Here is a 72,089-nt window from a genome sequence, read left to right on the forward strand (position 1 = left end):
TCTAGATAGTTCAGAAAATACCTCTTCAGAATCTGATTCTGATGTATATTCTGATCCATCATCCACTGTGGCCATTAGTGCAAAGTTGGCTTGCTCTCCTTCAGAGTCTGATTCTTATTCTGATTCAGAATCATCCCATGTTGCCATAAGCCCTTTCTTCTTATGAAACTTCTTCTTGGGATTCTCCTTCTGAAGTTTTGGACATTCATTCTTGAAGTTTCCAGGCTCATTGCACTCATAGCAGACAACTTTTTTCTTGTCAGATCTTCTGCCACCAGAAGATTCTCCTAGTTCAAATTTCTTTGAACTTCTGAAGTTTTTGAACTTCCTTTGTTTGCTCTTCCAGAGTTGGTTTACCCTTCTGGAGATCATGGACAGTTCATCATCTTCTTCTGATTCTGATTCTTCAGAATCTACTTCTTCAGCCTGAAAAGCGTTAGTGCATTTTTTAATATTAGAATTTAATGCAATAGACTTACCTTTCTTTTGAGGCTCATTTGCATCCAGCTCTATCTCATGGCTTCTCAAGGCACTGATTAGCTCTTCCAAAGAGACTTCGTTTAGATTCTTTGCAATCTTGAATGCAGTCACCATTGGGCCCCATCTTCTGGGCAAGCTTCTGATGATTTTCTTTACATGATCAGCCTTGGTGTAGCCTATGTCCAGAAATCTCAATCCAGCAGTTAGCGTTTGAAATCTTGAGAACATCTTCTCAATATCTTCATCATCCTCCATCTTGAAGGATTCATATTTCTGGATTAGAGCAAGAGCTTTAGTCTCCTTGAATTGAGCATTTCCCTCATGGGTCATTTTCAATGACTCATATATATCATGGGCAATTTCCCTGTTAGATATCTTCTCATACTCAGCATGAGAGATAGCATTCAGCAAAACAGTCCTACATTTATGATGATTTTTGAAAAGCTTCTTTTGATCATCATTCATTTCTTGTCTTGTAAGCCTTACGCCAGTAGCATTCACTGGATGTTTGTAACCATCCACCAGAAGATCACATAAGTCGCAATCTAGACCAAGGAAGTAACTTTCCAGTTTATCTTTCCAGTATTCAAAGTTTTCACCATCAAATACTGGTGGTCTAGTATAACCATTGTTACCATTTCCATTGTATTGCTCAGCAGAGCCAGATGTAGATGTAGGTGTGTTTGTTTGAATTTCACCAGCCATCTTTTACTGAAGCGTTTTTCTCTTCCTGAATCATTTCTAAACACAGTTAAGTGCTTGCACCTTAGAACCGGCGCTCTGATGCCAATTGAAGGATAGAAAAACACTTAGAAAGGGGGGGTTTGAATAAGTGTAGCTTTAAAACTTGTAAGATAAAAACAATTTGCACAACGATTTTTATCATGGTTCGTTGTTAACTAAACTACTCCAGTCCACCCCCTTGGAGTGATTTACCTCACCTGAGGATTTAATCCACTAATCACACTTGATTACAATGGTTTTCCACTTAGCCAACTGCTAAGTCTTCTAGAGTATCCTGATCACAACCTGATCACTCTAGGAACAAACTGCTTAGACAACCTCTAAGACTTTTCTAGAGTATTCTGATCTACCTGATCACTCTAGTTCTTACAACTTAGTGTAAACAAATTCTAAGAGTATTACAATGCTTCTGAAAAGCTATAATCACAACTGTGATATTTCTCTTAAAGTTTAAGCTTAAGTCTCACTAAGATATTACAACAGTAATGTAGTGAGCTTGATGATGAAGTTTGAGAGCTTTTGAATTTGACAGCGTTTCAGTTTAATGCGCAAGTGTTGTGTTGAGCTTCTCATCAGAACTTCATATTTATAGGTGTTTGAGAAGATGACCGTTGGGAGCATTTAATGCTTTGCGTATTCTGTACAGCATTGCATTTAATGTTTCACTCTTTTGTCAACTACCTCGAGCCTTGTTTCCGCTGTGTCTAGTGACGTTGCCTTTAATAGCTTCTAACGTTCCTTTTGTCAGTCAGTGTAGCCTGCCAGTCTAGTACTTGCTTCTGATCTGATGTTTGTGTAAACAACGTTTGAATGTCATCAGAGTCAAACAGCTTGGTGCAGAGCATCTTCTTGTCTTCTGACCTTGAAGTGCTTCTGAGCGTGATACCATGAGAACTTCAGTGCTTCTGCTTCTGATCTCAAGTTCTTCTGATGCTTCCATAGACCCATGTTCTGATTCTGCTTGACCATCTTCTGATGTCTTGGCAGACCATGTTCTGATGTTGCATGCTGAACCTTCTGAGTCAGTTGCCTCTTGCGCTGATTTTGTGCATACTCTTTGTATAATTCCTGAAAAGGAAATTGCATAGTATTAGAGTACCACATTATCTCATACAAAATTCATATCCTTGTTATCATCAAAACAAAGAATATTGATCAGAACAAATCTTGTTCTAACAGTACGCATATGATACGCGTATGGGGGGTGTGGTACGCGTATGGTACGCTCCGATGGTGCACCAGAATGTGCCCTTCTGCTGGTACGCGTATGATACGCGTATGGCATGGTGTTGGTACGCGTATGGGCTGTTGATACGCGTATGTGCCTGTTTTGTGTGGAATTTTGATTCTGTCTGTTGATACGCGTATGGTACGCGTATGGGTGTGTGCTGTGTGGTTTTTGGCCTCTGTTGGTACGCGTATGGCCAGCGTGACTTGCAGATTTTGCTGTTTTGTGATTTTTGAAGGTTAATGGCGTGTAACTTTCGAACTGACGAATCTGTATTATTTATTGTGATATGATTTTATTTAAATGATGCAATTGTATATATATATATATGAACATACTTGTTAATGATGATGATGATGAATGATGATGTATGAGTATAGATGATGCTACTCATAGTGAGATGATGATGTTGGTATGTTATATATACGTGTTTGCATGCATTCATAATCATTGTTGAGGGTTGTATCCTAAAGATGAGAGGATTCATTGAAGGGCAAGATTCCCATCGTGTGGAATCTGTGCTGGCAGGGCCGTATCTGGATGATGATAGATCGGTCGGTGGATTTTCCACTAGGGATGTTGGTACCACATGCATAGTGTCAGTTTCATACACGTGCATGATTGTTCTGTAACATGATTATATATGTTATGTGATGACTGTCTGTTTATCTGTGGATGTGTATTGATGATTGTCTGAATATGAAACAATTGGGTGAATGATATAACTATGATATGTTATTATTTATGAAGCAATAACATTGGTTAACTGTGATGAGACTCACCCTTTCTTGTTGTCATTTCAGATTGAGGATAGCAGCGCGACTTGGTGAGGATTAGCTCATAAGTCAGTTTTTAGCTATAGTGTCGGTGTCATGCTCTGATAGATGTAACACTGGGAACGCCTTGTTTTGGAGTTTTAATTATAACTCTTTTGTTTGTGCTGTTTGAGTCTGATACATTAAAGATGAATGTTGACTCGATGAATTAATTCCGCTGTGTAAAACATGATTTTGATTAATGAGTTATAATTTCAGGTGTTATAGTGAATGCATGACATGTACCGACGTGTGTTTTCTTTATTTATGAATTGTGACGCCTCTATACATGTTACTCTGATTAAATAATTGTTTAATTGCCGCGGATTATTAGGGGGTGTTACAAATCTGATTGACAGTAAACTTCATGATAGCAAATACAAATGCATGACTGTTTTTGATGCATGTTAATGATGCATATGCTGCCAAAACTTAGCACAAGGATTAACTCAAGAGATAGAGTACATAATAACATAATCAAGCATGTCTCGAGCTGAGCACTCGAGGTATCGTCTACAAACAGGATCGAAAATTGCTACAACAAACTCTTGATGGCTTCAGAATAAATGCTACCCAACACTGAGGAAACATTGGAGCTGAGAGAACAAAATAGCTGAGTTCTACATCATATTTGAACCAAGCCAAAGGTACACCAACTAGAATACATTCTTACTTTTTTGCGCCTGAATACATCAACATATCCATTCCTTGTAATGCACTCATGAATCAAAACAAAACTTCTTTTATATTTTTTTCAAAAAGATTTTGTTGAAATCAATTTTCTCTTTGTTTCAGAAATTACTATCAACAATAAATGACATTTTAAGATATGAAAGAAATAAGATTGCCAATAAAGGGTAAAGGCTCAAACTTTATTAATGGAATGGTAGCCTGCGAAAGGCAAGACCCCATGGATGATTACAAAGTTTGGAAAGTGGTAATTTTGTGGAAAAGGTACATTGAAATGTAATGACCCCATCCTCTCTCTCAACTTGGAATTCCTGAGCAAAGGCTTCCGTTGAAATGTGTTGAACTTCTTCATGATAAACAGATGACTGCTGATGATCAAGTCTTGTCTGATGTAGTTACTTGCCATGAATCCCTAACGTTTTCCTGGACCGCCCTTTCAGGTTTTCAGTCCACCGGGTTTTTATTCTGTTTATATCTCTAATTTTTGCCTGGACCGCCCTTTCGGGTTTTCAGTCCACCGGGTTTTTATTCTGTTTATGTCTCTAATTTTTGCCTGGACCGCCCTTTCGGGTTTTCGATCCACCGAGACGCTCTTTTTTGCCTAAGCCGCCCTTTCGGGTTTTCAACTTAGCGAGCTGTTCTTTTATTATTTTTAGGCGAAATATTTCTTGACTACATCAGCATTCATGGGAAGTGGGAGCTCCTCTCCATCCATAGTTGCAAGAATTAATGCACCGCTAGAGAAGGCTTTCTTAACAACATATGGTCCTTCAAAATTACGAGTCCACTTGCCCCTTGAATCGGAGGTGAAAGACAAGATCCTTTTGAGCACGAGGTCGCCTTCTCTGAATACACGAGGTCGAACCTTCTTATCAAAAGCTTTCTTCATTCTTTTCTGGTACAACTGACCATGGCATAAAGCCGTCATTCTCTTTTCTTCTATCAAATTCAATTGATCAAACCTGCTCTGACACCACTCAGCCTCAGATAACTTGGTTTCCATTAAAACTCTCAACGATGGAATCTCAACCTCAATAGGGAGCACTTCTTCCATACCATAAACCAAAGAAAAGGGAGTTGCCCCAGTTGAAGTACGAACAGATGTACGATACCCATGCAAAGCAAATGGGAGCATCTCATGCCAGTCCTTGTACGTAACAACCATCTTTTGCACAATCTTCTTAATATTCTTATTTGCTGCTTCAACAGCTCCATTCATCTTTGGCCTATAAGGCGAAGAGTTGTGATGTTCAATTTTGAAACTTTCACACAGTTCTCTCATCATGCTATTATTCAGATTCGAGCCATTATCAGTGATGATCTTGCTCGATACACCGTATCTGGAGATGATGTTGTTCTTGATGAATCTGACCACAACTTGCTTTGTCACATTAGTATATGAAGCAGCTTCTACCCACTTGGTAAAATAATCGATTGCTACCAGGATGAACCGATCTCCATTCGAAGCCTTGGGTTCAATCATGCCAATCATATCAATACCCCACATAGAGAAAGGCCATGGAGAAGAAATAACATTGAGAAGTGTCGGAGGCACATGAATCTTGTCAGCATACACTTGACATTTGTGACACTTGTTTACAAACTTGTAGCAATCAGATTCCATTGTCAGTCAATAGTAACCTGCTCTAAGCATCTTTTTAGCCATCAAATGTCCATTGGCATGAGTACCAAAAGAACCTTCATGAATTTCATGCATCAACATGTCTGCTTCGTGTCTATCCACGCATCTGAGCAAAACCATGTTATAATTTCTCTTATACAAAACATCAGCATTGATGAAGAAACTGCCAGCCAATCTCCTCAAAGTTTTCTTATCCTTATTTGATGCCCCAAGTGGGTACTTTTGAGTCTGAAGGAAATGCTTAATATTGAAATACCAAGGCTTTTCATATGTTGATTCCTCAACTGCAAATACATGAGCAGGTCTATCAAGACGCCTGATTGTAATGCAAGGTTCCTCATTATGGAAATTCACTTTGTACATGGACGACAATGTGGCTAAAGCATTAGCCATCTGATTCTCATCTCGAGGGATATGGTGGAATTCAACTTTGTTGAAGAATGTCAATAGCCTTCTGGCGTAATCTTTGTAAGGGATTAAACCAGGATGACGCGTTTCCCATTCTCCTTTGATCTGATTAATTATAAGCGCGGAATCTCCATAAGCATCAAGAATCTTAATTCTCAGATTTATGGCCTCTTCAAGCCCCATGATGCAAGCTTCATATTCAGCAATATTATTTGTACAATTAAAACATATTCTTGCAGTGAAAGGAACATGTGAACCTTGCGGAGTTATAATAATGGCACCAATACCATGGCCATGAACATTAGAAGCTCCATCAAAAATTAAACCCCATTTGGATCCAGGCTCTGGCCCTTCTTCTGGCAACGGTTCATCCCAATCTTGAGCTCTCAAATACATTATATCTTCATCCGAGAAGTCCATTTTGATAGATTGATGGTCATCAATTGGTTGGTGAGCGAGATACTCTACCAACACACTTTCTTTCACAGCTTTTTGAGCTCGGTATTCAATATCATATTCTGATAACATTTGCCAGCGAGCAATCCTTCCGGTTAACGCAGGTTTTTCAAATATGTACTTAATTGGATCCATTTTGGAAATTAATAGGGTGGTGTGATTCAACATATACTGTCTCAGTCGGCGAGCAGCCCACACCAAATCATAACAAGTTTTCTCAAGCAGCGAGTATCTTGTTTCGCACTCGGTAAACTTTTTGCTAAGGAAGTATATTGCATACTCTTTTCGACCAGACTCGTCATGCTGACCCAACACACATCCCATTGAATTCTCAAGCACTGTGAGGTACATAATCAAAGGTCTTCCCTCAACTGGAGGGAGAAAAATGGGGGGTTCAAGCAAATATTCTTTGATGTTGTCAAAAGCTTTCAGACAATCTTCATTCCACACACATCCCTGGTTTTTCTTTAACAGCTTGAAGATTGGCTCACAAGTAGCAGTCATATTGGAAATGAACCTGGAGATATAATTCAAACGTCCGAGGAAACCTCTCACTTGTTTCTCAGTCTTTGGTGCTGGCATTTCCTGAATTGCTTTAACTTTATCAGGATCTACTTCTATTCCCTTCTGACTGACAACAAAACCTAATAATTTTCCGGAACGAACACCAAAAGTGCATTTGTTTGGATTTAAGCGGAGACGATACTTTCTCAAACGCTGAAACAGTTTTAAAAGATCTTCCATGTGCCCCTCCTCTGACTGAGACTTGGCAATCATGCCATCCACATAAACCTCAATTTCTTTGTTCATCATATCATGGAAGAGAGTGGTCATGGCCCTCTGATACGTCGCGCCAACATTCTTCAACCCAAAAGGCATTACTTTGTAGCAGAATGTCCCCCATGGCGTAATAAAGGTTGTCTTTTCCATGTCTTCAGGTGCCATCTTAATATGGTTGTATCCTGAAAAACCATCCATGAAGGAGAAAACCTCAAACTTTGTCGTGCTATCTACCAACATATCAATGTGAGGTAGAGGAAAATCATCTTTCGGACTGGCTTTATTCAAATCTCTATAATCAACACACATGCAAACTTTTCCGTCTTTCTTCGGAACAGGCACAATAATGGCAATCCATTGAGAATACACAGAAGTGACAAGGAAACCTGCGTCTATCTGCTTCAAGACCTCATTCTTAATCTTCTCCGCCATATCGGGATGACTCCTTCTTAGCTTTTTCCTGACAGGAGGACATTCAGGTTTCAACGGCATACGATGCTCCACAATATCCGTGTCCAACCCAACCATGTCTTGGTAGGACCACACAAAAATGTCAACATACTCTTTAAGAAGCTCTACAATCCTCTTCTTAACATCTTGACCAAGCAGCGCCCCAATCTTGACTTCCTTTTTATCCTCTTCAGAACCCAAGTTGATGACTTCTAACGGCTCTTTATACGGCTGAATGGTGTTTTCCTCGTGCTCAAGCAGTCTGGAAATCTCATCAGGAATACATTCATCACTCTCTTCTTCCGCCTTATACACGGGACACTCGAAGTTAGGAGAGGGTGCAGGGTCATTACTTTCAACGGTTGTATTGATTAATCTGCACAGGTGATTTTTATTTCAGGAAAAGGAAAGATATATGCAAATATGTAATTGTGCAGATTATGGCAAATGAAAATATTTTTTTTAAGGTTTTTTGTGTTACCACCTTCCAGAAAAAGCAAAAAGATAAAAAGCATGTATATGCAGAAACAAAATGACTTTTATTGATGATTTTAATGTTTAAAACAAACAGGAAAAAACCCCAACAACTTTACTTTCATCTTGGGCAGAACGAAAGGATTTTGAAAAACATAAAAGCAAATTACTTTGATGCATGAGTGCACTCAGGAATGTCAATGGTGATCCAATTCTTAATCATCTTTCCATGGGTCATAAAGCTTGGCACTTCTGGCTCTGATTCGTCTTCAATAATAGCGTTCTCTTTTGAAGGAGTCGGATGTAGAAACCCAGCACTATGGAACATCTCCTGATAAGGACGAAAAGCAGATTCAGGCTTCATCACAGACTTGTCTGAGGAAGAAAATCCCAGACCAGCTCTATTCTTGTTCTCTTGCAGACTCACCACTTGTCCCCATACTCCTGAATGTTCATTCTGAACCAACAGCTGAGCATCTTTGAAGGAGGCAATGGAAGCTTCATCCTTTTTGAATTCATCATTAACAGAGAGGGCTTGGAATGCAGTTCCAATGACTACTTCATCAGCCTCTATGGTAAGGAACGAAGAGAGATGACTAATCAGCAAAGCTTGTTCTCCATTCACGACGACCATCTTTCCATCTTTCACAAATTTCAACTTCTGGTGAAGAGTTGAAGTAGCGGCCCCAGCTTCATGGATCCATGGCGTCCCAATAAGCAACTGTATGCAGGAAAGATGTCCATCACTTGAAAAGTAATTTTGAAGACAAACGGTCCAATACTAATAGGCAAATCAACCTCTCCGACCACCGATTTCTTCGATCCATCAAAAGCCTTGACAATCACATTGCTAAATCTCATTGGTGTACCACCATAAGACAGCTTAGCAAGAGTGGATTTTGGCATGACATTCAGCGACGAGCCAGTATCAATCAGCACATTAGACATTGAGTCCTCTTTGCAACTGACAGAAATGTGAAAATCCAGATTATGATTTCTTCCTTCCTCAGGCAAATCTTCATCACTGAAGCTCAAATTGTTACACGCAGTGATATTACTCACAACCCCATTAAACTGGTCCAGCGTCACATCATGATCCACAAAGGCTTGATCAAGTATTTTCATCAAAGAATCCCTATGAGCAGGAGAACTCGTCAACAGCTCGATTATAGAGATCTTGTACGGAGTACGATGTAGCTGATCCACAATCTTATAATCACTCATCTTGATAAGCTTCAAAATCTCATCCATCTCCTTTCCTGAAGATGACCCTTCATTAACTCTCGTCGCATCATTCACAGGCACTTGAGTAGGATTCCTTTGGACATCCACAACTGTTTGGGGCTGAGTAAAAACTTGTCCACTTCTAGTCACCCTACTAACATCTGCTACATTCTCAATAGAAGACAGAGGCTTAATCTCGACTTCTTTTCCAGCTTCCAACATGGTGGCATTGTATCTGTAAGGTATAGCTTTGTCAGAACTATAAGGTACAGATCCAGGCAAACATATCACAAGAGGTTCTACAGCAGCTTTGCCATAATAACCAATCTCTACACATTCCGGGATTTCAAAGCATGGTTCAATCACATTGACATCATCTTCATCTCTATCCCTCAGAATCTCAATGAGCCTTTGATCTATCATCTCTTGTAAATCTCTTCTCACAATATAACATCCTCGAGGATTAACCGAACAAATCCTATAAGCAACATGATTATGCTCATAATGACTATACTCACACAGAGTGGCATGCAACTCTACCAATGATCCTCTGATGTGTTCCACACGATAAATCTTATACTTCCCAGGGCACCCATACACCATATTCACAGCAAACGCTTCATGAGTTGGCAATGGATTGTTCTGCACATTTGGGCCAATATCACGGAAGGAAAGCATACCCGAACGAACTAATCTCTGAACTTCATTCTTCAGAGGCCAACAATTTTCCAAATCATGCCCAGGAGCATTCTGATGAAAAGCACAAGTGGCATCAACTTTGTACCACCAAGGGAGTTTCTCTAGAACAGGAGGTGGTGACCTTGGTTGAACCAACTTCTTATGAATTAGTGCAGAATACAGTTCAGTATATGTCATGGGGATAGGATCAACATTAACTCGAGGATACGGATTCCGCCTTGCTGGTTGTTGATTAACAGGAGCTACAGGCACTGAATTCACAACAGGAGTTACTGACGCCCCTTGTTGAGATTGATTTCTGAATCGACTATTCCTCCCATGAGAAACAGCATTAGCATCTGATTCTTTCTTCTTCTGGAATGAAGAACCATACTTCTTCACACCACCAGACGAATTGTCATTCCGAACCAGACGGCCTTCTCGCACAGCTTCTTCCAACCTAACACCCATACCCACCATTTCGGTGAAGTCTACAGGAGCACTTGCAATCATCTTCTCATAGTAAAACGGGCCAAGAGTTTTCAGGAAAATCTTAGTCATCTCTTTCTCTTCCATCGGAGGAATCACTTGGGCGGCAACCGCACGCCATCTCTGAGCATATTCCTTGAAGGATTCCTTTTCTTTCTGCATCATGACTCGTAGTTGATCTCGATCAGGAGCCATGTCCACATTGTACTTGTATTGCTTAACAAAAGCTTTAGCTAGGTCATTAAAAGTGTGGATATGGGTGCTATCAAGGCCCATATACCACTTAGAAGCAGCTCCAATCAAACTGTCTTGGAAATAATGGATCAACAGAAGTTGATCATCAGTGTGAGTGGACATCTTTCTTACATACATCACCAAATGTGCATGAGGACAAGAATTTCCCTTATACTTCTCAAATTCAGGCAACTTGAACTTAGCAGGTACTTTCACATTGGGAACAAGGCAAAGATCATGCACATTCTTTCCAAACAGTTCTTTCCCACGCAAGGCTTTCATCTCTTTCTGCAATTCTTCAAATTGATCTTGGAAACCGTCCATTCTGTCATGAATTTCACTTGGAGCAGCATCATAAATGGGCTCCGGGACAAAAGGACCAGTATGAACAATAGGAGATGTGTTAACCATAACAGGAGTCAACGGACGAGTCATCTCAGGAACAGACAGATAACCTTCAAGCATACCCCAGGGATATCCATTAGGCATACGTTGCTGAGTAGCACCAACAGGAACAGCAAGAATTGTTGTAGCAGCAATTTTAGAAATCACAGTGGCCTGACCCTATGCTTGGGCATTGGGAGGAGGAACCTGATTCGGATTCTGAGTCTGAGCAGCCATCAATGTCTCAACCAGAGCAGTGATACGATCCACACCAGATCTCAAAGTAACAACCTTTTCACGTAGCTCACGATTCTCTTGTTCAATACCTTCCATCTTCTTCTTGCAGTTAGCTCGAGTGTTATACCGGTGAGACAGCTTGATTCTGTATGAAGAACACTGAATAAGACCTCGGGAATACTCTCGGAAGCAAGACCAAAATGCAGAATGATGCATGAAATGCAATGCAAATGATTTTTATTGGTTTTCAAGGAACTTTAAGACATTAATTGTAAACATTAGCAAAAAACATAAAACATAACAACATTCTTTCATTAGTAATGGAAAAGCTTACAAAAGGATTCAAAGATCCAAGATTACAAAACAATGGAAAAGCTAAAAACTAGAAGGGAACGCTTCTGACGAAGATCCAACTCCTCTCTGCAGCTTCCTATGGAGCTTCTCCAATTCATCTTCATAAAAGGCCTTCAAATGAGCATTCTCGACCATCAGCTTATCAGCAACTTCCTTCCTGACTACTAGAGGAAAATAAATCCTCTTGTTGTCTCTTTCGCTTTTCACCATGTTGTTGAAGTAGCTCTTCTTGATGACGGATTTGATCATCCTTTTCCATCAACAAACCATCTTGGATATCAAGCATTTCATCCTTTTCTTTCAAATGTATCTTCAACTCTTTATTCTCAATTTCCGAAGCACGAAACTTCTTCTCCCAAGCATCTCGTTCCATTCTCATCTTAGCCACGAGCTCTAGATGCTCCTTATTACTTTCAACAGAAGTAGTGAAAGATAAAGGTGGAGTAATGAGTAGAGAAGGCTCTTCGAGTAAATAAGGCATATGAAAGGTGTGAGCTCTAGCTTGAACCCAATCAGTATAGTCTTTGAGAGCAACCCATTTGCTTCTTTCCCAAATGTCTCTTCCTATCGATATGGTGCCAAGCACACACAAACCGATTTCTCATATCCAAATTTCCATCCTGATTAAGATAGAAGATTCCTGACACAAGAATACTAGCGGGTCGCCCCTTCATGGGGTAGCAAAATTGACGCCTTGCAAGAATGGGGTTGTAGGTAATTCCTCCTTGTATACCAAGAAGAGGTACATTAGAGAATTCTCCACAGCTATCAATAATCTCACCAATGTCATAAGCAGGATTGTACCAATGGATATTCCCATTAGTAAGAGGCATGATATTCTGAGACCATGAGAGACCATCCGGATTAGTCAAGAAATTCTTAGTCTGAGGTAAGTGCGAAATAAACCACTTATAGAGCAAAGGAGCGCAACAGTTGATAAGTCCACCTTTCTTATCAGTCCTATAGTGAATGGAATGATAAGTATCCCCAAGCAAAGTAGGCACAGGATTCCCAATCATGCAGATCCGAATAGCATTAACATCGACGAAGTTGTCAATGTTGGGAAAGAGTATCAAACCATAGATGATCAAGGCCAAAAACGTCTCAAAAGCAATCATACTTCCTTTACTAGCCAGCATAGAAGCCTTTCCAATCAAGAACTTAGAAGTCAACCCCCAAATTCCTCCTTTTTTGGTCATATTTGCTTTCACATATGATATTTTCATTTGAAGAAGCTCTGCTATCTCATCAACCTGAGGTTCTTTCTCCATACCACTAAACGGTATATCATTCGTAACTGGAAAACCAATCCAATACGAAAACTCCTCCAAAGTGGGCATAAGCTGATAATTAGGAAAGGTGAAACAATGATAAACCGGGTCATAAAATTGCACAAGAGTCTCAAGAATCCCCTTTTCCACTTTGGTCTTCAAGATAGAGATCAATTTCCCATAATGGTTTTTGAAGTTGTCAAGATTAGGAACCAAAGTTGCTAGCTCTTTCAATTCCTTTGCACTTGAATTCCTGAAAGTGTACTTCTTGATGCTTCTCTTTTGATCCATGGTACCTGTGATGTTTACAAACAAAGTCTCTAAGTTCCTTGAAAACCATTTGTGAAGAACATTTTTTATGAATGCATGAATGCATGGTTTATGCATCAATCACAATCAAGAGCACACAAGATCACATCAAATCACACAAAATCACACAATCCAGGTTCAAATGTTCGACGTCACGAGCATGGAGCCATGGGTCTACCCATCCCACAAGGTGTGATCTAGGGAATTTTGTACCTGCCAATCGGGTTCTACAAAGGTTCCCAGAGTTTTCAATCTTCTATCGGATATTACCAGCACGCACAATTGCTCATGGGCGCCAATAATATGCCTAAAAAGACCTCGTCTAAGCGTAGTATCGCATGACAACAAGCTCAAATTGGTACTTGATCTTGTTTCTTCACTACATCCTAAAAAGGCTTAGATGGGTTAAAAAGGTTCTAGGCCATTCAGCTTCTATAGACACTCACTATTGAAAGTAATAGCGTTATCACGATGGTTCGTAACAACCTCTACTACCTTCCATGAGGCCTCCACTGATTGGGGTTCCATCATATGACGCTCATGGTAAGGATTGCTCCTGACATGCGACTACTGGTCTTACCACCTCCTATCTCAAGTTACTCACCAAAGTCCGGGTTAGGACTTTATCTCATCACAGAGGAACCATCGAGCACCAAAAAGAAAAAAAAAAGAAAATAAATAAACAAAGCACACAACAATATATACAAATAAAAACACACAAATAAACAAAAATAGGCTTAACACACTTAAAACTGGGTCCCCAGTGAAGTCGCCATTTTTCTGTAGCGGGGAAAATCTGAGATCTAAGCCATGGAATTGACTCGACTCAATATTTCGTTTGAAATTGCCACCGCGCTTTATTGTTTCCAAAGGAAAAGGGAAAAGAAAGTAAAACCCAAAGTTTTTTTGAAACAAAAAAGAGAACTCAGTTTCGGGTGTTGATTATACAAGGGGAAGGTTTTAAGCACCCCTCATATCTGTGGTATTCCACAGGAACCTTTTTGAAAATCTGTGTCATGTGTGCTAAAAAAAGAGTTTGCTTTATTTTTAAAATAAGCTCGGCAAGACATTAAGCCTTGTGCCTACATACCTCCTCGGTGCAATGGAGAAGTCAGAGCTAATGTAGTTCCGCTTAAAGGGAAAAACATTTAAAAAAAATGAATAAACACTTTATCATCGTTGGAGAGAAATACTCAGCCATTGATCTTGAGCATGGGAACAAATGAGTTCTTTGCATCGCAAATGAAAGAAGGGCTCCAACTCGGATAGAAATCGACGAGTATGCCACTAGCTCTCTCACGCGGAAAAGATCTCATTATATCAATCAATTTCAAAATCGTGGGGTATAACCACTCGTTTCGATAATTAGTCGTGTCTAAACTTTTGATGAAAAGCCACTAAGGGCAAAAGATATTTTTAGAGAAAGATTTTGAAAATGTTGCAAACATAAGAAGGTTTTTGAAAAAGGAAGAAGATTTTGAAAATTTAAGAATGGGAGGAGATGGAGAGGCTATCCTATTGCGTAAAATAAAAGCTAAGGAAAGAAACGGTCTAACCGAAGAAGAAGTCAACACTTGACATTATGAGTCAAGGTAGATTTCCCATCCTTTGGACTTATGAATACTAAACAAACACATTACCACTTGGGGATCCAGATGAAATTATTATCTTAACACCACTTTGCATTAAGCACATAAAAATTCTGACGAAAATCGGGCAGAGTAACGGCTGTTTTCGGGTAAAATCCTTATCTCAATGCCTTGGACTTAACCATCAAGGACTTTCAAGGAAATACCTGCATACACAAACAGACAACAATCCAATGCCAGACAGACAGAATAACAGCATAGTAACAACAGAATAAGGGTCCAGAGGCACTAAGTCCATAAGTCCGAATCTCCAAAATGCTCGGGATAGTAACCAATAGTCCGAAAGAGAGCCTTATGTGTTTTTTAGATTTTTGTTTATTATTAGTGTTTTAGCAGAAAAGTAAAGTATGGTCCAAGTGGACAAAAAGAAAATAGCGGAAACATAAACATAGTGTCCAAGTGGACAAAGAGAAAATAGCGGAATGTAAATATGATGAAATGATAAAGCATAAAGCAAAATATAAAGAGTAATATAATAAATTGCGGAAATTAAAGTCAATTGTTAAATGTTAAAGATAACCATCTTGAAACTTGTCAAGTATGTTATCAAAGTTAGTAAGAAAGATCGATGGTGAGTGAAGGATGTTCTCGGATTTAAATTCAATGGACATTTATCAGAAGCTTGATAAAATCATAGCGACTACACGATAAACCTCCATAAGTCTTAAATCAACCGCATACAATTCTCTTCCATATTTGATCTTTTTGATTCGGGACACGAAATATTGCGCTATGTTAAGCAGATCGCCAAGTGATTTATGTAGAAATCACCCTACAACGAGGCCGGTCAAAACTTTATGTGCTAATGCATGCGAGAGAAGCGATATGTAGATCACTCTCCGAAAGCAATACCCCACGAAAAGAAAAATGAGGAGCGATCTAATCTTTACCAAGAATCCATAAGAATCCTCAAGGTATTAAGACTTTCATCGATCAAAAGAAAAAGAAATAAAAGATGGAACCACATTAAAAGCTCCTTTCATCCATAATTTCAATCACTTAATTTTGCGGATTTGGATTCTCATCCTATCGACGCCCTAAGTCCATTGATATTAGAGAGAAATTAGGCCTCTAATTTGTGATTCAAAGAAAATATCAAAAGAATGGAGTTAGAACCAAAAACAAGTCAAAAATTGCAAAAACAAGCATTATGCCTCATTGGAAATCGATTTACCTCTGTAGGAAATCAATTTCCTGCCTGCAGAATTTAGATCTGGCGCAAAAAACAGAGTGGAAATCGATTTCCCTCTGTAGGAAATCGATTTCCTGCGCACAGTTTTCAAAAAAACAGCATCATGAACCATAAAACTAGATTTAGACAAACATACAAACACCTTATGATCACATATCCATTGGAGCACGAATTTTCCACCAAATCACCATCATATAGGACCAATATAGCATCAAAGATGCATTGAACACGAGCGACAAAGATCTACATCTTAGAATTTAGGAATTTACCAATTCTTGAAACAAATTGTTGGAGTAACTTCAAGAACAAGCACAAGGTGTGTAGATCCTTCAAAATTGGAGATGAACAAACAAAGCAAAGAGAGAAATGTAGGAGATTTAGTTCAAAACTAGTAAGATTCAATGTGAATCTCACTAATTCTATGAGAATGAACTTTGGGTGAGGGTTTTGGAAAGGGTGAGAAATGAATTTGCAAGCAATTTTTTGGCTCTCCAGGCTTGAGAAATGAGAGAGTAGAGACCTCTATTTATAGGATGAGAGCAAGAGTAGTGGCAATTTGGTCATTTTTCTCTTGGTTAATTAACTTGTGTTTAATTGGTACTTAAATGGTATTTAAATGGTAAAAATGGTAAAATGAGGTTTAAGTGGGTTTAATGAAGGGATTAATTTTGGTGAGGTGGAAAAATGGCAAAGTGATCAAATAAAAAGGTGCCAAAATGATGTCAAGCTTCCCTCCTTATATTTTTTTTTGAATTTTGCGCACAGGATATCGATTTCCCATAGGGGTAAATCGATTTCCACCTTCAAATTTTCAAAAATTGTTTTCTTGCATTGTTTTGATTTTTGCCCGATCTTTTACCTGTAAAATATAAACAAAAGAGACAAAACACATATTTTTTTGATTTTGGTTAGTATGAACAAATAAAAAGCTAAAAGTGTTTGATGATTCCCCTTAGAGACAATCACAGTATCAAAGATAGGGCTTCACAATGGTGCTCTTGATTAGTGATTAATATACAATTGATGTATGATTTTAGGGTCAAAAATTGGGTTATGACAACTGGGAGACGTTTATTATAGAGTCGTTTGATGAATTATTTTCCTATGTTGGGATAATATTTTGTTTGTTTTTAAATCGGTGAATTTTCATGTGAATTCCGATTGTTCGATGTTATTCAGTTTTGAAGTAATTTCCGCTGTGTTAACATAATCACTAAATAATATGTTTTAACGTTCCTTCTAATGCATGAAATGGTTTATTATTCTTAATATTATGAAGTTGTAATACCCTTTTTATGTTTTACTCTGAATTTTATTTGATATTATGCGGGGTTTTATAACTGCCAACATTAATCGCAACACCATTCGATATTAAATCACACTGTACAAAAAGAATGTTCACTAACAGCAGTCATTCTGCTAAATTTCAGACAACTACTTAAGGTAAATTATATTTAATATACTTTGGAACCTTAAATTGTTAACAAACCACTTTCTGTTAGTTAGTGGTATTGAATGACCATAACAAAACATCATCCCACATTGTCGCACGCTCGCGAAAAATGACCAGAGTCGCCGCTAATATATTTATCCCATCGAGGGAAAGGGATATCAGGAAACCTATTAAAGAATAAGAACAAGGTCTTACTGTCATACCCCAAATTTGTCCTACCCATTACTTTTATCGGGCTTAGACTTCTCATTCATTTGCATACCCCCATTAGGGCATTAACATGACTTTTCATTCATTCATTAACTAAAACATCTAAAAGCATGGGATCTAGGATCATGGAGCAAATTGGGGTCTCACATAGGCCTGTCACAAGCTTATTTATTTTCTCAAAAGAACGCTTGATGTTTGATCAGAAGATAATGATTGGTTCAGTCCTTGAAAAACACTTGATCAGAGGGTTTCTAATTACAAGAGGTTGTCGGTTGGGAGCATTAATTCATTTGGATGAATTAGTTATACTACAAACATTGGTCCATTCAAAGCGTTTCCATCACAGGCTATTGACCTAATTCATCTAAGTGGATTGTGTTACAAGTCGTCGATTAAAGGATCTCATTTCTGTTGCAAATCATGAGTTTGATGTCGTTTGAAATATTACAGTGCAAAGTCTGGAAAATGAGAATCAAATTTCAGGAAACGGAAGGAGAAACATTTGCTCCATTATCTAGAAATGTCAAAGTACAAGAGAAATCAAAGTTTATATGTCAACACTTTCTTTACATTGATCAAGTCCATTATACAAAAAGGGAGTAAATTACATTGAAAAAAATACATTCTAGAATTGTTGACTATTGACCTTTTGGACCCATCTACTCAATTGGACCTCCTAAACCTATTTCTCTTCATTTCTTCAATCCTCCAAGCTGATACACACCAATCTTCATCATGTGCCAAGCTAGTTGAAAAGAGCAGCCATTTATTCTTGTTCAACTTGACTACAAACCAAAATCAACCCTGCACATGAGCAACCATAGAAGCAGCCACTAAATTAGTATACAACCATCTCACGACACATGCATACCAAAGTGCAAGCAAGTAACTACAAACAATTTTCCTACATTCATAAACAATTCCATACAAAAATCAAACAATTCCATACTATCACAAATACATTCAGCCCACTGTTTTTTAACCCAATCCCTTTTAACCATCCAATTATCACTGCCAACAACGATCAGCATCAAACAGTTATAACTAACAAAACCAGATTGCAACAGAACTCAACATAACCTCTAACTGATTTCTAACCACATAACAGTTTTAACAAACTAACATAACTGCCATTCAACCACCCTTAACCCAACCATAAACAGAATCATAACTACCACCTATAACTACCTAACAGAATTTCTAACTGACATGTAACCAACACCTAACCAATTACTAACTGTACATAACTAACTTTATCTCATCCCTTAACCAAGATAACAGAATCCCAAACATCAATAACAGAAAATAAGCAACCTATAACCGATTCTCAAAGGAGCTAACCTGAAACCTCTATAAAATCAAGACTCTGCTTCACATCAAAGCCTCTGAATTCATTCTTCAATCACCATCTTCAAACCTCTTCTCTGAACCATATTCACTCATCAATCATCATTCTCTCCTACACCATTTTTGTTCACAGGCTTCTTCCATCACAATCACCATTAATCATCATCTTCACCATTGAGTCCTCTAACTAATTTTCAATCCAATGGCTCACACTTCACTCTCCTCTAACTGACTCAATAATTCTCAACCTCTATATATCAGCAACCTCGTTCATCTTCAAGCTCTCGATTCATTTTTTTTACGCTCATTCACCACCATCTTCTGATCCTTTCACCACTCTCCTCATTCTCCACACTCTCAAAACTCTTCATCACTGCATACGTCAATTCCCTTCTTCAATCACCAACAGAGAACCTTCACCATTCTGCTCTCTGATTCGATCATCAAAGAAAATTCAAGAGAAAAGAATTGGAAAGCTAACCGAAATCAGAAGAAAATCGTAACAGAGAACTCACCTCTAACCACCTTCAACCTTCACTCTGAACAGAGAACCTTGTTCTTCATACTCAACAGCAACCTTCATCTCCATCCAGTGCTTCACGTCATACTCTTCTTGAATCGAATTCTCTACCAAGAATCACCATTACGATAATTCAAACTTCAATCATCTTCAACTCTTCTCTGCAACAACAACATCAGCGTCATCATCATCATCATCGCAACTCCGACCAACTTGTATCGATGATCACATCTTCACCGCACCAATAATCATCACGATTCACGATCCAATATGCAACATCACCTTCGCAAGTGACAACGGTCTCCGGCGGCAAGCACCTAAAACAACCTTCATCGCGAACAGAGAAGAGAATGGATTGAGTGAGAGCAAGAGACGAGCGATTTGAGAGGAAAGTCGAGTGAGAGTCTGAATCGAGAGGGTGAGCAGAGACGAAAGTTTGTCCACAATAACGATGGAAGCTCGCCGGCGAGATTGATCGGAGAAGATCATGGAGGGAGCGCCGCCGCCGTTGGCACAGAGATGAAGGAGATGCGTTTGAGAGACGAATGGTCATATTTCTTAACCTAATTCTTTTTTAATTCATTCTTTTCTTAATACTAGTTTTAATTAGTTTAATTAGGATTAACTAGGGTTAATTGTGTTTAAAGTACGTGATTAGGTTGGGATTATTAGGAGTTTGGATTAATTGAATTCACAATGTTTTGGCATAAAAAAAAACATCTGAAAATGGATCATAAACTCTTGGGCTCACAGATTGCTACCATACCCCCCTTGAGAGCCCAATCACACGTTTTTGGCCATTGGACACAAATTCTGAACAAAAAATAGTTGTTGGGCCTAATTCCAGTGGCCCTGCGCCCATACTACTTCCAGCACCATTAATTTCAGTTTGAACCCCCTGACCACTATTTCATGTTAGATCTTAGTTTTCTTCATATAGTTTTTTTGCTACTATTTTTTAGTTGATGAAAGCGTATAAAATCACGATATTTTGTTAGAATTTTAGATAATAATAACATTTAGAATCATTCATTTTTTTGTTTGATTTTTAGGTAATAAAAATGACATAGGAAACAATAAAAATAATAGTATTTTTAGGCTGATTTTTTGCACTATATTTTGAACCCTTTTATTCCATGCTTTTGTACTATATTTCAAGTCATTTCAATTCAAGTTTTGTATTAATATTGTATCACTTTCGACCTATAATTTTGTGACTTCATTTGTATGCTCCTTTTAGAATCGATCCCATCCCATGTTAACATTAGGATTTAGACTTGTATAGACAACTTAGATTAGAATTTAGGATTAGTTCCCTATTGCATTCTTTTTCTTTTCAACTTTTAAAATACTTAATAAAATACCGACAAGGATCATACCGTTACTATATTTCATAGTAGGAGAGAAATGATTGGGGTGTAGGCCCCGATGTATGTTCTTTTCTACTTAGCGGAGAAGAAATGATTGAGGTGTGAAGCCTCGATGTATTTCTTAACCGTTGCTTAGAGAAACGATTGTGGCGTAGGCCTCGGTGTGCATTCTCTAAGTACTCACAAAAGAACTCCTTTTTGTATTTCCTTTACTTAGCGGAGAAGAAATGATTGAGGTGTGAAGCCTCGATGTATTTCTTAACCGCTATTTAGAGAAACGATTGTGGCGTAGGCCTCGATGTGCATTCTCTAAATATGCAAAACAAAACTCTTTTTGGTATGATCTAAGTCACAAAGTTAAAATCCCCATAAAAAACACCAACCAAAAACATTTAAAACACTAATAAATGTTCAGATTTAAAACAAAAGTAAGGAAGTGATGCGAAGCCCTGTAGTGGGTTCTCGTCATCATGGAATTACCCTAAAAGACACAAACCAATCTCTTTTTCTTCTCTTAAGGGCACCGTTATTTCCGCTCATACGCATCGTAGGCGATCCCCTTATGCAAGAGCGCGAACGTTAACGCCGCCCAACTAAAAAACACAAAAACAAACAGAAAATTGTGAGCCGAACTACGACGCTCTGATTCCTGAAAAGGATACGTAGGCATCAAGTCGCGGGGCTTGAACGAGCACATTTGTAAATATTCCTTCTTTTCCCCGTATTTCTTTTGCATTCATTCACATGTAGACATAGACATAGTACACACCCTTTAGATAGAAACAAACATAGGTGGATACCATCGAGTACGATGGGCGCGAGGGGTGCTAATACCTTCCCCTTGCGTAACCGACTCTACCTTGATTCTCTGGTCGCAAGACCCTGTTCCTTCCTTTGTTAGGTTTTCTGATATTCCTTTCCCTTATGGGATAAATATATTGGTGGCGACTCTGTTCATTTTTCGCGAGCGTGCGACAGCTGGCGACTCTGCTGGGGAGGTGATAGACCTGTGCTGGTCCATCCTTAGCGAGTCGATCCTAGCCTTTGTTTGTTTCTTTTATTGGGTGTTTATTTATTTGTTTGTTTATGTGTTTACATCTTGTATACATGCTTGCATATCATGTTTATTTTCCTGCTTGCATATCATGTTTACTTTCCGCATGCATCTGGACTATATTATGGGTCCCCGTGGGGGCCACATATTTTCTCTGTTTGCAGGTTGGGTGGGATGTTTCTATGAGGTAAAAGGCCCAATACCCAGGCCAGAGTTGACACATAGGACACCTAGGATAGAGTGGATAGTCATGACGCCGATGAGATGTCAGGTCTTGTCTAGTGCGAGCATGAGACCCACGCCCAGTCGAGGTCCAAATGGGGTATCACCGTTGGCATGTAGATGCAACAATGGTGGTGTCTCAGGAGGACTGATAACGCTGGTTGCCATTTTGACCTACCCTGACCTAGACTACACCTGTGAGTGGGGAGGGATATACATGACAGGTACCGTTGGTGACTATTCTGTTCTGTTGGTGACTATTGTTCCTATGGCTGTGTGGTACCTATGTCGGACCTTTGATCTCATGACATCTGACCTATATCAGTTATTCAGAGGATTGTACAGTGGTTACTAAGATTATATGGACCTTGATCCCATGTTGTTGCATTGCATAACATCATTGCTTTATCCACTTCATTTATGGGGGATTCTAAAGTCTACTTCAAAAAAAAAAAAAAGAGAAAAAGAAAAAGGAAATAGAAGAGCGAAAAAAAGAAAAGGAAAAGATACTCCATAAGAAACAAAGCCTTGATTTCAAAAAAAAAAGAGATAAAAGAGAAAATGGAAGTGTGTGAAAAGACTTTAGGATCTCTCATAAATGAAACATGCATTCATACTATCATGCATTTCATGGTTCTATCAGAGGCTTGTGGGGGCCCTTTCTACTCAGATTATGACTTCAGCAACAAAATTGACTTCTCACCGTTATATGCTCGAAAGTTAATAATGGAACAACTCTGTGGGTTTTTGAATGAGATGAGAACATAAATTGAGATTGACATGAATCAATGAATGAAGTCTCTTCAAGTTTTTCTCTTAGACACGAAGAGTTGAGAAAAGTTCCTCAGAAGCCAAATGCAAATGTTTATCTCATCCCACGAGGAGATCTTATGGATTCAAATTTCTGAAGCATAGTTGAGATTCCTATCACTCTTAAGGAGGAAACACATCATGAGAACAATTTGATCATTGAAGTCTCCAAGTTTCTGAGTATTGAAATTGACAAAAGGTTCCACCTCTTGGAGATAAGTTTGGAAGCCATGAAAAAGTTGTGACTCCACTGATTCAGATGTTGTTGGTTTGTGCCTAATGCTGATATCAAGAAATGCAAGGATCATCCACTCTCACTCCTAATGATGGATATTGAAGCTAAATTGGTAATCATCTCTCATACATGTGTGGAAGTTGCTTGGGGCTCCCGATCGAGGGATAAGCAAGACCTGGTCTATCTTGAGCATTGCGCCATTTGCTTTGTTCGAATCCCTTAAAAGCATTACAAATTCTCAAGCAACTTTGTCAGAATCTTCTTTCCAAGAAGTGATCAAGATGTTATGTAGAAGCATCTCTCATTCTCAAGGTTCTTGTGCTCAGTTATATCCGTGAAGATTGGTGTTTCAGTTGGTGTTTTGGTCTTTCCTTACAACATATAGCTTCTCTAAGTTTGATGACCACGCAAGGTTCCTCCATGTACGATGGCAATTACTGCTCTAACGACTATGCTTGGGGCTCCCGCACGAGGGATAAGCAAGACGTACTCTTATCTTGAGCATTGCGCCATTTGCCTTGCTCGAATCCCTAAAAGCACTACAAATTCCTATGCGACTTCGTCAGAATCGTCTTCCGCGTGGTAATCAAGAGTGTTCTTCATAATGCTTCTCATCCTCAAGTTGCTTCCTCGTTTGTCAGAATTTCAATTGGTTAAGACTCGTGTTTTGGGTCTTCTTCACCACAAGTAGCTCTCTTGAGTTTGATGACCATACCAGATTCTTCCCATTTATGAAGGCGAATACTTCTTCAACATCTATGCTTGGGGCTCCCGCACGAGGGATAAGCAAGACATACTCTTATCTTGAGCATTGCATCACTCGCATTGCTCGAATCCCTAAAGTAAGGCAAAAGTTTACAACTCTTGGGTGACTTCGTTGGAGTTTTCTTTTGAAGTAATCTGAAGTGTTTGGAAGGAACTGCAGAAAGTATTCAAGCTCAATAAGTCCAGACGGAGCCAAGTCTCCTCAACAACGACATTCATTTATTTTCTTACTACATTCATTGTAATCCTTCCTTTGTGTGTTTAAGCATCGATAACATGTACAAACTTGTTAATTTCTGAATGAAAATCATAATACATTGTTTATGTTTGTCTTGAAGTAATCCATTCGTTATCACTCATAAAATGTTTTTGGCATTACGATACCAACTTTACTAATCGCTTGCTTAGGCAAAGAGCTGAGGGAGAATGATGAAAAATAAAAAATGCAAAATCTCCAATTGTGTGCTTTTGAATAAAAAACCCTACTGAGGATGTACAGGCATTGTTTCAAATCCCCAAACACCGGAGATATAAGGGAGATAGACCCTCGTTAACCCCTTTGAGCCTTGAAGAAGGAGTTTCTTTTCTAATCATAAAAAACCCTTATTTTAATCTTGGGGCAGGGTAGTGTTCATTTAACTTGACCGAGTGTTCAGAACTCACCAAAAAAGTATGAATCTAAGGATACAACAAAGGTTATCCTTCCAAAGGTTGAGGAATGTCAAAACCGCAATGATTATCCTTATTTCATCAAGAGATCAAAAGATGACGATGCCACAATGGTAATCCTTCATCAAATCAAAAGAGTGAGGCGGGCGCAATCACCTCCAACGAATCAAAGACTATGCGAGGTCACACGACTTGTTCAAAAAAAAAGAGAAAAAAAAAACGGCGAAAAAATAATGAAAATAAAAAAATGACAAAAGAAGCAAAAACAAAAAAGATGATGAAATTACCAAGCAAGAACAAAGTCGTGTGACAATGAATCAGAAGAATAAAAGGTGAGCGACCGCCATGTCCAAAAAACCTCATTAATTCCTCAACCATTTCAAAATTCCTTGTGAGGGATGAACGCTCATGTTGAGTTAATTGAACCTACGAATGGAGAACATCACGAAGGGGGTAGGTATAAATAATTTCGAGCCTAAAAATCCTTTGTTTTCTAAAACCGTGAACCCGGCCAAGTTACAGCCCTTAAAAGTCCTAATTGAAGTGGGGTTTATTTTGAAAGCGCACTCCGATGAGATAGCGTTTAACTGACTCCCAATGAAGCGAGACTCATATCCATGTTGGTATCGTACGTTTTCTTTATCTCCCATATGCAAAAATCGAGGTTGTGTCAACTAGTGATTCATTCACGAGAGGTCGCAATCTCATTTCAATAAAAAGTTTCTTTAAACTTCAAGACTAACATAGGCTTTGCATTAGAATTACCATTCGTAGAATTAACATTCTTTTGCATACAAAATATGTGCTTAACATCAAGGAAATTACCATGGTGAGAATCAGTGAACAACTTGACTATGTCAAAGTACGAGAGACTTGAGAACTCTGAGGAGTAAAAACCAATCATTTCAATTGTTGACCATCAAGGGGCAGGTTCTCTAAAAGAACTCCGTTGGGCATGAACAGTTGATGCATCCTTTGATTACTCTGAGGGGAAGAGTTTGAAGACTTTGTTGAGCGTAGTAAAGTTGTTCCCATATTTGTTTGACTTCAAAATAATGAAAGCTTGAGGATTCTAGTAAGATGTACCTAATCAAGAGAAATTGAATCGAGGTTTGACCTCTCAAATTTGGCTAATCTGGGGCAATCAAGTCGAGGAATCTCTCTCAAATTCAACCAAACTGGGGCAGTTATGTCGAGATTTGACAAATCTCTCCAAGGATCCACTGGGGCAATTTCCTTCATGGGTCATGAAACTTGGGGCACGATCTTCTGAGTTTTATTGTCCTCTCCCTAATCATATGAGTTTATTTCTCCTGGAACCTTGGTCTCTCCCCAAGCATGGAGTTTATTTCTCCCAAGAGTTTGTTCCATTCCTCAAGCATAGGAGTTTATTTCCCCTAGGAGTTGTCCTACTTCCCTAACCAAGGCTCATTACCTGGATTTCTCATCCCCAACATGGTGAATCGAGGGAATCTCCTCAAGGTGAAAATCCTCGAAGCAGTGGCACATGGTGAGAAGTCAGGAATCATTCTTCAAGTCAAAGAAAGGGGCATCTTACAAATCAAAGTCAAATATCTATTGGCATCTGTACATGGTCCTTAACACTAAGGGGGTTCTCCCTGGTGTTTATCACTCTAATGCCTTTATTTGGCACTCCGCATATAGTTTCCATTGCATATAACATTGCATCCTCAAAAGCGTAGCATATCCATCAAAATGGAACATTACGCCATAGAAAAATTCAAACATACAAAGCATAAGCCAGATAATACAAATCAGTACTCAATCGAGCCGACGATACTTCCCCACATAAAATATTGTCCTTATAAACTCCATTTGATATCTGCTACTACACCACAAATCTCCTCAAACCATGGTGCCAATACCTGGTATCCTCAATCCCCAAAAGAAGTCTCATGTTCTCTCCCCAATGTGGATCGGATACAATGTCTTTCTTCGTCAGAATCGTTGTCTCCAAGGTTATTTCCCGTGTGCTGCGTGCAGATTAGAGCGTGAATGAGGGTGGGCATTCAACCCATCTCATTTTTCAATCGTTTGAATAATCATACTTAGTGTGTGGAAATTCAAACGATTGCCGCTCTTGAAGAAGTTAGACCCCGCCTTTGGCCTGAGGGACCGATGTAATTCTTATGCTTCGCAAGCATCAATATCTCCGTAATTTCCAGTGGTTACTTCCATCTTCTTGTCAAGTCTAGTCGTCACTAGTCTTGTCGTGGTTATTTCCCGTGTGTTGTGTGCAAATTAGAGTGCGAATGAGGGTGGGCATTCAACCCATCTCATTTTTCAATCGTTTGAATAACCATACTCGGTGTGTGACAATTCGAACGACTGCCACTCTTGAAGAGCTACACCCCGCCTTTGGCCTGAGGGATTAAAGTAATTCTTATACTTCGCAAGCATCAACATCTTCGTGATTATGTCTGTTGATCGAGTCTAGTCGTCACTAGTCTCCGTGTTCCCTTCCCCCGTATGGGAAAACTTTTTAAGTCCAACCCCCGTGTTGTGAATCCTTTGCCTTCCGACCTTCAAACCATTTCAAAGCCCAGTTCCCATCCTGGCAAACCCTTTCAAAACCCAGTTTCTGTCCTGGCAAGCCATTTCAAAACCAATTCCCAATCCATGGCCTCAGTGTTGTTAATAATCTTCTCCTGCTCCAGCCTCGTTGTTGATCCTCATCTTTTCCAATTCTTGTGGATCGTAGGTCCGTTGACCTTATCCTCATCTTTTCATTCTTGTGGATCGTAGGTCCATTGACCTTATCCTCATCTCTTTCAATTCTGGTGGATCGTAGGTCCGTTGACCTTATCCTCATCCTTTGCATTCTTGTGGATCGTAGGTCCGTTGACCTTATCCTCATCTTTTTCATGTCTTGTGGATCGTAGGTCCGTTGACCTTATCCTCATCTTTTTCATGTCTTGTGGATCGTAGGTCCGTTGACCTTATCCTCATCCTTTGCATTCTTGTGGATCGTAGGTCCGTTGACCTTATCCTCATCTTTTCATTCTTGTGGATCGTAGGTCCATTGACCTTATCCTCATCTCTTTCAATTCTGGTGGATCGTAGGTCCGTTGACCTTATCCTCATCTTTTCCAATTCTTGTGGATCGTAGGTCCGTTGACCTTATCCTCATCTTTTTCATTTCTTATGGATCGTAGGTCCGTTGACCTTATCCTCATCTTTTTCATTCTTGTGGATCGTAGGTCCGTTGACTTTATCCTCATCTTCTTCATTTCTTGTGGATTGTAGGTCCGTTAACCTTATCTTCATCTTTTTTCAATTCTTGTGGGTCGTAGGTCCGTTGACCTTACCCTAGTTTCGAGTCACGGATCGTAGGTCCTACCTTTCCATCGAACCCGTATTTTCCAACCACAGTTTCATATAACAATCATTTCCATTGAGAACCTTCTATTGGCACCTTGGCTACCTTACAAGCTATCACCTTCCAACCATTGCTTACCATAAATCCCTCCCTCATAAAAACAAAAATTCTCTTCCCCCAACAGATATCAAAACAAAACAAAAAAAAATAAGGATAACACTTACACCATCTTCTCTTTAAGACAAATTTCTGGTACTTTGGTATTTAATCTCCTTCTACCTCGAGTGTTCGAAAGGCTAGCGCCAATCTCACCTTCAGGTATAAGACGATTAAATAGGGGCAGCTGTCATACCCCAAATTTGTCCTCCCCATTACTTTTATCGGGCTTAGACTTCTCATTCATTTGCATACCCCCATTAGGGCATTAACATGACTTTTCATTCATTCATTAACTAAAACATCTAAAAGCATGGGATCTAGGATCATGGAGCAAATTGGGGTCTCACATAGGCCTGTCACAAGCTTATTTATTTTCTCAAAAGAACGCTTGATGTTTGATCAGAAGATAATGATTGGTTCAGTCCTTGAAAAACACTTGATCAGAGGGTTTCTAATTACAAGAGGTTGTCGGTTGGGAGCATTAATTCATTTGGATGAATTAGTTATACTACAAACATTGGTCCATTCAAAGCGTTTCCATCACAGGCTATTGACCTAATTCATCTAAGTGGATTGTGTTACAAGTCGTCGATTAAAGGATCTCATTTCTGTTGCAAATCATGAGTTTGATGTCGTTTGAAATATTACAGTGCAAAGTCTGGAAAATGAGAATCAAATTTCAGGAAACGGAAGGAGAAACATTTGCTCCATTATCTAGAAATGTCAAAGTACAAGAGAAATCAAAGTTTATATGTCAACACTTTCTTTACATTGATCAAGTCCATTATACAAAAAGGGAGTAAATTACATTGAAAAAAATACATTCTAGAATTGTTGACTATTGACCTTTTGGACCCATCTACTCAATTGGACCTCCTAAACCTATTTCTCTTCATTTCTTCAATCCTCCAAGCTGATACACACCAATCTTCATCATGTGCCAAGCTAGTTGAAAAGAGCAGCCATTTATTCTTGTTCAACTTGACTACAAACCAAAATCAACCCTGCACATGAGCAACCATAGAAGCAGCCACTAAATTAGTATACAACCATCTCACGACACATGCATACCAAAGTGCAAGCAAGTAACTACAAACAATTTTCCTACATTCATAAACAATTCCATACAAAAATCAAACAATTCCATACTATCACAAATACATTCAGCCCACTATTTTTTAACCCAATCCCTTTTAACCATCCAATTATCACTGCCAACAACGATCAGCATCAAACAGTTATAACTAACAAAACCAGATTGCAACAGAACTCAACATAACCTCTAACTGATTTCTAACCACATAACAGTTTTAACAAACTAACATAACTGCCATTCAACCACCCTTAACCCAACCATAAACAGAATCATAACTACCACCTATAACTACCTAACAGAATTTCTAACTGACATGTAACCAACACCTAACCAATTACTAACTGTACATAACTAACTTTATCTCATCCCTTAACCAAGATAACAGAATCCCAAACATCAATAACAGAAAATAAGCAACCTATAACCGATTCTCAAAGGAGCTAACCTGAAACCTCTATAAAATCAAGACTCTGCTTCACATCAAAGCCTTTGAATTCATTCTTCAATCACCATCTTCAAACCTCTTCTCTGAACCATATTCACTCATCAATCATCATTCTCTCCTCCACCATTTTTGTTCACAGGCTTCTTCCATCACAATCACCATTAATCATCATCTTCACCATTGAGTCCTCTAACTAATTTTCAATCCATTGGCTCACACTTCACTCTCCTCTAACTGACTCAATAATTCTCAACCTCTATATATCAGCAACCTCGTTCATCTTCAAGCTCTCGATTCATTTTTTTTACGCTCATTCACCACCATCTTCTGATCCTTTCACCACTCTCCTCATTCTCCACACTCTCAAAACTCTTCATCACTGCATACGTCAATTCCCTTCTTCAATCACCAACAGAGAACCTTCACCATTCTGTTCTCTGATTCGATCATCAAAGAAAATTCAAGAGAAAAGAATTGGAAAGCTAACCGAAATCAGAAGAAAATCGTAACAGAGAACTCACCTCTAACCACCTTCAACCTTCACTCTGAACAGAGAACCTTGTTCTTCATACTCAACAGCAACCTTCATCTCCATCCAGTGCTTCATGTCATACTCTTCTTGAATCGAATTCTCTACCAAGAATCACCATTACGATAATTCAAACTTCAATCATCTTCAACTCTTCTCTGCAACAACAACATCAGCGTCATCATCATCATCATCGCAACTCCGACCAACTTGTATCGATGATCACATCTTCACCGCACCAATCATCATCACGATTCACGATCCAATATGCAACATCACCTTCGCAAGTGACAACGGTCTCCGGCGGCAAGCACCTAAAACAACTTTCATCGCGGACAGAGAAGAGAATGGATTGAGTGAGAGCGAGAGACGAGCGATTTGAGAGGAAAGTCGAGTGAGAGTCTGAATCGAGAGGGTGAGCAGAGAAGAAAGTTTGTCCACAATAACGATGGAAGCTCGCCGGCGAGATTGATCGGAGAAGATCATGGAGGGAGCGCCGCCGCCGTTGGCACAGAGATGAAGGAGATGCGTTTGAGAGACGAATGGTCATATTTCTTAACCTAATTCTTTTTTAATTCATTCTTTTCTTAATACTAGTTTTAATTAGTTTAATTAGGATTAACTAGGGTTAATTGTGTTTAAAGTACGTGATTAGGTTGGGATTATTAGGAGTTTGGATTAATTGAATTCACAATGTTTTGGCATAAAAAAAACATCTGAAAATGGATCATAAACTCTTGGGCTCACAGATTGCTACCATACCCCCCTTGAGAGCCCAATCACACGTTTTTGGCCATTGGACACAAATTCTGAACAAAAAATAGTTGTTGGGCCTAATTCCAGTGGCCCTGCGCCCATACTACTTCCAGCACCATTAATTTTAGTTTGAACCCCCTGACCACTATTTCATGTTAGATCTTAGTTTTCTTCATATAGTTTTTTTGCTACTATTTTTTAGTTGATGAAAGCGTATAAAATCACGATATTTGTTAGAATTTTAGATAATAATAACATTTAGAATCATTCATTTTTTTGTTTGATTTTTAGGTAACAAAAATGACATAGGAAACAATAAAAATAATAGTATTTTTAGGCTGATTTTTTGCACTATATTTTGAACCCTTTTATTCCATGCTTTTGTACTATATTTCAAGTCATTTCAATTCAAGTTTTTTATTAATATTGTATCACTTTCGACCTATAATTTTGTGACTTCATTTGTATGCTCCTTTTAGAATCGATCCCATCCCATGTTAACATTAGGATTTAGACTAGTATAGACAACTTAGATTAGAATTTAGGATTAGCCTCGATGTATTTCTTAACCGTTGCTTAGAGAAACGATTGTGGCGTAGGCCTCGGTGTGCATTCTCTAAGTACTCACAAAAGAACTCCTTTTTGTATTTCCTTTACTTAGCAGAGAAGAAATGATTGAGGTGTGAAGCCTCGATGTATTTCTTAACCGCTATTTAGAGAAACGATTGTGGCGTAGGCCTCGATGTGCATTCTCTAAATATGCAAAACAAAACTCTTTTTGGTATGATCTAAGTCACAAAGTTAAAATCCCCATAAAAAAACCAACCAAAAACATTTAAAACACTAATAAATGTTCAGATTTAAAACAAAAGTAAGGAAGTGATGCGAAGCCCTGTAGTGGGTTCTCGTCATCATGGAATTACCCTAAAAGACACAAACCAATCTCTTTTTCTTCTCTTAAGGGCACCGTTATTTCCGCTCATACGCATCGTAGGCGATCCCCTTATGCAAGAGCGCGAACGTTAACGCCGCCCAACTAAAAAACACAAAAACAAACAGAAAATTGTGAGCCGAACTACGACGCTCTGATTCCTGAAAAGGATACGTAGGCATCAAGTCGCGGGGCTTGAACGAGCACATTTGTAAATATTCCTTATTTAATTAATTTAATCAAGTTTTAAATTAATTATGGGGAATTAACATTTGTTGAATTATGTGGAAAAATAATGAAATGTTAAGTCATTGGGCCATGCGGTGGAATTAGTAAAGTGGAGGTGTAATTGTGTAAGAGCTCATTTCTAATTTTATGTTTTTCATAAAATAAAGGAAAACAAGAAGAGAAGGGAAAAATTAGAACGTGGAAACCAGAAGCTGCGAGAAGAGGAACTGAAGAGCGTGAAGGAGAGCCAAAGAGGAAGAGGAACCAATTCAAGAATTTGGCTAAGGTAAGGGGGGATTCTTCTCATTAACCTCTATTATGGGTTGTATGAATGATTCAATAGAGTTCGTATGTTAGGATTCCGAATTGGATTGTATGTCGGGTTTGGGGTTTTGGGGTTTAGAGAACCTTGATTCAATTTAGGTTGTGAGTGATGATTGGTGATGAGTAATGATGTTAAACATGATTAGAAGTATGTGTAAACGTGCAATTTATGTCGTATGTGTGGTTTATTTCTCTGAAATTCGTACTGGTATGATTTGAGAGCAATTGGGTGGGATAGAATGCTGTTTTCTGCAGGTTGGGGTTTCTGAAATCGCCGGTTCGCGCCGCGTGCACAGGGTGGCGCCGCGAACAGGTGGGCAGAATGTCAAGATGTTTTGATACGCACAGGTCGCGCCGCGTTCCTGTGTTGGCGCCGCGAAGGCGTAACTTTTTCCTCGCTTCGCGCCGCGTGTAGATGTTGGCGCCGCGAAGGCGTAACTTTTCCCTCGCTTCGCGCCGCGTGTAGATGTTGGCGCCGCGTGCTGTTGCTGTTTGGGACTTTCTTTAAGTTTAACAATGTATGACTTTTAACTTTTAGTCTGTTTGATGTGTCGTTTCGAGCATAGTGAGGCTAATTCAGTGATTTATGCAATAAAATAGTGTTTGAGTTGTGACACGAATTTAATTTAAACACTTGATTTAATTGGTTGTGGTGGTTTATATTGTTATTGCATTGGTTGATGATTATGATTGTTCAGTTGTTTGGTGTTGATGATTAGCATGCGGTATATGATGCATGCATTTCATAATCATGTTGTGGGCTGTATCCCTTATGGTGGTGGGACAGCGGTAGCTAATTCCCATTGTGTGGAATTGGTGAGAGAAGTAGCCGAATCTTTATGGTGGTGGATCGGTGAGATGGGTTATCCCATGTTTGGTACCACATGCATTTAGTTGTATTGCATTAGGTTGTTGTGTATAATTGTAACATGAATGGAAGTTGTCCAATGTTATAATTTGTGTGTATTTTAGTATGAATGACTGTAATTGACGAATGTTGCTATATTATCTGAATATAATTGATTTGGGTGAATAATGTATGGATGAAGTTGTATTGTTTATATACCTATAACATTTGTTAATGCGAATGAAACTCACCATTACTGTTGTTATTTTTCAGATTGAGGAGTAGCTTGTGTACTTGGTGAGGATTAGCTCGTCAAGTAGTTCGTTAGAGTCAGCGGGGTCTGTGTCATGCTCTGGTCGTGTAACACCGGGAACGTTATTTTAGAATTGGCTGATAGACTTCTGTTTTGTTTATGGTTTATGGTTGAATTATGAGTCTTCGACTCCAGATGTTTGATTATTCAGTTGTTAAGAATATTCCGCTGTGTTAACATGCTACCTGAATAATTTTTGGTTTATCGTTCCCTTGTGGCATGACATGAATATTGTTTATTTTGTTGGCGTTGTAATACTCTTCTTCATGTTTTAATCTGATTTTAAATGCTAATTTTCCGCGGGGTTTAGAAGGGTGTTACAATAGTGGTATCAGAGCATAGTCGGTCGTTGAGTCAGAGTCTTAGTGTCGGTTAATCCTTCGTATATGATTAGTGTAAAGTTGACACTGTCGATACTTCTTGTTCTAATGAATATTGTCTGATATTTAGCAGAACAATGGCCGGAAGAGGAGGAAGAAATGACGACGCGATTGCTGAGGCTCTGGGCATGATTGCTGGTGTATTAGGAGGGAATGCCAATGGAGCTGGTATTGGTGCTGACAGGCAGCTGAACAGTTTTTAGAGGAACAATCCTCCGTTGTTCAAGGGCACGCACGATCCCGAAGGAGCTCAGAGGTGGCTGAAGGAAATCGAAAGGATCTTCAGAGTGATTGATTGTGCTGAAAATCTGAAGGTGAGGTATGGGACTCACATGCTGTCTGAAGAAGCTGATGATTGGTGGATGGCTAGTAGAGATGAACTTGAATCTGCAGGTGTAGCGATCACTTGGGCTGTATTCAGGCGAGAATTCATGAGGAGGTACTTTCCTGAAGATGTTCGGGGCAGGAAAGAAGTTGAGTTTTTGGAGCTGACACAAGGTAACATGATGGTGCCGGAGTATGCTTCAAAGTTTGTTGAGCTGGCCAAGTACTATGTCCACTATAACAATGATGAAGCGAGCGAATTTTTGAAATGTGTTAAGTTCGAGAATGGTCTCCGTGATGAAATTAAGCAGGGAATCAGGTACCAGAGGATTCGTCGGTTTACAGATTTAGTGGACTGTAGTAGGATCTATGAAGAGGATAACCTTAAGCTGAAGTCATCTCACTCTCGCGAGTTAGTTGACAAGAAAGGGAAGAAGCCTATGGACCGTGGTAAACCATATGGTAAAGGTAATTATAAAGCTGGGAGTTGGAAGAAGCCTAGTGGGGGAGACTCTAGTGCTCCTGTTAAGTGCTTTAAGTGTGGGGAACCTGGACATCGTGTTCACGAGTGCAAAAGCGAAGAGAAGAAGTGCTACAGGTGTGGTAAAGCAGGCCACATTGCTATTGACTGCAAGGGAAGGACTGTGACTTGTTATAACTGTGGTGAAGAAGGTCACATTAGTCCATAGTGTCCTAAGCCAAAGAAGAATCAAGCTGGGGGTAAAGTTTTCGCTTTATCAGGTTCAGAGACTACTCCAGAGGATCGATTGATTAAAGGTACGTGTTATATCCATGGCACTCCTTTAATTGCAATAATAGATACTGGAGCAACTCACTCGTTTATTTCGTTGGATTGTGCTAAACGTCTGAACTTGGAAATATCTGATATTCATGGAAGTATGATCATTGACACTCCTGCGTCGGGTTCAGTGACTACTTCGTTTGCCTGTTTGAACTGTCCAATTGATATTTTTGGTAGAGAGTTTGGAATGGACTTAGTGTGCCTTCCGTTGGAACAACTTGATGTCATCCTGGGTATGAATTGGTTGCAATTTAATCGGATTCATATCAACTGTTTCACGAAGACGGTTGTTTTTCCGGAAGATGTCGGTGTTGAGAGTGTAGCAGTGACTGCTAGACAAGTGGATGAAGCAATGAAGGACGGGGCTGCCGTGTTTATGTTGAATGCATCCATGGAAGTGAAGAAGAAAGTGGTGAGTAGTGACTTACCGGTAGTATGTGAATTTCCAGAAGTTTTTCCAGAAGATGTAAGAGAGTTACCGCCAGAGAGGGAGGTAGAATTTGCTATTGAGTTAGTTCCTGGAACTAGTCCGGTGTCGATGGCGCCGTATCGTATGTCGGCATCTGAACTAGCAGAGTTTAAGAGTCAGCTAGAAGAGTTACTGGAAAAAGAATTCATTCGTCCTAGTGTGTCGCCGTGGGGTGCGCCGGTGTTGTTGGTAAAGAAGAAAGAAGGTTCTATGAGATTGTGTGTGGATTACAGACAGCTGAATAAAGTTACTATCGAGAATCGGTATCCATTACCGAGGATAGATGATTTGATGGATCAATTGGTTGGTGCGAGTGTGTTCAGCAAAATTGACTTGAGGTCGGGATATCATCAGATTCGGGTGAAGACGGACGATATTTAGAAAACGGCATTTAAAACAAGGTATGGCCATTACGAATATACAGTGATGCCATTTGGAGTAACTAATGCACCGGGAGTTTTCATGGAATATATGAATAGGATCTTTCATCCTTACCTGGATCAGTTTGCGGTGGTATTTATCGATGATTTTCTAATATATTCTAAGAGTGAAGAAGAACATGCAGAGCATCTAAGAGTGGTATTAGAACTACTGAAGGAAAAGAAACTTTATGCGAAACTGTCAAAGTGTGAGTTCTGGCTAAGTGAAGTAAGCTTTCTTGGGCATGTAATTTCTAAAGATGGTATTGCCGTTGACCCAACGAAAGTAGAAGCAGTGTCTCAATGGGAAGCTCCGAAGTCAGTTTCCGAAATCCGTAGTTTCCTTGGTCTTGCGGGTTACTATAGAAAGTTCATTGAAGGTTTTTCAAAGTTAGCGTTGCCGTTAACTAAGTTGACTAGGAAGGGTCAAGCATTCATCTGGGATTCGAAATGTGAAGAAGGATTCCAAGAGTTGAAGAAGAGGTTGACTAGTGCGCCGATCTTGATTTTGCCGAATCCGGCGGAATCTTTTATGGTATATTGTGATGCTTCGTTGTTGGGATTAGGAGGTGTACTAATGCAGAATCAGCAGGTAGTCGCTTATGCGTCGAGACAACTCAAAGTGCATGAGAGAAACTATCCGACTCATGACTTAGAATTGGCAGCAGTGGTATTTATGTTAAAGTTGTAGAGACATTATCTGTATGGTTCGAGGTTTGAAGTGTTTAGTGATCACAAGAGTCTGGAGTATCTCTTTGATCAAAAAGAGCTGAATATGAGGCAAAAGAGGTGGTTAGAGTTCCTTAAGGATTATGATTTTGGGCTGAATTACCATCCGGGTAAAGCAAACGTGGTTGCCGATGCTTTGAGTAGGAAGTCCTTGCATATGTCTATGCTGATGGTAAGAGAATTGGATTTAATTGAACAATTCAAAGATTTAAGTTTAGTATGCGAAGACACTCCTGTCAGTGTTAAGTTGGGAATGCTGAAGCTGACTAGTGGTATTCTGGAAGAAATTCGAGAAGGTCAGAAAGCTGATGTAGAATTGGTGGACAAGTTGACTCTGATTAACCAAGGCAAGGGAGGTGAATTCAGAATCAACGAGAATGGTATTATAAGGTTTGGTAATCGTGTTTGTGTTCCTAATGTTTCCGAATTGAGGAAGAGTATTCTCGAAGAAGGACACCGTAGTGGATTAAGTATTCATTCTGGTGCTACCAAGATGTATCATGACTTGAAAAAGCTGTTTTGGTGGCCTGGAATGAAGAAAGAAATTGTCGAGTTTGTGTATTCTTGTTTGACTTGTCAGAAGTCAAAGGTTGAACATCAGAAGCCATCTGGATTTATGCAACCGATGTTTATTCCTGAGTGGAAATGGGATAGCATATCAATGGATTTTGTTTCGGGTTTGCCGAGAACTGTTAAGAATTGTGAAGCTATCTGGGTCGTGGTAGACAGATTGACGAAGTCTGCACATTTTATACCAATAAGAATGGATTATCCGATGGAAAGGTTGGCTCAATTGTATATTGAGAAGATAGTTAGTCTACATGGTATTCCTTCGAGTATCGTGTCAGACAGAGATCCAAGATTTACGTCGAAGTTCTGGGAAGGTTTGCAGAAGGCTTTGGGTACTAAACTGAGACTAAGTTCTGCTTATCATCCGCAGACGGATGGATAGACTGAGAGGACAATTCAGTCGTTAGAAGACTTGTTACGTGCTTGTGTGTTAGAAAAAGGAGGTGCTTGGGATAGTTATCTGCCTTTGATTGAATTTACCTACAACAACAGTTTTCATTCGAGTATAGGTATGGCTCCGTTTGAGGCATTGTATGGTAGGAGATGTAGAACTCCATTGTGTTGGTACGAATCTGGTGAGAGTGCTGTGATTGGACCAGAAATTGTACAATAGACTACGGAGAAGATTAAGATGATTCAAGAGAAGATGAAAGCTTCTCAGAGTCGTCAAAAGAGCTATTATGATAAAAGGAGGAAGACACTTGAGTTTCAAGAGGGAGATCATGTGTTTATGAAGGTTACTCCTATGACGGGTATTGGTCGAGCTTTGAAGTCAAAGAAGTGACTCCGCGTTTTATTGGACCATTCCAAATTTCCGAAAGAGTGGGCGAAGTGGCATATCGTATTGCGTTACCGCCAATGCTTGCCAACTTGCATGATGTATTTCATGTGTCTCAATTGAGGAAATACATTTCGGATCCGTCCCACGTGATCCAAGTGGATGATGTGCAGGTTAAGGACAACTTAACGGTTGAAACGTTACCTGTGAGGATTGAAGACAAAAGACTGAAGCAATTGCGGGGCAAGGAAATAGCTTTAGTCAGAGTAGCTTGGGGAGGACCAGCTGATGGAAACGTCACCTGGGAGTTAGAAAGCCAGATGAAAGATTCCTATCCGGAACTATTTGCTTGAGGTATGTTTTCGAGGACGAAAACTCTTTAGTGGGGGAGAGTTGTAACATCCCGAAAATTCTTATTTAATTAATTTAATCAAGTTTTAAATTAATTATGGGGAATTAACATTTGTTGAATTATGTGGAAAAATAATGAAATGTTAAGTCATTGGGCCATGCGGTGGAATTAGTAAAGTGGAGGTGTAATTGTTTAAGAGCCCATTTCTAATTTTATGTTTTTCATAAAATAAAGTAAAACAAGAAGAGAAGGGAAAAATTAGAACGTGGAAACCAGAAGCTGTGAGAAGAGGAACTGAAGAGCGTGAATGAGAGCCAAAGAGGAAGAGGAACCAATTCAAGAATTTGGCTAAGGTAAGGGAGGATTCTTCTTATTAACCTCTATTATGGGTTGTATGAATGATTCAATAGAGTTCGTATGTTAGGATTCCGAATTGGATTGTATGTCGGGTTTGGGGTTTTGGGGTTTATAGAACCTTGATTCAATTTAGGTTGTGAATGATGATTGGTGATGAATAATGATGTTAAACATGATTAGAAGTATGTGTAAACGTGAAATTTATGTCGTATGTGTGGTTTATTTTTCTGAAATTCATACTGGTATGATTTGAGAGCAATTGGGTGGGATAGAATGCTGTTTTCTGCAGGTTGGGGTTTCTGAAATCGCCGGTTCGCGCCGCGTGCACATGGTGGCGCCGCGAACAGGTGGGCAGAATGTCAGGATGTTTTGATACGCACAGATCGCGCCGCGTACCTGTGTTGGCGCCGCGAAGGCGTAACTTTTTCCTCGCTTCGCGCCGCGTGTAGATGTTGGCGCCACGAAGGCGTAACTTTTCCCTCGCTTCGCGCCGCGTGTAGATGTTGGCGCCGCGTGCTGTTGCTGTGTGGGACTTTCTTTAAGTTTAACAATGTATGACTTTTAACTGTTAGTCTGTTTGATGTGTCGTTTCGAGCATAGTGAGGCTAATTCAGTGATTTATGCAATAAAATAGTGTTTGAGTTGTGACTCGAATTTAATTTAAACACTTGATTTAATTGGTTGTGGTGGTTTATATTGTTATTGCATTGGTTGATGATTATGATTGTTCAGTTGTTTGGTGTTGATGATTAGCATGCGGTATATGATGCATGCATTTCATAATCATGTTGTGGGCTGTATCCCTTATGGTGGTGGGACAGCGGTAGCTAATTTCCATTGTGTGGAATTGGTGAGAGAAGTAGCCGAATCTTTATGGTGGTGGATCGGTGAGATGGGTTATCCCATGTTTGGTACCACATGCATTTAGTTGCATTGCATTAGGTTGTTGTGTATAATTGTAACATGAATGGAAGTTGTCCAATGTTATAATTTGTGTGTATTTTAGTATGAATGACTGTAATTGACGAATGTTGCTATATTATCTGAATATAATTGATTTGGGTGAATAATGTATGGATGAAGTTGTATTGTTTATATACCTATAACATTTGTTAATGCGAATGAAACTCACCCTTACTGTTGTTATTTTTCAGATTGAGGAGTAGCTTGTGTACTTGGTGAGGATTAGCTCGTCAAGTAGTTCGTGAGAGTCAGGGGGGTCTGTGTCATGCTCTGGTCGTATAACACCGGGAACGTTATTTTAGAATTGGCTGATAGACTTCTGTTTTGTTTATGGTTTATGGTTGAATTATGAGTCTTCGACTCCAGATGTTTGATTATTCAGTTGTTAAGAATATTCCGATGTGTTAACATGCTACCTGAATAATTTTTGGTTTATCGTTCCCTTGTGGCATGACATGAATATTGTTTATTTTGTTGGCGTTGTAATACTCTTCTTCATGTTTTACTCTGATTTTAAATGCTAATTTTCCGCGGTGTTTAGAAGGGTGTTACATTTTTGGTTGGGTGTTTTTTAAGGGAAATTTATTTGTGACTTGGATCCTACCAAAAAGAGTTTAATTTTTTAGAGAAATACACCAAGGTCTACACCTCAATTATTTCTCTAAGTAGTAGTCAAGAAATACACCAAGGTCTACACCTCAATCATTTCTTTCCCACTAAGTAGAAAAGAAATACACCGGGGCCTACGTCCCAATCATTTCTTTCCCACTATAAAAGAAATAGTAGTATGATTTTCGTCGGTATTTATTAGGTTTTTTAAGTTGAAAAAGAAAAAGAAATAAATAAGGGAGACTAACCTAATACACTAACCTAATGATCATTGCTTTTGTACAAGGGGTCTAAGTTCTAATCCTAAGGGAAAGGACTATGCCTAATGTTATGTGAATATCTACAAGTCCTATAATCTAAGGGAACATGCAAATTGAAAGCAACAATCAATATCATCAAAAATGATCTAAAACCAACTAAAATAATCATACAAAACATGGCATAGAAATGATACAAAAAGAATGAGAAAGTAACCTAAAAATACCAATATTTTTTAGTGTATTTTTTTTAGGGAAAACTAACAATTATTGACTAAGAATTTTAATCCTAAAATCACCTAAGAAAATCAACAAGAAATAATATGATTTTACCTACTTTATTACCTAAAATCTAACCAAAACGTGTGATTTTTATCATGCTTTTTGTTATCTAAAAAGAATAGGAAAAAACTATGTTCATAAACCTAAGTTCTAACAAGATTAAAATGGAAACAGTGGGATGAAAGCCTGACAATTGGTGGTTTAGCCCAAGTAGGGCGCAGGGCCCAGGCAGAACTGGCCCAATGGTTGTTTTTGTATAGATTTTCTTCATGTCACAAAAATGGTATTGTGGGCTTCTATGGGGTGTGAATAGGGATTTCGTACATGGCCCAATGATGATTCAATTCAAATTCTCATTAACTAAATTTTCTAGATTTTATGAATTCAAATATCAGGTTTACATTTAATCCACATTAATTCTCAATTAATCTCCACTAACTACTAATCAATTATCAACTAATTACATTAACAATAAAAAACAAAATGAAAGGGGCTTAGGGTTAGAAATGTGACCATTGACATTCTCGTTCCCTCTCTCACACAAAACGCGGCGGCCGACTCTCTTTCTTCTCTGATCCAACCTTCTCAACTCCGATCGATTCCGTTTCCATGGAGCCACCGTGAATGAACGAGGTACCATTGTTATAGATCTCTCTTACCTCTCATCACTCACCTATCAACTCAATCTCTCTTGCTTACGAATCAATGCTCAAACTCTTTCTGCTATCAATCTCAAGTCACTCTCACTCTCTGATTTCTTCTTCTTCTTCGGCTACTTCCGATTTCATCTTTCTCAGATCGCTTCTCATCTCAATTTGTTTCCGTCGGAGGCACCGTGAACTTGATGATGATGGAGAAAAAAATCCGAATAACAATCCACGAACTCTGAATCACCTTGCATCTTAAGAAAGTTTGGTTTACCTAACAACTCTTCACCTTTAAATTTCAGTGACATCTTGAATCCTTAACTACAATTCTCGCAATCTGAGTTAATTTACAATTGAGTAGCAAGTATTTGACGAGAGCCATAAATTGTATTGATCCAAAGAGATGAACGAATCAATTCCCTATGCCATTGCGCTTGTATTTCGAACCGCCACAATAATAATGCATTGAAGAATCACAAAGGTAACCTCAACATACAAACCAATTACTCCTTAGTCGAACCTCAGGAAACTCATACATCCTAGATGATGATCATTAGGTGACTTATGTCACAGGCAAGAGAAATAAACTATGATTTCAGCCTTTAGCAGACTTTGAAGAATAATAACATTGTGGCTTGATGAAGGAACCAATCAAGAAAAGCTTGAACTAAGATTGGAGCCTCAAAGCGATATAGAAACCTTACTCTTCAAGATCCTTGGTCCTAGTGCCAAGTTTATTGGTTAATGAATGCATGATGTGTTAGATGACCTAATGGAGGGTATGTACATGATTGCAAAGCCTAAGCCAGTTAGAAATAAGGGGTAGGACAAATTTGATGTATGACACATATTAGTTAAAAACAAAAGCAAGTTTCATTAAACAAAATTCAATATAACATGTAAACAAAGTATTTCACATTCTAAGTGTTTTTAGACATACCTAAGAATCGGTCTCCATGTTTGATCGATAAAATAGCAAGTGTACTATTCTCACCGATGTAGTAGTAATGGGGAAACCCCAAATATCGAATCCCAAGGACAGCTTGACGATACCGAGTTTGAAATAATTTCAATTAAACAAAAGTTCAAACTGGGGTTTTGGTTTGTTTTGAATAAAAAGCAATTATAGTAAATAATTAAAGTACGGATGAATTAGACAGATATGAGTACGATGCTAGGGATGGTGAATGATTTAATCATGCAACAAATATAACTATATCTTGCAACAATGGTTTGCCCAATTGACTATCAGTTCTTAAGGTTTATTATTCCCAAGTCCTCAGGTAATAATTCTTTAATCCCTCAACCTAATCACTATGTCCCTAGAAAATTACGGTTGACATTAAGTTTTCCAATACCAAGAATATTCTGATTATTGAAGGGTATTCCTAGTCCTAGGTAATATCTACTAAAATATGTTCTCCGACAGATCATGAACAACAACTTGTCCGGCTTAATTGTATCACACAATCAATTTCCGTTTGTCCGACAGAAAAAGCAATAAAGCAGTAAGAGAACAAGTCAATGTAGAACAAACCAAATTATCATTGCAATAATATAACTTTATTCATTACAGATCAAAATCAAGGCCACCCCCTAGCATTGGGGGGTTTAGCTACTCATAACAATTACAGAAAACGTAGTTTTGATTGTATACATTACAAATAAATGAAGGAATTGGATCTTCAATGGCAAAATCTCATGGAATTCTTCACTCCTTACATCAACTTTGAATTCTCCAGCCTCTCTAATGTATTTTCGCACCCAAATCTGTCCAACCCTTGTCCAAACGCACTCTGGTCCTTTTATTTCGAAGTTTCTGGGCTTTTCAGCAAAACAACCCAATAAATCACGTGTAGACGCGTTTGGGAACGCGTTTGGCAAGGTGAAATGCGTCTTGGGACGCGTTCTGGCAGAGGGTACAAGGGAGGACAACACTCTTGATAGCAGTACCACCAACCATAAGGTGATAGCCACCTTCCTTCCTTGTCCTACATAGTCGCATATCTTTCAAAAACTTTAAGCTTGCAGTACGAGGAGGAAGTGACTCTAAAGTAGCAAGCGCAGTGTCCAATCCAAGGGCACGAGCGATGGTAGTAATCAGGCCACCAAAAGAAATTGGTGCCCCCTTTTTCAAAACATAGCTCATATGAGAAATCATAAAAGGCACCGGGTTTATTTTGGTGTTAGTCAGGCAACGCTGCATGATAATTAGTTCTTTAGCATTTACCTTGTTCGGGTTCTCCCGAGCAAAAATGGTGCATGCTAAAAGAATTCTAAAGACACGAATGGCGGGATTATGGATATTCGAAGCAAGTAGGCCACCAAAAAGGTTTGCATTTAGTTTAGATATCCTGGCCCAAAAAGCTTCGAATTCCCAATCCGAATCCAAAGGTGCTTCACAAATAGCACCGTCCCCGAATGGCATCCCTAACAAAGCGGCTAAATCGTCGGTGGAGTATTCGTATTCAACATTAAACATTCTAAATTTTACGCCACCCACGGTACTAGCAGCTTTAGGTGTGATATTATAAATTAAGGAACTTAAAAATTCCATTGTCAGCTTAGGGTAGGTAGGTGCTTTAGAAGCAAAAATATCATGCAAACCTAACTTATCAATTAGAGAGAAAACACTATTGTACAAACCTATATAGAGGCAGTCTTCGTCAATGTATCTGGTTGAATGAATTTGCGTAGATTGCAACTTCTAGAGCAGTTGATGTTGCCTTTCCCCCGGTTCGCCTTCCCGCAAAATGTAACCATTGAACTCCATAATAATATTTTTGTGTTGATGAAAGAATAGGAAGAGAAGTGTTTGTTTGGAAGAGGTAGTGAAGATGAAAGTGGAGAGGTGGAGGTATTTATATAGTGTTGAAGAAAATGGAGGTTATTGGGTAGTTATGGTGGTATTAAATGTAGTGGAGAAGTTATGGATGATAATGGGAGTTATCGGGGGTTGAATATGGAAGAAAATGGAGTTGGGAATTGAAAAATAGAAAATATTGGGCAAATTTAGAGAACTAGCCGTTAGGTGACTGTAAGGTCACCGCGGGCGCGACCTCTCCCACCGCGGGCGCGACCTTTGAAAAAAACGCTAGGCCAAGAAAAATTTGTCATCTTTTGTTTTGGGCCCCATTGGTTTTTGCTTCTTGGGGGTGTACCTAGTATTTTCCTCAGCAAACATAATAACAATTATTTTTTTGTTAAATATACGTATGTATATGCATATACACATTTATATTATTTTGGAAATAAAACAAGGACAGAAAAGAAGAAAAATGTTAGTAAACAAAAATTTAGAAAATGCAAGTAATGGAAAAACATATATATATATATATATATATATATATATATATATATATATATATATAAGTACAAACATCAAGTCAACACAATGTAGTAAATGGGCTACGATGTAAAAGGGAAATGAACAACATAGTAATATATTATAATAAGAGATCTCGTGATCAGCACGAATCTAAATCACCAACCAGGAGGAGGCTGGGCAGGATGCTCGGGGCCTTGTAATATGGCTAGCTGTCGTCTGAGCTCAGCATCCCCATGCATCAAGTCATCGATCTCACCACCATATGTAGCACCATCTAACTCAACCTGCAAAGTGAGGTCAGTCACCTCCTGACATAGTGTAGCCATCTCTGCTCGCATCGCTGCCATCTGTGCTCGCATATCTGGTTCCTGTAAGGCAAAATTATTAATGTAAACGGTATTGTGCTCAGCCTCAGGTCCAGGTGTATACTCGGGTACTGGATCCTCTGTAACTGGATCCTCAATAATCGGGTCCTCTGACTCTAGTGAATACTCAGGCTCTGGCAAATCAGCTATGCCCACAAAAGTCTCGCCCTAACCCTCCAAGGAGTAATTCCAGTTTTCCCGGTTGGAGACGTAGGTCATCTGTGGATCTGGTAAGGTGAAATAGTAGACAGCCTGATCATCAATAAGGATCTTGTACTGATATGGATGGAAAGAAGCTCGGCGCATGAGTCCACGGTCTAAGCAGAAATCAATGTCAATACGTATACTACCACAATATGGGGTCAACTGGAGTAACTGATTATCCAAACCCAAAGTAGATGCAATCAGCATCACATTCCCACCGACGTGCAAATATCCTTCAGTGGACAATGCAGCCATATCGAGACTTTCTATCAAGAAAGCCCCACTCGCGATGGGACGCGACTGACTAGTGCAGTACAAAAATAAGATCTCCTCTGTAGTCACGAGATGATCACAATAGCTCCTCCCAAAGAAGGTGTGACACATAATCATCTCAAAATACCTGAATGCTGGATTATGGATCGTCTTAGACATCTACTCAGACGGGTCAAGACTACCTCCATCGGTAATAGCTCTCCTGAACCTGTCTATGTCACTGGTCATGAAATATCCTAGCGGAAGCTCACGTATGGCAGTAGGTGAAGTCTGGAACCCTAGCAGATCTCCAAACTGCTTCAAAGTGAGGGTGTACTCCATGCCAAACATGCGGAAACTGATGCATTCATGGTCATCTCTAATGCCTATGTAGGGCTTATAATCCAGTGAGCTAAGGAACTCCAAGGTGAGGTTCCTATAGGTCACATGGGTGTCCTCAGCATACTCATCCCAAACAATCTGATGGCATAGCTAGAGGACACTCGCCTCAATACCCAGTGCCTCTATGCAAGCTTGATCTAGATATCTGGTCGGAAGCATGGGTCGAGCAGACAGTGCAGCAAAACGAGCTCTCTATGTCTCATCTCTAAAGGTCACAGTCAATCCATCAATGAAATCCATCCTGAAAATGGTGAAATAAAGTATTTGGTCCTGAAAAACACAAATACGGATATTAGTCCAGACTATATTATATAAATTTAAAAACTAAAATTTAAAAATAAAATAAAAGGGAAAAGAAAAACATGGCTTGCCTCCTATGCAGCGCTTGTTTAACGTCGTTAGCTTGACGATAAGATCTCACTTTTCTATGTTGGTATTGGCGGGTCTATCAGAATTTGACTAGAGTAGTCAATCGGTAAGTCACCTCCTTTATACAACTTTAATCTTTGTCCAATTACCATGAAAGGAGCGCATGAATTATCCTTGATTTCCACTACTCCAGACGTGAAAACTTTTGATACTTCGAATGGACCTGTCCATCTTGAACGTAGCTTACCAGGAAAAAGACGCAATCTGGAATTGAATAGAAGAAGACGGTCGCCTATGTTGAATTCTTTCTTAATGATTTTCTTATCATGCCACATCTTTGTTCTTTCTTTACATATGATGGAATTCTCGTATGCATTTAGGAGGAGTTCCTCTAACTTATGTATGTCTAAGATACGCTTTTCTCCAACTTTTAGGTAGTATAGGTTTAGATATTTTATAGCCCAATAGGCTTTATGTTCTAGTTCAAAAGGTAAGTGGCAGGACTTTCCATAGACCAATTGGTAGGGGGTAGTTCCAATAGGGGTTTTATAGGCTATCTTATAAGCCCATACTGCATCTTTTAGTTTGGTAGACCAGTCCTTTCTGGATATTGAAATAGTTTTTTCTAGGATATTCTTAATTTCCCTATTTGATACCTCTACCTGGCCACTGGTTTGTGGGTGATATGGTGTTGCTACACTGTGTTTGACTCCGTACTTACTTAGAAGTTTGTCAAATATCTTAGATATAAAATGCGATCCTCCATCACTTATGACTAGACGGGGTGTTCCAAACCTAGGAAATATGATGTTCTTGAACAATTTGACTACTACTCTTGTGTCACTCGTTGGTTACGCTATCGCTTCTATCCACTTGGATACGTAGTCAACTGCTACTAGAATGTACTTATTCCCCATCGAAGATGGAAAAGGTCCCATAAAATCTATACCCCATACATCAAAGAGTTCAACTTCTTGGATATTCCTTGAGGGCATTTCGTCACGCCTTGAAATGTTCCCAGTGCGTTGACAGCAGTCACACTTGACAATGTAAGCATGGACATCACGCCATAGAGTTGGCCAGTAAAGGTCTACTTGAAAGATCTTGGCACATATCTTGGATGTACTCGCATGTCCACCATAAGGTGCAGCGTGACAATGTTTAATGACATTTTCCACCTCTTCTTCAAGGACACAACATCTAAAGATGTTGTCTATCCCTCTCTTAAAAAGGAGTGGTTCATCCCAATAAAAACTTTTGATATCACTGAATAACTTCTTCTTTTGTTGGAAACTTAAATCAGGGGGTATGATATCGGCAGCTAGATAATTACGATGTCAGCGTACCAAGGTACACTTCTCATTATTGATATGTTCTCATGGTTTTCTTCTTTATAGGTTTCGGGGTCATCTTCTCTCGTTATATTTATCCTAGCTATAAGTCCGTCATAGGTGAAGTAATCGTCTATAGGTATTAAATCTGCTTTTAAGTGTTCTAGCCTAGAAAGGTGGTCAGCTACTAGATTCTCAGTTCCTTTCTTATCTTTGATATCTAAGTCGAATTCTTGGAGCAAGAGAATCCATCTGAGCAATCTTGTATTAGCATCCTTTTTGTTTAACAAATACCGAATTATTGCGTGATCAGTGTAAACTACAATCTTAGCTCCTACCAAATAAGATCGAAACTTATCGATTGCGAATACTACGACCAACAATTCCTTCTCAGTGGTTGTGTAGTTAAGTTGGGCAGAATCTAGGGTTCTACTTGCGTAATAAATTACATGCAATTTCTTATCTTATCTTTGCCCTAGAACTGCTCCAACTGCATAGTCACTAGCATCACACATGATTTCGAAAGGTTGCATCCAATCAGGGGGTTATATGATAGCAGCTGAAATCATTGCTTGTTTTAAAATGTCAAAAGCTTCAATGCATTTTTCATTAAAATCGAACTCAACATCTTTCATTAGAAGGTTAGTTAAGGGTTTTGTTATTTTGGAGAAGTATTTGATAAAGCGTCGGTAGAATCCAGCATGTCCTAGGAAACTTCTTACTTCCCTAATGGTTTTAGGTGGGCTGAGGTTTTCTATAACTTCTATCTTGGCTTTTTCGACTTCTATGCCTCTCTCGTAGACAATGTGTCCTAAAACTATTCCTTCATTGACCATAAAATGACATTTCTCCCAGTTTAGCACAAGGTTCACTTCCACACACCTTTCTAAGATTTTCTCAAGGTTAGAGAGACAATTTTTGAAATCGAATCCGCATACCAAGAAATTGTCCATAAATACTTCCATAATACTGTCGAGATAATCTACGAAAATTGACATCATACAACGTTGGAAAGTGGCAGGTGCATTACAAAGTCCAAAGGGCATTCGCCTGTAGGCAAATGTTCCATAAGGATAGGTAAATGTTGTCTTTTCTTGGTCCTTTGTGTGAATGGGGATTTGGAAAAATCCTGAATATCCATCTAGATAACAAAAATATGAATGCCTAGCTAGACGTTCGAGCATCTGATCTATGAATGGAAGAGGGAAATGATTCTTCCTAGTCGCCTTGTTCAACTTTTTGTAATCTATACATATATGCCATCCTCCTTCTGTTCGTTTTGCTACTCGCTCACCCTTCTCATTTTCTACAACCGTGATGCCTCCTTTCTTAGGCACCACATGTACAGAGCTTACCCACTCACTATCCGAGATCTGATATATTATCCCAGCTTCAAGTGACTTAAGAACTTCTTTCTTAACTACATCACTCATTATAGGGTTTATTCTTCTCTGATGCTCTCTCGAGGGTTTCGAATTTTCTTCTAGCATAGTCCGATGCATGCATACAGATGGTCTTATTCCTTTCAAGTCAGAGATTTTATAGCCTAAAGCTGAGGGATATTTTCGCAAGATATCTAAGATTTGACTTGTTTCTTTTTGGTTCAGAGTGGCATTAATTATAACAGGGCAATTCATCTCTTCATCCAAGAACTCATATCTTAGATTCTTGGGTAGTTCTTTAAGTTCTAAAGTGGGTTTTTTGAGACACGGCATAGGGTCTGGTGTAAGAGCTAAACATTCAAAGAGGTTGTCATCAATGTAGGGTTCCATTCTCTCGAATCCATCATCCTCTAAAATGGGGGTTGAAGGTAGTTTAATTGAAGATTCATCTCGCTCAAGTTCATTTATGCATTCATCAATGATGTCGATTGTATAGCATGCATCTCCTATCACTGGTGCCATGAGAAACTTTGGGAGGATGAATTCTATCTTTTCATCTCCTACGTCGAAGGTTAGTTTTCCTTTCTTAACGTCTATTATGGCTCCGGCGGTTGACAAGAATGGTCTTCCCAAGAGAATCAGAATTTCCTCGTCCTCCTTAATATCCATTACTACGAAATCGGTCGGAATATATAACTGACCTATCTTAACTGGTATATCTTCTAAAATGCCCATAGGGTATTTGACAGATCTATCAGCTAACTGTAAAGACATTTTGATTGGCTGAAGTTCTCCTAAGTTTAACCTCTTACAAACTGCCAAAGGCATTAAGCTCACGATTGCCCCTAGGTCTAAGAAAGCTTTGTCGATCATATGATTTCCTAGGATGCAGGGAATGGAAAAACTTCCAGGATCTTTGTCTTTCTCAGCAAGTTTATTTTCGGAGATGTAATGGCATTCTAAGGGTTTAGGATCGTCGAGTCTACGCTTGTTAGACAAGATGTCTTTTAAGAATTTAGCATATGATGGTATTTGAGTGATTGCTTCTGTAAAAGGGATTTCTACGTGAAGTTTTTCTATCACCTTGATGAATTTTTGGCACTGACTTTCTATCTTACTTTTCTTAAGTCTTTACGGATATGGAATAGGTGGTTTATATGGTGGTGGAGGTGTGTAATCTTTGTCTTTTGTTTCTACTCCTTGTTTTGATTGTTTTGTAGATTCCTTCGGTTTCTCCACTTGGTTCGTGGGCATGACATTTTCCTCAGTTCTTTCGGGTGCGCTTAACGTTGGGTTTCTAGGTCCATCATAAGTGGTCCCGCTTCTTAAGGTAATGGCGTTTGCTTGCCCTTCTGGATTGGGTTGAGTTTGACCAGGGAATTTCCCTCCAGGTGTAGTTTGTGCGGCTGGTGTCTGAGCTATTTGCGAGATCTGAGTCTCAAGCATCTTATTATGAGTTATGACTTGGTCAAACTTGGTTCCTAGTTTTGTTATTAGGTCATTCATATGAATGTTTTAGTTGTGGAACTCTTTATTTTGTTGAGTTTGGACTAGAATGAAGTTTTCTACCGTCTCCCTAAAACTAGGTTTTGGTGGTACAACTTGCATAGGTTGGTTTTGTCTTTGAGACGGGTAACCTTGCGGCCTAGAGGGTCTAGGATTTTGGATTGGGTTATTATTTTTATAGGAAAAATTAGGGTGGTTCCTCCATCCAGGATTGTAAGTGTTTGAAAATGGGTTTCCTTGGGTATAATTAACTTGTTCTGAGCTAGACTCATTCAACATGTTACAATCAGAGGTTTGATGTCCTTGGATTCCACAGAGTTGGCCTTCCGATTGGATAGCGGCTATTGTGGCAGGGTTTTGAGACATATTTTCTAGTCTTAGGGTTAGAGCATCCATTTTGGCATACATCAAGTCCATGCAACTTATCTCATGTACTCCTCCTTGGGCCTCCTTCTTCTCCACTGTTGCTCGTTGGACTCCCCATTGATAATGGTTTTGGGCCATGTCTTCAATTAGGGCGCAAGCTTCAGGGTAGGGTTTGTTCATCAATGCACCACCAGTGGCAGCGTCGATAGACATTTTGGTGTTATAATGGAGTCCATTATAGAAGGTTTGTATGATTACCATTGCTCTAGGCCATGGTGTGGACAAGCTCTCAAAAGGTCTTTATATCTGTCCCAGGCTTCAAAAAGTGATTCACCTTGGTTTTGATTAAATCAAGTAATCAGGTTCCTAAGGATAGCGGTCTTGCTAGGGGGGAAATATCTAGCAAGGAAAACTCTCCTAAGGTATTCCCAAGTTTTTATTGAGTTGGTGGGAAGGGAATCTAACCAGTCGCGTGCCTTACCTCTAAGGGAGAATGGGAATAGTCTAAGGCGAATTGCCTCAGACGTAGCACCGTTCGGTTTAAGGGTGTCAACTAACTGGATAAAAACCTTTAGGTGTTGATTCGGGTTCTCGGTAGCGAGACCAGCGAATTGGTTTTGTTTTACTAATTGTAATAGTGCGGGCTTTAGTTTGAAATTGTTAGTTGTTATAGCTGGGTTTACTATACTAGAACTAGGCTCCTCATTAGATGGTTGTGCAAACTCCTTGAGTGGTCTTTGGTTACGATCTTCGGTCATAACTATTCTTAACTTGCGTATAAAGAGACGGGCTCGAGCGTAACGTTCAGGTTCTACTAAAGGATTAATTAGTTTACCGGTGCTACGATTTCTATGCATCTACCGGCTAAATATAACCTCAGTCTAAACAGGATAACAATAGGGTACGAAATTTGACGAAGTTTTGCTACCCGGCAACGGCGCCAAAAACTTGATGGGATGTTTACGTATAAGTCTAAATTTAGAACTGCAAGTGCACAGCCTATCGAAGTAATATATAAGATTATCGAACCCAGAGACCAATTGTCAATCTATCAATCCTATTGCTAAGGTGTTTATCTAAGGTAAATCAATATGGTTAAATGGGTGTGGTACAAGGAAAATAAAGGTATAAAGTAAATGATAGATAAAAGCAACGGGATTGAATGTAAATCACGTAAGTCGGACCATGTTCCAGTTATACATGTATAGAACTACTTCTGAGGCAATATTTTCTACTTGTAGAAAGGAATGATTTAACGGGAACTTGTCGCTTTCGCGTACTAAGAACCGAGTTTACCCTTTAAGTCTACCCCTTCATTTGTCACATAATGAAAAGTGCGCATTGCGTTAAAGTGGTGAACCTATTCTTAATAAATCAATTACTTGTCTTAGTAGGAAAGTGATTTTAACTTGAGAAATTTAACTTAAAGATATTCTTGGCTTTTGACCAAGAATCAGATTTCAAACTCACAAACGCGTCTGAAAATAGTTCCAAAATCGTTTTCTAAAAGAAAGATCTCTAGTTAACCAAACGAATGGCTTTCGCTCTTTCCGTTTGGTTAAGAACTAATCTAGTTTGATCTTAAGTATGGATGGCTTTCGATCTTACCCATAAACATTAACCACAGTAAACGAGTATTAAAAGTTAAAACATCCTCAGTAGTTTTTCTATTGATGGAACATTGGAACACGATCGTGATACGATCCTTACATTCTAACCCTTATAAAATTAGCTAGACATGGAAATAAATGCGAGCCTATAAAACATGTAGGCTATGATAAGAGCGGAAAATAAAAGGCGCGAGTCTATAAAACGTGTAGACTATGGTAAGAGCATTTAAAGTCTAACAAACGTGTAGACTATGGTAAGAGCATTTAAAGTCTATTAAACGTGTAGACTATGGTAAGAGCATTTAAAGTCTATAAAACGTGTAGATTATGGTATGAGCATTTAAAGTCTATAAAACGTGTAGACTATGGTAAGAGCAATAAAGTAAATAAATAAAGCGATTAAATAGAACCTTTCTCAAATCAGAGACTTGAATCTGAGACAAATTGTAGAGTTGTAAAAGATGGTATGATGAACTTCAACCAAAGTGCTCCAAACTTGATTACAAACCAAATCTACACTGTAATAACTCCCCGATATGAAGAGATTATCACTTTACAGATACTAATGGTATATGGCTTAAGTAGTACTAAGCTTGGATGCCTTGAAGAAATGAAAATCGAAAACTATATATAGAGGTTCCTGAAGAGGTGCAAACACCAGCATGTCCCTCAACTCCTTCTGAGCGGGTAACAAATCCTGAAGGCCGCGGGCGCGGTGTGTGGAAACTGCAAGATCGTGGGAACATGGTAGTTGGCCACTGGGTGAAAGTGGGCCATGTCATCGTGTTCCTTGTAGCTGGCGCGGAGCAGGACGCCATGTGTGCATTTTTCTGAAAAACCCTATTTTTCTGGCATTTTTGCTTGTTTCTTCGCAGAAGGCTCTGAAAGGACATGTGACCTGAAAACAAAGGAAATACAGACATAATAATGGAAAACAATAATAAAAAATCAGGAAGACATGTGATATTCGAGTTAAAAACATAGTGCAATTCGGTGTTATCACACATCCTAGGAATTTCCATGTCACACACACCAGGAAATATTCTGTTGCACATTCTCATACTTCTTATGCTAAATCTCAGTTCAATCAGAACGTGAGAAAAACTAACCCCAAGGGACCCAAGAGAATGTGGGTACCTAAGGATAAAATAATTCATGTTGCAGATCTCCTTAACAGCACAAAGGACAAACATGTCATGGTACCTGGACTCTGGATGCTCAGGATACATGACGGGAAAAAGGTCTATGTTCTAAAGTCTGGAATTTAGATCTAGGGCAAGATCATAGGCTCTGGAACCATTGGTATTGGTAACTCTCCCTCTATAACTAATGTTCTGCTAGTTGATGGATTAGCTCATAATTTATTGTCCAGAAGTCAATTAAGTGACAATGGTTATGACATAATCTTTAATCAAAAGTCTTGTAGACCTGTTAGTCAAAAGGATGGTTCAATCCTATTTACAGGAAAAATAAAGAACAACGTTTATAAGATTGATCTTTCAGATCTTAAAAACCAACAGGTTACTTGCCTTCTTTCTGTTAACAAAGAGCAGTGGGTATGGCATAGAAGATTGGGTCATGTTAGCATGAGAAAAATCTATCAGATTACCAAACTCAATATGGTCAAAGGACTACCTAATGTGAAATAAAAATCAGATGCTCTTTGTGAAGCATGTCAGAAAGGAAAGTTTTCTAAAAATGCTTTTAAATCTAAAAACATTGTTTCTTCTTCAAGGTCGTTAGAACTTCTGCATATTGATATGTTTGGTCCAGTCAAAACAACATCAATTAGAGGAAAAAAATATGGATTGGTAATTGTAGATGATTACAGGAGATAGACATGGGTAAAGTTCTTAAAACACAAGGATGAGTCACATTCTGTGTTCTTTGATTTCTACAAACAGATTCAATCGGAAAAAGAGTCTAAAATCATAAAAGTCAGAAGTGATCATGGTGGCGAATTTGAGAACAGATTCTTTGAAATTTATATCAAAGAAAATGGTATTGCCCATGATTTCTCTTGTCCTAGAACTCCACAACAAAATGGAGTTATAGAACGAAAGAATAAGACTCTTCAAGAAATGGCCAGAACCATGATCAATGAGACTAATATGGCTAAACATTTATGGGCAGAAGCAATTAACACAGCATGTTATATTCAGAATAGAATCTCCATAAGACCAATTCTGAATAAGACTCCTTATGAATTATGGAAGAATAGAAAACCCAACATTTCATATTGTCTCACGCTCGTAAAAAATGAACAGAGTTGCCACTGATATATTTATCCCAAAAGGGAAAGGAATATCAGAAAACCTAGCAAAGAATAAGAGCAAGGTCTTTCGACCAGAGATAGGGTACGGGAGTCGGTTACGCAAGGGGAAGGTACTAGCACCCCTCACGCCCATCGTACTCGATTGTATCCACCTATGTTTATTGCTATCTAAAGGGTGTGTAAATCTATAGCTTAATGCAAAGGGAATGCATGCAAATGAAAGAAAAAGAAACACGGGGAAAAAAAGGTTTATAATTAGTTGTGCTCGCTTAGGCCCCGCGACCTAATGCCTACGTATCCTTTTCAGGAATCACATCGTCGTAGTTCGGCTTACATGTTTTTGTTTGTTTTTGTGTTTTTTAGTTAAACAGTTACATTCGCACTCCACTGCTCGACTTCTGGAGTCTTAAGCTGGGAATGGAGCGGAAATAACGTGTCTGATTAAGGGAAAGAATGCCCTGAACGCAAGAGAGAGAAGAGAGAATATTGGTTTGTGTTTTTTATGTAACTTCATGATGAACAAAACCCAATACAAGGCTTCGCACCACGTCATTACTTTGTTTAGGTCTGAGCCTTTATTAAGTATTTTAAAATCTTTTGATTGGTGATTTTTAAGGGAAATTAATCTGTGAGTTGAATCACATAAAAGTGTATAATGGTAGAGAAACAGATTAGGGAATAAATCCCACTCATTTTCTCCCACTATTAGTAAAGCGTGATTCGCCTCTTTATGGATTAAAATGTTTTAAAGTTGAAAAGAAAAAGAAAAAGGGAAACTAGCCTAAAATGAATAACTAGCCTAGTGTTATGATTATACCTAATTGTATGGATTTTCAAGGGAAAACTAACTTAAAAATTATCAAGATATTATAGGTCCTAAATCTAAAGGAACGAGATTACAAGTGAGATCAAAATTATAGGTCAAACATCAATGTAAACAAGTATACAAGATTAGTACAAAAGTGACTTAAGGATGACTTGAAATATGCTACAAAACATGGAAGCAAATGATGCAAATTATAGTGCAAAAACATGAAACTAAACAAAGCATGAAATGGATTAAAGGATTATTTATTTTCTATGACTTTTATATGACAAAAACAAGAATTCTAATCATGCAAAAGAATTAAAATACAAGCCTAAACTAATATTTTTTATGAACATTTTTATATGTCAAAATTATGTCAAAGTCTAAGAAAATAATAGGAAAAAATTAACATTTTATCACCTAAAAGAAATGGCAAAAAAAAATCTAATACAATCTAAATAAAAGAATGAAAACAGGGGGGGTGAACATTGAAAGATTGGTGTTGAATAGCAAAGGCGCTGGGCCCAGGGTGTTGGCCTAACAAACTATTTTTGTTGTACATTCAGGCTGCCAAAAAAGCTATAATGGGCTTAATGGGGGTGTGCATAGCAGTGATTTCGGTGGCCCAGAGGTTTTCAGAATTTTCTCTTATTCAATTTTAGATTATCAGATTTTAATCAATTAATTTAGTTAATTAAAACAATAGACCTTATGTTAAACTCAATTAATCAATTAAAGTCAATTAAATCAGTTAATTCAGTCAATTATCAATTATTCAATTTCAAATAATAACATTAATAATTAATAATAATAAAAGTGAAAAGAAAAGAGGATTAGGGCTTATTGTGTCTTTCTCACTTCTATCTCGTTCCCCTTCTCTCAAATGAACAAGATGGCGACGACGGTCTACCCTCGCCGTGCACCACCGTCCCTCGCTCCTCAAACACTAAAACTCAAACGCAAAACCTATTCTACCTCTAACCTTCAATACGCCTATGGATTCAGATTCTTAAGGTTCGTTTTCATGAAGCGGAATCGAAGAGGAAAATTGTGAAACCCTAAGTCCCAAATTCAAGCAAAAATGAAAGAATCACGAATAGAACTTGATTGAAGACCGAAAATGTAAGAAATAGCAAGCCAGAGGGGAGGATGCGATGGAAACCTATGCGAGATAACGCAAGGAAGCGACGAAGCTCTTCAGGTGAGTCTTGGATCTCTCTATTAATTCTTCACCGTTTCTTCTTCCTCTTCTGAGCTGCGATATGGCTGTTACTGCAGATGATGATAATTATTGGATTCTGATGCGTTTTTGTTGTGGTGATTTTGTTCTCTTCTTTTCCTTTGCAAAAATGGAGGCATAGAGAGATTATAGATGAAGGTTGTTGTTTTGTGATGAAGAAGGGTGATTATGCCAAGGAGAAGGATGAAAATTGGTTGTGGTTGGTGATTGAATGAAGATGATGAAGCAATATTTGGAGGTGATTCGAGATTATGGTGATGAAGTGAAGAATCCAGGAAAATGGTTGAATGAAGTGTGTGTGAAGAGGTTGAAGTGGTGAAGAAGGTAAATGATAGTGAGAGTGAAGGTCAAAAATGGTGGAGGCTTGAATGAAGGTGGAGAAGCCTGTTATATAGATCTTCTCAGGTTAGTTCAATCTCTGATTTTCTATTACATTCTGTTGGATTCTGTTATTCTGTTAAAAGTTTGTTATGTGACAGTTAGAGGTTAGAAGAAGTTAGTTATGATGTTAGTTGGAAATCTGTTAGGTAGTTAGGTTGTTAGTGTTGAGTTGGTTTGGATATGTATAACTGGAATGTGTGTGTGGATCTGTTTTGGAATGCAGCAGGACTGTTTGTGAGTTTGGATTGTTTATGCTAGGCTGATGGATTTGTATGTTGCAGGGCTGCAAACTAAAAAAATGGATATGAATGTGTGGATTAATGCTTTGACTAACATTTTGATTTTTTTGTATGGCGCAGGTTCAAAGCTATCTGATTTTGGACATGAATGAGGAGCAAGGATATGGAGGAGATTGAAGCTTGGTGGAAGCATGAAGATGTGATCATGATGAAGTGTAGGATTAGGAAAGGGTGTTTGATTTTGGTTGACTTAGGTTAAAAATCTGTATCTTTATATCTTTTTTCTTCAATGTAATGTGTAATGGACACCTTTTTTTGGATTTTGTACCAAACAACTCTTAAGTTTCAATCTGATTGGATTTTGGTTGATTTGAAATGGTTAATCTTGGATGTTGAAATTGATTTATGATAAGAATCGGTAGATGTTCCGAGTTTGGTATCAAAATTGGTCTCGAATGACTTGTGAGTGAATGAAAGTTTATTGCCAATTGTAGCTTGTCCTTCGAATCAATTGTATACTTTTCATAGTTCCATAATAATTAGAACACTCCTGATTGAATTGTAAATGCATAATAATTTGTTCTTGAAACGACTTTAATATGCATAAGACCTTAACTTGATGTATCAGAAGATAGATAAACTCATCATCCTATTATATAAACCATGAGTGATTTCCTGTATTTCAATTAGATTTAGGAACCCCCTTGAATTGATGAAAGATAGAATAGGGAAAATATAGTTAGAGAAAATCATAGGAACCCCCTTGTTCTGATGATGACCACAAATACGTGAATATTTACAAAGAGCCCCAAATGAATCCTTACATCCATGATCCTTGCTCTCATTTCCCAATTATTGATAAATGCATGATTTTATTGATGACCTGATGGGATGATAATGCAGATGAAATGAGACAACATAAGCCAATTAAAAATGGAATTAGATGGGCAAATTTTGGGGTGCAACACATATTTCCATCCTTTTGGATGTATTTGCTATATTCTGAATACTAGGGATCATCTGAACAAGTTTGATTCCAAAGCTCAGAAGTTTCTTCTTCTTGGATATTCTGAAAACTCTAAGGGCTACAGAGTATACAATACTGAAACTCTGATAGTTGAGGAATCAATCAATGTCAGATTTGATGATAAGCTTGGCATTCAAAAGCCAAAGCAGAATGAGAATTTTGCAGATGTAGACATCTCTGATCCAGGTCATGAAGAGCCCAGAGGAAAGGATGATTCAGAAGAACAAGTTGCTGCTTCTTTAGAGAATCTCAGAATATCTGAAGAACCAACAGTCAGAAGATCCTCAAGAATAATCTCAGCTCATCCAGAGGATGTCATTATTGGAAAGAAAGATGATCCCATCAGAACAAGATCTTTTCTAAAGAACAACACAGAGTCTCTATTTGGATTAGTGTCTTTGATTGAGCCAACATCTGTTGATGAAGCTCTGGAAGATACTGATTGGATTATTGCAATGCAAGAAGAGCTAAATCAGTTTACAAGAAATGATGTGTGGGATCTGGTTCCAAGACCTAAAGGATTTAACATTATTGGAACAAAGTGGGTTTTCAGAAACAAGCTAAATGAAAAAGGTGAAGTAATCAGAAACAAGGCCAGACTGGTTGCTCAAGGTTATAGTCAACAAGAAGGTATTGATTATAATGAAACCTTTGCACCAGTTGCCAGGTTAGAGTCTATAAGATTATTAATTTCATTTTCCACTCAAAATAACATCACTCTTTATCAGATGGATGTTAAGAGTGCATTTTTAAAAAGTTACATAGATGAAGAAGTTTATGTTCACCAACCTCCTGGTTTTGAAGACTCTAAGTCTCCAGAACATGTTTTCAAACTTAAGAAATCATTATATGGTTTGAAGCAAGCTCCTAGAGCTTGGTATGAAAGATTAATTTGTCAAATTTATGTTGATGATATTATATTTGGAACATCTAATGCCTCTCTTGGAAAGGATTTCGCTAAGTCTATGCAGGCAGAGTTTGAAATGAGCATGATGGGAGAGCTAAAATACTTTCTATGCATTCAGATAAGCCAAACCTATGAAGGGACTTACATACATCAGACGAAGTATGTCAAGGAACTTCTGAAGAAGTTTAAATTATCAGATTGTAAGGAAGCAAAAACCCCAATGCATCCAACATGCATTTTAGGTAAGGATGAGGTCAGTAAGAAGGTAGATCAGAAGATCTATAGAGGTATGGTAGGATCTCTTCTCTATCTGATTGCTTCTAGGCCTGACATCTTATTTAGTGTCTGTTTGTGTGCTAGATTCCAATCAGATCCTAGATAATCTCACTTAACTGCTGTTAAGAGAATTCTTAGGTATCTGAAAGGTACTACTAGCGTTGGTTTGTCTTAGAGAAGATCTGAAGAATTCAACTTAGTAGGATATTGTGATGCTGATTACGCTGGAGATAGAGTTGAAAGGAAAAATACTTCTAGAAGTTGTCAGTTTTTGGGAAGAAATCTGATCTCGTGGTACAGCAAGTAACAAGCCACAATTGCATTGTATACAACTGAAGCAGAATATGTAGCTACTGCTGGATGTAGCACACAGATGCTCTAGATAAAAAGTCAGCTAGAAGACTATCAGATATATGAGAGTAACATTCCTATATTATGTGATAATACTTTTGCTATTTGTCTTTCTAAAAAACCTATTTTGCATTCTAAAGCTAAGCATATAGAGATTAAGCATCACTTTATTAGGGATTGTATTCAGAAGGGAGTTCTCTCTTTAAACATTGTAGATACAAACCATCAATGGGCTGATATCTTTACAAAACCCCTTGCTGAAGATAGATTTAAGTTCATTCTGAAGAATATTGGTATGGACTTATGCCCAGAATGAAGTGCTTGTGAAGCTCTAATATGTTTTTAGTCTAAAGAATATGTTTTTATTTGTTTTTTTCTTCTTATCAGATGTTTTGATTGTGTTTATTCATGAAATTGTTATCACTAACGTTTCATGTGCCTAGTATGACTCAGAACTTCTGTTAAAGCAAAACAGCTGTCACCAGCTATCCTAAGATGATGTCACCAGCTACCCCAAGATGAAGGGACAAGCATGCGTGCAGTTGATGAAACGCCGCCCTAGGTAACTGTGCAAAATCTTTTCAAATCTTACGTTTCCCCATTAATGTCTTTCATCATTAATTCTGTAACCGTTGTTTTTTAAATTATGTAACTGTTCCTCATTCATAACTCTATTTCATTCTTTTTTTAAATTTGTCCTTATATATTTCATTTCAACTTCTTTTTTTCCCTCTTTTCATTCTCTCTCTTTGTTTTATGCATTTTCTTTCTCTCTTTCGTCTCTACCAAAACCCAAAACCTAAAGGAAATCTCAGTTCTTCTTCAATGGCTTCTTCATCTCTGCAACAATCTTCCTCTCAGCAAAAGCAACAACAACCACCAACGTTCACTCCACCTACAAGAACTTGTCTCATCCCCTTTGCAGATCTGGAAGTTCTGTGTGAACTCATGGTTGATTTTGACAATCTCAAGGAAAATGAGTTCAAGTTGAAATCAAACATGCTGCTTCAAGGTTGGGAAACCTTTTTTGATCGTCTTATTGGGACAGTCTACCCATATTTGGTGAAGGAATTCTGGATTCACGCAACTCTTACACCTATGGCAATTATCTCCTTTGTTCTAGGTAAAGAAATCTCCATTACCGAGAACCTAATAAGGAAGTTACTCAATCTTGAAGGTCTGAGTGGTATTACATGAGCAGTTGCTGGTAGAACTGACTGGGATGCAATTTATTCTAAAGTGTTTACAATAGGGCAGGGTTCAAACAACACCAAGGATCTGAAGGCCCCCTACAGAGTCTGGGATAAGATTCTTCTGGGGTATATTCATCACAGGAAAGCTTCAGTTTCTCCCACCTACTTCAACCAGGATCAATAGTACCTTCTGTACTACATAGGCAAGGGCCAGAGGATTGATCTACCTCATCTTCTGTTCATCCATCTGTGGAATCATGTGAAGGATTCTCGAGAACAAGCAAAGTTGAAAAATTAGAAGATCAAGAGGAACATCATCCCTTCCGGAAGGCTCATCTCAAATATTCTGACAGAAAGTAGTCTGATAGATGTTCTGAGAGAAGCTGGAGCAGTTCAGGATCTGGTAGCTACTTGTAGGAGTACTCTGACTGCTCACAGTCTGAAGAAGACGAAGTTGATTACAAGTGTTGCCTCTCAGCCTAGAGTGGTAAATGATGTTATGTCCAGAAGAATTCCTATCGATGACTTTCAGCTGTTCTTCAATGAAGAGCATCCTCAAATCATTCTCTTTTATCTGGAGAATTGCTTAAAGGACAATACTGAGTTTGATCCAGCATGGCTGCGTGGCAGAAATCTTCCTACTTCAGATGTTCCAACTGCTTCCAAGAAGACAAAGGCTACATCTGAAGGTCATTCCAGAACGATAAAGAAGAAGAAGAAAAATTCAGGTATTTCTATCTCTAGTTTTGTACTTGTTGAAAATTCTGAAAATGTATCAACAGTTGTCCCATAATCTATGAAAATACCCAGAACCTCTGAAACCCTTAGGAAGATGATAGATGATAGAGATAACATAGATGACTCTATCCTAAACTCTGAACCTGAACCTGAACCAGAACCAAAAACACAACCATCTTCTAAATCCCCATCTACCTCCACCCCTTCCAAAGGAAAACAACCTGCTCAATCTTCTGAACCTATCATTCTCAACCCTCCATTTCTCAATGTCATATTCCCATCTTTACCCTCTGAAAACATTTTCTCCACTACACAACATCCACCCTCCGAACCTCAATCTTTTGCACCTCAACCTCAACCAGCCTCTCCAACATCTTAAAACCAACCAGTAGTTGATATACCTATCTTCTATGATTTTTCAGACCCATCCTCTCCATCATCCTCTGATTCTCTCTTTCACAAACCTCGCAACACAACCCCTTCATCTGATCCAGCAGTTGTTGTCTTAGACTCTGATCATGAAGAAGAATCTTCACCCATCTCACCATTCCACATATCCTTCCTGACAGACCCTCTGAACCCTACCTAATTTCCAACCCCCAAGAGCCCATTACCATCATCAGACCCATCTCAACCCTACCCTCTATTGATACACGTATTCAGGTTCTCAACTACAGGGTACGGACTTGGTTGGAAAATATGAAGGCTGCCTATGATCATAAGCTAGATCACGTGGCTGTTGGAAAGCTCTAGAAAGCTTTCTCCAAGGATCTGCAGGCTGATGTTCTGGATCTTCAAAATGTCTGTGTTTCTGAAGCTCCTGCTGGCCAGGCTCTGGAGTTTGGCAATTGGAAGGAACTTCAGAATGTTTGGAATTGGAAGCCTGTGCAGGCAGAATCTTCTGAAGCTGCGGCATATAAAGCTGATGATATGGAGTTTGATTCTGATAACATAGAGATTGATCAACCTCTGCCTATGGTGGTGTGGAAACCAAAACAATTTCCTTTTGCTCCTAAGGATTTTGTTCTTCTGACAGGAGACATGGAAACTCTCTTCTCTTGGTTTGAGTCTAATCCTGTTACTCTGCCACCTGTCTCAGCCCCTTCATCATCTGCAGGTCCTTCAAGTTCTGATGTATGGAATACTCTGAAGGAAATCCAGAAGAATCAGGAAGTTGTGTTTGATCGTCTGGCAAAGCAAGATGACACCAATCAAGAGATCAAAACTTGGATGCAGAAGTCTAAAGAGACTTCTAAGAAGCAAGCCGAAGATACAACTGAGATCAAGAAGATGCTAGCCTTCTTAGCCTCCAAACTTTCCTAGTCTTTTTTCTTGTTTTTTGGAGTCATTTGTTTCTTTGCATCTGTTTTGTTCATTTTCTGATCATTAATGAAATACTTTCTTTCCTGTTCATTCTTTGTTTTCATCTGAATCTTTATTATTCTTTTTGATGTTTGACAAAAAGGGGGAGAAACGTATTTTGAATTGATTTTATTATATCAGTTTCCAGGCCTAAGTCTCAACATTCTTTAACAAGAATTGCAAAGTTCTGTATTTGAAAGTTTTGCAAGAATGTGATGCTTTGAAGATCTCAAAAAGGGGAGAAACGTATTTTGAACAAGAATTGCAAAGATCTGAAGCAAATAGAATTTGATGCTCTGATACGCTGGTTCTCTAAAGAAAATTCAAAGCTTTGATGTTGTCCAAAGGAAGCTCTGAAAGGAAGCTCTGAATCATCTTCAGATAAAGCTCAACTTTAAGAAGTCTCTTATGAAATAGAAAATACTCAGGGAAGTCTTTTTATATTAAATTCATCTGGTACTAATTTCAGGGGGAGATTGTTAATCTCAGGGGGAGATAAATCTACTTACTCTGATTGCTTGCATTATGCTATTGTATTTTCTCATCTTTTGTTTTGGATACAAATTCATATCAATTCCATATGTTTTTGTTATCATAAAAAAGGGGGAGATTATTAGAACATGAAATGTTCTGATCATATTTTCTACTTTTGATGATAACATTAGAAATGAATTTTTTATAAGACAATGTGGTACTCTAATAAATTACGTTTTCCATTTCGGGAAAGTGTAAAAGAGTATGCAATATCTTATCCTTCGGATGCTCTGACCCAGATGTTCTGGATGGCTACATCAGAACATGGTATTGAAGTTGTCAGAACATGGCTATTAGAAGCAAGCTCTGAAGCTTTAAAAGTATCATGCTCAAAGGAACTTCCATAGTCTGAAGCGCTGAAGTTCTAACATGCACCAAACGCTGGAAACTCTGATGAATAAAGCAAATCAAGAAGTCTGATTTCAGAAGAAAGCAAATGATGAAAAGCTATATAGGCCAGTCTGTCTATCTGACAAAAGTAACGTTAGAAGCATGGCTACAAAAGGCATAGTCAGAAAAAGCAGTTGAAGCAAGGCTCGAGGTAGTTGACAAAAGCATGTAACATTAAATGCAGTATGTACTGTACACGCAAAGCATTAAATGCAGAACTGTTCAATGATCACATTCTCAACACCTATAAAAAGTTATGTTCTGCCCAAGAGAAAGGTTACAACACACAATGCACAACATTCTTTCATGCAAAGTTCTTGAACACAAAAGCATCTTCATCTTCAAGCTCACATACTTTTGTATACTTAGTGAGTTCTAGATCATAAGCTTAAGAGAAAAATCACTTAGTGATTACAGCTTTTTAGAAGCATTTTTATCTCTCTAATATTGATTATATCTTTGTAAAAGAAATTTCCTTAAGTGATCAAGTTGTGATCTATAGACTCAAGAAGACTTAGAGGTTGATCTAAATGGAGAACCATTATAATCAGTTTTTGATTAGTGGATTAAATCCTCAGTGGAGGTAAATCACCTGTGAGGGTGGACTGGAGGTAGTTTGAGTTAAAACGAACCAGGATAAAAATAATTGTGTTCATTATTTTTATTTGCCAAAAAGAAACAACCCTTATTCAATCCCCCCTTTTCTAAGTGTTTTTCACTCCTTCATCCTGATCAGTCACCTACCTTGAAGATCAATCAATAAACACAAATCTTTTTTTGTATATTTTTGGTTAGCAAATGATATATGAACAATGATAATGATGACAATGATGATGATGATGATGATGAAGATGATGATGATGAAATGATGATCTTACTACTCTCGGAATGGGGTGGGATCTCAGGGTCAAAAATTAGGGTACAACAATTTTCTTGTCCATAATAGAAATTAGAAAACAAAACCTGCTCATATTGTTATTAATTACAAGATTAAATGTATGCATATCTCTCTAGTTGTTATCCAAAGAAAGGTACATGGATACATGCATTTTCTATATAAATAATGTGAAAAAACCAGTTCAAAAGTATTCCTTGATGTTCTGGTTTATCAACACTTTCTCCAACTCTATATTGTTTAAACTTAAACTACTTTATATCTGGTTTATCAACACTTTGTAAAATTTTCATAAATATTATATTGTGGTGTTTAAATGCATTTCCAAGGTATGCTAGTTGTGTAGCTCAGCTTCACATGCTTGTGAGTGTGTGTTTTCGATCAACTATAGTCTGTCAACTCTATATCTCTCATGTTGACTTGATACCATTATAGTTTTTGGGTAAACATGCATGCAGTAAACTTTTGTTCTTTATTGCTATAGCATCCTATTGTTGTTGTAGTTATTTAAACGATATTCAAGTTTAGAGTTTGGAGTTGTCTTACTGTTAATGATAGTTTCAGAATAAGCAAAGACATGTTAAAAATATATGTGACTGCAAGTTGGTGTTTAGTGGCAAAGTATAGTTTTTGCTTAAGTTTGGAAAATATGAGTCCCACATCGACAGTTTTTTACGAAATGATAAAGTTTATATACTTGTTTTAAATAATAACTTTCAAAATTGCAGTATTGCGCTATATGAAAAGATGGAGGCTCTTAAAACACAAGTACATATTTTAACCATTAATTAATAAATAAATATTTTAACCCTATCAACTATCAAGCCATTATTAGAAAAGGCAAGCACACTTACAATATTGCCCATCCACTTTAAAAAAAATACACTACAAAAAGGATAACTTTGTCTTTTCATAAACATTGATTTATTCCACCTCCCACAACATTTCTCACATTGCCACCTGTATTACCCAATAGATTTTAGAATACTTTTACCTATCTTTTGTTTTGTCAAACACCCAAAGTTGGAGTACTTTTACCAACTTTGTCTTTTCAACTCTCTCTCTTTCTCTCTCACGAAGCTCACTCTCTCTCTTTCTCTCAAACACAAGCACACTCTCTAACCAAAACTCTCTCTCTTGAAGCTCACTCTCTAACCATAACTCTCTCTTGAAGCTCACTCTAAGCAGCACTCTCTCTGAAAAACCAAGGTAAACTATCTCTATGCTCTCTCTTCGTTTTTCCTTTTACACATGTGTTTTCTTGACGTTTTCGTTTTGGTTTGATAATGAGTGTTCTTGACCTTTCCAACAACATCATTTTATTTGGTTTAACATTTCTGTAACTTCCTTTGCTTCAACTTCATTTTCAAAGGTTGAAGCTTTATGTTCCATGACACCTATATGACATCAAAGGTTGAAGCTTTTTTTTGAAATTTTTTTATGAACATCATTTTGTTTGGTTTAACCTTTTGTTTCATGAACTTCATTTTCAAAGGCTGAAGCTTTATGTTCCATGGCACCTATATGATATTAAAGGTTGAATCTTTATGTTCCATAACACCTATATGACATCAAAGGTTGAAGCTTTATGTTCCATGGCACCTATATGACATCAAAGGTTGAAGCTTTATGTTCCATGGCACCTATATGACATCAAAGATTGAAGCTTTTCGTTTAAACTTTTTTATTAACATCATTTTGTTTGGTTTAACCTTTTTGTTTCATGAACATTATTTTTTATGAACATCAAGAAGTTATAGTTCCTTTGCTTGAACTTATAGCTCAAAGGTTCAAACTTTAAGTTATAGTTCCTTTGCCCTAAACTTTCTGGTATATTCTTTTCATGTTCAAACTTTCTGTTATATGCTTTTCATGTTAAAAAGTTTTTGTTACTTTCTTTGCTTGAACTTATAGTTCAAAGGTTCAAACTTTAAGTTCCATCATACATCTATTACATTGATGTTTCCATGGCTTTGCATCTATCATTTTATTTTGGAATGCTTTACTCATCCATCAAAGAGGGACGCTGATGCCATAGGATTTGAGGAAACTTCTCCGATAAAGTATTTAACACCCCGGAATTGTGCCACCAAAGTCAAACACATGAAGAAGGAGTGAATTGGAGCATCAAATGTGTCTACCAATAAGAGCTTAAGAGATATTTTGTCACACCTTATCTTATACAATTTACATCACTTTTGTAATTTATTTTCTAAGTTGTTCAGACATGTATCACTTTTGTAAGTCACTTTTTAAAAGTATTGATAGAATTGCTACACTGAATCAGTGTTGTTTGAATTGTGATACAATCTATCAAATTAAATTAAGCTTGATGTTGAAGTTCATGTTGTTATTGCGGAATGCTTATTAAATACCACTTGAATACCACTTGAATCTATCTAATATATCCAATATATACCACTTGATAGACATATTGTAAAATGCTTATTGATGCAGTAACTTAAATGATTTCCCTTTGTAAATTTAGACAACTATTTGGAAAAGTAAAATGATTATGGTTTAACTATATTGAAAATGCTAAATGCAGTTGGTATAAACTATTAACTATATTAAAAATGCAGTTGGTTTAACTATATTATAAATGCTATATTCAAATTGTTTAAACTAATAACTATATTAAAACATGAAGCATCTTTATATTGGATAACAGATGTAGATTATATTGGAAGCCATTTTTATAGTGACTAATGATACTTAATTATATAACAAACATATAACATTTAAATATACAATTCATGTACCACAATGATATCAAGTTTGGAAACAAATGCACTCAAGTGATCTTCTACGCAAAAGCAGTTTTACCTTACTTGACTTGCAACAGTCCCTATAACATTAAATGCATGTCACTATTAAAGAGTAGTCTTGAAACGGCAGCATTTCCATTTGTCCATATTTTATGTTTTAAGCATAGAAAAAAGTATATAATTATAATAGAGAACATATTGCTTCCACAATTGAAAATCAGTCACTTTCAATTAAAGGCATAATTCGGTTTCCCAGGTCAACTATACTAAATAGATCTGCTAATGCCCACCAGCTTACAGCCACTTGGTTATTACCCAAATATTGCCTAAAGTCATGAGTTTAATGTATTTTAGGAGTTTTTACTACTTCCATTTTAATTCAAGTTCTTTGTGCAAATTTGCAATTCTTGCGCCAAATTTAAATGAGTTACCCAATAGTAAAAAAAAAACATTATGCCTTTGATTAGAGTTCTTATTATTGTCCTCGCATCATGAAGCATAAAACACATTTCCTTCATTCATTCTAACACAGAAACACCGTAACATGGGACACTATCTGTGGTGTCGTTTTTTTTACCTCCCCGTTTCACTTGGGAGGACGGCACGCTAGACCCTTCACGCGAAATTTGGAAGGAGAATGCGCCCGTGGTGGGATGAATTTTATTTCAATTCTTCCTACGATATCACACGAACTTTCTTATTTGTCCTACGAGTAGGAAAGGGGAAAAAAGATCTCAACTAAACCCTAGGAGTTTGCTAAGTGTGGGGATTTCACCTAGACTAGAAATCTGGAGTCCGGGAGGTCGGTTATACATAGGGAAGTGTTTAAACACCCTACATATCTGTAGTACTCTACAGGAACCTTCTCTGTGTCTAAATGTGTTTGTGCTGCTAATGATTATTGGGAAAGTTTCTCCTTTGTGTTAGGAGAAGGAATTGAATTGAATAAAAGGAAGACAGACAGACTGACTGACTATTTTTTGGTATTTTATTAGCTCGCTGAGATTCCTTGTGAACCTCATTGTTATACCCCAAAATTTGCCCGCATCTTTTTTCAAGAAAACTCCAATCTGAAAATTAAGAGTCTCATATAATCATGGATTTTTATTTCAACAAATATCCTGACATATGAAATACTTAGTTTTTAGAATTTTTCTTATACAGTAATTTGGCTTGCAGTTGAATTTATTCTTACGCAAACGCCAAATACTGTTTATTACTTCACACATGCTATTTATTTATTTACAGATAAATGGTACTGACACAATTGGTACAGAGTTAAATCTTTTTGCATGCGCAGAATCAGGAAACTCAGACTGTACTGGTAACAGTATATTAGTTATTTATTATGTCTATGTTTTAACAAGTCATGTAAATAAACTTTCATTTTTCACATAAAACAGAAACAAAAACAACAAAAAAGAAAATTAACTCTGACTGTTGATTTTTCACTCTAACTGCTACGTCAATACCTGAACAGTCAGTTGACAGCCAAACTACTGGCAGTACAATTCTCAGTGTTTTGTACCATCAATCAAATCAATCTTTCACAATTCAAAATTCCAAGATTTTTGTTCTAGAAGTCTTCTGAATATCACGCGATTAGCAGAGACTCAACACTGCACAAAAATCAGGTACGCTTAACTGTCTCCTACATAAACAGTCCCTGACTAGGGTTTTCTTGTTTTTACAGGAGAAACAAGTTTTTGAGAGCTCAAATGGATTTCATACACATCCATATATCTCAAAGTACCATCATACAAATTTTCAAACTTCAATTCACTCAGACGCACCGTCAGCAGCTCAAACAGTCAACAGACGACCCGTTTGACCAAAAAGTCAACAGACAGTCAAAAATGATTTTTTTTGTCAAAGTCCATATTTGTCAAAGGATTCATCATTTGATCATTGGATGATCATAATTCATCAAGGAAAGATCAAAAATCAACAAAACTCTAAGATTCAAAATTAGGGTTTTTGCCTGAAAAGTCAACTCAACTTTGACTGGTCATAACTCTCTCATCCTTCATCCAAAAAATTCAAACCAAAGCTCATTTTGAAGGAAATTCAATTATCTTTCAAATGCAATTGATCCCATGGTCATTGCATTCACCATTTGAAAAATATGACCAAAGACATTACAGGTCATTTTCAAAGTCAACAAAAAGACACTTTTTTCAAAAGGACACACAAGGAGCATCAAAAATCATTTTGACATGAGACCAAAGACATTGGTTAGAGGACTCTTTGAGGTTTCCAAAAAGTGCAAGAACTCCTTCATATGACAAAAATTGAGGGATTTACACCTTGTTGAAGTTGGCTAAATTTTGGAAAATGCATGAAATCAACATTGCTCAAAAATGTATTTTTTCCAAATGGGGCCAAGTTTTCATGGTTCAAACATCATTTCCATAATATTATGGGCCTCCCACGACCAAGACAAGGCCCACACCTTTTTTTTCTTCCATTTTTTGCTTAATTTTACCTTATTTTAAGATTAAATTAAAAGGAAAATGAATGGATAATGGGTAGCTTACAATCCAAGCATGACTCACCCAAGGAATCTCTGATTTTCTGCAGAGAATTGAAGAGCAAGGCAAGAGCATTGAAGAGAAGAAGACTTGGTCAATAATTCAAAGGTTTTTAATATAAAAAAATCAAGAATTCCACAAAGGCAACTAGATGCTTCTTGGCTTCAATTCTAAGCACAACATAGTCTATATAAAGGCTATAACACTTCAGTAATAGGGAGACAGAAATCAGAGCCATTCTTATGCTTGTACCATGCTTGTAACCACTTAAACTTTTGAAAGAAATTTCAAATTCGAATTTTTAATTTCAGTCAATTTCAATACAAACTAAGCATTCAAACATCATCTCTGAGCTTCACTGAAACTATTCCAATCAATTGCAAGTCTTAAACCTCACTGAATCGAGCTACACAGGTCACGATTTGCTCAAACTAAAACTGACTTGTATCTCATAACACAAGCATATCTAGCACGATGTAGACATATATTTGAACTTGGTGTGGTGTGTAGATCATTTCTGGAACTTTAATTGAGTTTTAGACGCCTACACACGAAGTTACCATTCTAGGGTTCATAATCTCAAAATTAGGGCTTTCTGAAATAGGCAAAATTAGAGGTTCTAAGTAGTACCATTGAGTTCGTATGGATCAGACGAGTCGAATGGATAGGTCGCGCCAAATTTCTTTTATGTCTAACCCCTATTCGTTATTTTCCAGGTTTAAGCTTCATCTATTACAGCGCTTTTGATAAGAAAGCGCTATTAAAAGTCCTTGCGAGAGGTTGAAGATGATGAGGTGTCCTCACCTCATTGGACAGCAAGCGCGCGTTTTTTTTAAACTTAACCCTTGGTTTCAGTGTTTGCAGGCGCGTCATAATTGGTGGACCCTCACAATCTGAGCCATCTGATTTCATTTATTATCCATCCAACGCATCAGAATGAGGACCTATCCCATGGACCTTATTTAATTTCCACACCTGATCAGTATCCTTTTATTTTCTATTTTTATTTTAATTTCTTTGTTAAATTATTTAAAAATAGTTTTAAAAATCCGAAAAATACAAAAAAAATATTTTTAGACTTCTAAAATAATATATTATTTTCTGAAATAAAAATATTTTATTTTCTTTCAAAATTTCAATATTTTGTATAATTAATTAGTATATATTTATATATTTGCTTTTTAATTATTCTAACCAATCAAAAAATCATAAAAAAAATTGTTCTTTATGTTAAATATTGTTTATATATTATAAACTAATTTTGTACATATTTTGAATAATTTTCTCTTTAGGTTTTAATTATTTGTATA

The 72,089-nt window shown here is 38.0% G+C and overlaps 1 long non-coding RNA gene and 1 other non-coding gene across 2 annotated transcripts; both read left to right on the forward strand.

The window, feature by feature from the left end:
* Positions 1 to 51,521: 51,521 nt before the first annotated feature.
* Positions 51,522 to 51,628, forward strand: LOC131608368 (small nucleolar RNA R71). Its single transcript, XR_009285632.1, has one exon. It is a non-coding gene; the product is annotated as a small nucleolar RNA R71 (small nucleolar RNA).
* Positions 51,629 to 56,810: 5,182 nt separating this feature from the next.
* LOC131606581 (uncharacterized) lies at positions 56,811 to 58,183 on the forward strand. The gene is made up of 3 exons (XR_009284894.1): positions 56,811 to 57,148; positions 57,226 to 57,592; positions 57,928 to 58,183. It is a non-coding gene; the product is annotated as an uncharacterized LOC131606581 (long non-coding RNA).
* The last annotated feature ends 13,906 nt before the right edge of the window (positions 58,184 to 72,089 follow it).

The sequence above is a fragment of the Vicia villosa genome, linkage group LG5 (genome assembly GCF_029867415.1).
Source record: "Vicia villosa cultivar HV-30 ecotype Madison, WI linkage group LG5, Vvil1.0, whole genome shotgun sequence".
In the NCBI taxonomy this organism is placed as follows: domain Eukaryota; kingdom Viridiplantae; phylum Streptophyta; class Magnoliopsida; order Fabales; family Fabaceae; genus Vicia; species Vicia villosa.